The sequence below is a fragment of the Plecotus auritus genome (genome assembly GCF_963455305.1).
Source record: "Plecotus auritus genome assembly, chromosome: 6".
In the NCBI taxonomy this organism is placed as follows: domain Eukaryota; kingdom Metazoa; phylum Chordata; class Mammalia; order Chiroptera; family Vespertilionidae; genus Plecotus; species Plecotus auritus.
This window is the reverse complement of record NC_137773.1, coordinates 90,014,492-90,077,439: the sequence shown is the minus strand read 5'-3', so window position 1 is coordinate 90,077,439 and position 62,948 is coordinate 90,014,492. Positions and strand designations below refer to the sequence as shown.

At 43.3% G+C, this 62,948-nt stretch overlaps 1 protein-coding gene across 1 annotated transcript; it reads left to right on the top strand.

Annotated features, from left to right (window-relative positions):
• The first annotated feature begins 19,012 nt into the window (after nt 1–19,012).
• On the top strand, nt 19,013–35,975 carry LOC308252447 (uncharacterized protein). Its single transcript, XM_080677092.1, has 4 exons — nt 19,013–19,177; nt 33,422–33,548; nt 33,810–33,870; nt 34,241–35,975. The coding sequence occupies exons 1-4, from the start codon at nt 19,148–19,150 to the stop codon at nt 35,799–35,801; spliced, it is 1,779 nt and encodes a 592-aa protein (XP_080533218.1). The 5' UTR covers nt 19,013–19,147; the 3' UTR covers nt 35,802–35,975.
• Nucleotides 35,976–62,948: the final 26,973 nt, after the last annotated feature.

The following is a 62,948-nucleotide window of genomic DNA, read 5'->3' as shown; positions in this document are numbered from 1 at the left end:
AACAGTCTTCGGCTTGCAGTAAACTGCCTCACCCAGTTTCCAGTGCACCGCCTATACTGGCCCCCACCTGCACCTGGTCCAACTGGTTACTCTGACCCTTACTAGAGACATAAATATCCCACTCTCCCTACTCTGCCCCGCTACACCCACACAATGGTCTCAGCCCGCTGTGAGAGAAGATAATAAAGTTTCTTAAACTCTCACAACGTCTCTTGGCCTGGCTCCTTTCAGCATGGATCTAACAGAAACATCAATGATGAGAGTCATTGATCAGCTGCCTCTTGCACGCCCCACACTGAGGACTGAGCCCACAACCCTGGCATGTGCCCTGATCAGGATTCGAACTGTGACCTCCTGGTTCATATATCAAAGCTCAACCACGGAGCCATGCCATCTGGGCAGAATGGTTAACTTTAAAAAATGTTCCTGACATGCCCCCCAGTGTGGCTCAGTGGTGGTCACGGTTTGATTCCCAGTCAGGGCACATGCCCTGGTTGCGGACTGATCCCCATTAGGGATCAGAGGCAGTCCTGGATGATTCTCATCATTGATATTTCTATCTCCCTCTCCCTCTGCCTTTCTCTATGACATCAATAAAAATATATTTAGCCCTAGCTGGCTTTGTTCAGTGGTTAAGAGCATTAGTCCTTGGACTGAAAGCTCATGAGTTCCATTTAGGTCAAAAGCATTACCTCGGTTGTAGGCTCCATCCAGCCCCTGGGCGGGCACCTGCAGGAAGCAAGCAGGGGTGGGCAAACTTTTTGACTTGAGGGCCACAGTGGGTTCTTAAACTGGACCAGAGGGCCGGAACAAAAGCATGGATGGAGTGTTTGTGTGAACTAATATAAATTCAAATTAAAGGAGCGGAGGGGAGAGCAAGAGAACCGGATAGAACAGCCGGATCCGGCCCGGGCCGTAGTTTGCCCACGGCTGGATGTGTCTCTCACATCCATGTTTCTCTCTGTCTCCACACCTTCCTTCCACTCTCTCTGAAAATCAATGGGAAAAATATCATTGGGTGAGGATTAACAACATGTAAAAAACAAACACATTTTTAAAAAGAATTTTAAAAACTATTTTAAAAACATTTTTAATTTAAGAGAGAAAATGTTCCTGACATGGAAAATACAAGTAGGTGGTTAGGTTTTTTTCACTTGTGACTCAATCACTTACTTGTGGTTACACTGTTTAATCCACTATAATAAGACTTAGAAATCTGGGTTTCATCGAAATAATAATCCCCCTGATTGGTGAGTCTGTGATACTAGCATAACATTCATTCTGACAATGATGAAATCACTCCTTGCCAGGCATCCTATCCATAGGATGAACCAGGTCACGTTCCTGGTTCTGACCATTGCCTCTTTCCAGTCCCTGAGGAAATGCTCACCTTTAAAACAGCCCCACCCACACTGCAGCAATAACCCCATCCTGCCTGGGACCCAGAAGAACCTGGAGGCCATCTGACACAGGCAGCCTGAGGGCAGAGCCACAGAACCACAGGTGACCTCAATGGAGAGAGGAAAGGAGGGCACACGTTTCACCCAGGACCCAGCTTACCAGGAGGACCACCACGGGGAGGAGCAGCATCAGTCACCATACACAGCAGGAAGAGAGGTCTGTGGGCATTCACCATGAAGAACTGAGAGATGGAGAATATATTTGCATTTCATCATCTTTTTTTCACCTTCCTTTTCACAGCTATCTGGAAAACAATAGTCTCTAGGCAGTTTTTCTAGAAATCATTCAGATTTTCTAGCCTGGAATACCTCTGGTTTTTTGTTTTGTTTTCTCTCTCATCACAACCTCAAATAAATGACATCCTCCTAAGAATGCGTGTTCACTGGGGAAGATGCACATGTTTGGTCTCTTCTCTCACACGGTGGAACTTCAGGAACCTGCTGCTGCAGAAATTACATTCCATCCTGCTGATACTTGCACTTGTGGGAACTGTACCAGCTGTGGCCCCATCTGTGCAGAAAATGCTCTACTTCTCAAGGTAACTATGAGAGATTTTAGAATGTATAGAGAAATTTTCCCCGTAGCCTTGACATATGGCTCTAATGGAAAGAGTTACAAGGTTCATGTAGCTGCTCTGTTGCAGGAAGTCATTGAGAAGATTTGACTGGTGGTCAACCCATGAGCTGTACCTGGGCAATCAGAGGCTCCTTACTGCTAACCCTGTCCTTGGGATATATGTTCTGCCCACTGATGGAGAACTAAGAACCATTTCAAGGACACAGCTTTGAGAGAACAATGTGCTGCTGATCCCACCTGAACCATGTACATGACCCAGTGGAGGCTTCAGGTAAACTTTGAAGATTCTGGTGGGCAGTGTGAAGATCTATTCCTCTTGTGGCCACCCAAGACAACCCTAGTATGGAAGTTTCTTTGCTTATTAAAACTGCCACTTAAAAATCTAGAATTCCCTTTGCCAGTGTGGGGGCCAGTTTCAGATGTCACCTGGGGAACTCCCAAGTTGCAATCCAGCATCTCTTACCTCTGAATAAAAATCAGGAAGCAGCTGATCCTTTTTGTGGTCGAAAGCATGATGTACCTTTAAATGACAGACGAATAAAATATATATTTGTGCTTAAAAATATTTTTTCCTGCACTCACCCATTTTGCTAAGCAGTTAGAGTGTAGGCCTGCGGACCAAAGGGTTTCGGGTTCGATTCCCAATCACAGGCACATATATCAGTTGCAGGTTCCCCAACCCTGGTAGTGGTATGCACAGGAGGCAACTCATGGTCTGATTAAAATATTGACATGGTGTTTGAGGTAGCAGTGGGAGAATCAACCCAATACTTCTATCTTATTGAGAAGGCACAAATTACTGTAAATAATCATCACAGCATTTATTTTAAAGATTTGAAATAAAAAAAATAAGCACTCATAGATGAAATCAAAATAGTAATCACAGACTTTTATTAAAACACTAGAGGCCCGGTGCACGAAATTCGTGCATGGGGGGGTGTCCCCCAGCCCGGCCTGCACCCTCTCCAATCTGGGACCCCTAGAGGATGTCCGACTGCCCGTTTAGGCCCGATCCCGGTAGGCAGTTGGACATCCCTCTCACAATCCAGGACTGCTGGCTCCCAACTGTTCTCCTGCTTGCCTTCCTGATTACCCCTAACCACTTCTGCCTGCCAGCCTAATCACCCCCTAACCATTCCCCTGCCAGCCTGATTAATGCCTAACTGCTCCCTTGCCAGCCCGTTTTCCCCTAACTGCCCTCCCCTGCAGGCCTGGTCACCCCTAACTGCCCTCCCTGCAGGCCTGGTATCCCCCAACTGCTCTCCCCTGCAGGCCTGGGTCCCCCACAACTGCCCTTCCTTGCAGACCCAGTCACCCCCAACTTCCCTCCTCTGCCAGCCAGGTCACCCCTAACTGCCCTCCCCAGCAGGCCTGGTCCCTCCCAACTGCCCTCCCCTGCTGGCCTGATCGCCCACAACTGCTCTCCCTTGCAGGCCTGGTTTCTCCCAAGTGCCCTCCCCTGCTGGCCATCTTGTGGTGGCCATCTTGTGTCCACATGGGGGCAGGATCTTTGACCACATGGGGGCAGCCATCTTGTGTGTTGGAGTGATGGTAAATCTGCATATTACTCTTTTATTAGATAGGATAGAGGCCTGGTGCATGTGTGGAGGCCAGCTGGTTTGCCCTGAAGGGTGTCCAGGATCAGGGTGAGGGTTCCCTTGGGGTGTGGGGTGGCCTGGAGGAGGGGCCTGTGGTGGTTTTCAGGCCAGCCATGCCCCGTGGCGACCCAAGCAGAGGCCCTGGGATCTGGGATTTATTTATCTTCTACAATTGAAACTTTGTAGCCTGGAGTAGAGCCAATCCTTTTGCTTGCTCCGTGGCGGCAGCCATTTCTGTTGGGATTTAGGTATCTTCTATAATTGAAACTTTGTAGCCTTAAGCGGAGGCCTGGGCCGGCCAGGGTGTGTGGAAAGCTTGGCTTCCTCCATCACCGGGGGCAACCCTAGCCTCCTGCTCTTTCCAGCTCTGTGGCTGCCGCCATTTCTGTTTGGGTTTATGTATCTTCTATAATTGAAACTTTGTAGCATTGAGTGGAGGCCTAGGCCGGCAAGGACAGGTGGAAAGCTTGGCTTCCTCCATTGCCAGGGAAACCCAAGCCTCCCTCCTGCTCTCTGTGGTTGCAGCCATCTTGGTTGGGTTTATTTGCATATTCCCTCCTGATTGGCTGGTGGGCATGGCTGGTGGGCGTGGCTGGTGGGTGTAGCAGAGGTACGATCAATTTGCATATTACTCTTTTATTAGATAGGATTACTTTTCAGTAGTTTTATAGGTCAATTTCGATCTTACTTGTAAGGGAATAACTGATTTATCTGCAGTGTACAATATAGATTCCATTGAGAAAAGTTGTACTTTTTAAGTCTTTATAAGGTGATGATGACAATGACAACAGGAACAGAAATGCTAACACTAATAACAAAGGCACTTTAAAGCGAGGGGAACACTAGGGTTGGGTTACATCTCAAGATCAGTCCTGGCCAGGTAGCTTCGTTGTTCAGAGTGTCATCCCAATATGCCAAGGTTGTGGGTTTGATCTCCAGTCAGGACACATGCAAGAATCAACCAATCCTTGGGTGGAAAATGGCGGCGGAATAAACAGACGTGTTCCAAGCCTTGTCACGGAGCAGAAAGAAAGAACAGCTGAGGGTCGCACGAGGATTGTTTGTTGGCAAGTTAAGGGACAGCTAAACTCCAGGAGAAGGTGGGGGACTGCTGGACAGGGCTCCCCTGACCAGGCAGCCCCCACTGTGGCTGGGTCCCCTCCCAGAGCTACGAGCTCGGACGCGGAGACTGTGCCATCTTGAAAGGGAAAGTGGAGTTTATCGGAAGCCTGAGAATCCACAACTGCAGCACCCACCGAACAGCTGCAAGCCCCAGAACACCGGTCCCCAATTGGCGCAAACACGTGGATTCAGAAGAGCTCTACACTCCACCATGGAAAGGTCAGATTTCGCCTGGGATAAGGTGAGGTCTCTGGTCCCGGCGGAAGAGAGAAATGTGCATTTTGCGGGAGCTCGCGGACCAGGGAAGTCTGTGCCTAGAAAAATCCATGGCTGTTGGGGCTGGAGTGATCCGTGAATGTGGAAGGGGGTCCTCAGAGCTGCTAACAGAAGGGATCTCTAAAAAGCAACCCATTTGGATCTGACGTGCAGGGACAGCCTAAGAATTTCAAAGGTGTGCCGGCTGCTTAGACTTGCACGCAGACCCATTGTTCACACACTTGGGCTTTTTTCTCTTCAAATCCTTGCTTCTGATTACTAAGCCCAATACATAGGATCACCCAGTTGGGGACACCCTGGGAGACTGCAGGGGAAAGTTGTTTTTCTGGAACCTGGGGATCGAAGCGGGGAGTAACCATCGGAGAGCCAGCTCTGAGGCAGCCCACTTCCACAAACCGGTATTGAGTGCCACAGGGAAAGAAGGATCTAAATACAGGCTAGAGAGGCCAAAGAGATCCGGAAGTCAATCCAGAAACACTGCCACCCAGGGGCTAAATCACAAATTGAATCTTGTGTAATCAAAAATAAAGGAATACGAGAAATTAAGACACACTGCCTGCTTAAAAATCAGGACTGGCTTACAACACTGAGGAGCAGTGGAACGCAGGGAACTGCAATACTGTCCTGATTGAGAAACAGGCATGCCAAACAGAACAATAGAGGAAGTGAATGACCTTCACTACTGCACATTTTATTTTATTTTATTTTATTTTATTTTTTTTATTTTTTGCATCTTTTACTCAAGAAACTAATTTTTTTCTTTTTTCCTCACTTGATTTTACCTTTTTAATTATTACATTTTTATTTTCAATCAGTATCTTTACTACTACTATTTTACCTTTTTTTTAAAGTATCATTTTATTTTCTCTTTATTTTACTTTGGGATTAGTGTTCTACATTCTATTTTCATCTTTCCTTTAGCATCGTTTTACTCTATCTCAACTCTACCTTTATGCCATCACTCTCTTCCTAACCTTTCTCCTTTTGGTGTCCTGTTTATCTTACCCCTTTCCTGCTTTAGATTTTCCCTATTCTTTCTGTTTACCCCCTGATAAAATTTCACCCTACTTATATATCTAATCTACAATCCCCTGCTCCAAGTCCATACACACCTCTCTCTTTGCTGTCTTAATTATCCAAAAAATTGTTTTTCTCTCTGTCCTTATGCTGTTGTTTGCTTGAATTTTGATTCTATCGAATTTTTATGCTTTTTTGTGAGATTGTTTTGCTTATTCTTTTTGTTTGTTTGTTTGCTTTGTTTTTGTTCGTTTTTTGCTTCTCTTTTCCCTTAACTCGCTTGATATTAGTTGGTGTTGTAGTTTTTAATAATCCTCAGGTACTTGTTGCTGGCATTTGCTGGGATTAGTGGTTGTTGTTCTATTGGAGTTTTCTCCCCATATATATAGTTTGTTCCCCTTTCCCTCTTGGTCTCTTTCTTGTCTCTCTTACTTTTTTTTTCCTTTTCCCAATTTCATTTTGATACTCCTTTTTTTTTTCTTTTTCTTTCTTTCTTTTTCCTCTTCTTCTTTCTCTCCTATCCCCTAATTTGCCTTTCTCTGGTGGTCACCTTTATCGGAGGTTATTAATATCGTTAATACATTTCTGTTCAGTGCCTTGTGTGTTGTACCTGGTTGTGTTGTATTTTGTGCCTTTAAATAAACACAGGAGAGAGAGAACTACATAACCAGACATCCAGAGAAGAGAGACCATGGGGAGACAAAGAAACATCCCGCATATGAAAGAAAAGCAGGCATCACCAGAAAAGGAAGTAAACGAAATGGAGGCAAGCAACCTTCCAGAGAAAGAATTCAGAGAAATGGTCATAAGGTGGCTGAAAAGAATGGAAGACAAATTCAACAATATGAGTAAGAACCAAGAGGAAATGAAGAAGAACCAAGAAGAAATGAAAAATGACATCACTGCTGTAAAGAACTCAATAGAAAGCATCAAGAGTAGACTAGAAGAAGCAGAGGACCACATCAGTGAGCTAGAAGACAAGATGAGAAAAAATACCCAAGTAGAGCAGCTTCTGGAAAAAAAAATTAAAAAGCAGGAGGAGAGCCTAAGGGAACTTTGGGTCAACACAAAACAAAACAACATCCACATAATAGGGGTTCCAGGAGGAAAGGAAACCGAGCAAGGAATAGAAAACCTGTTTGAAGAAATATAACAGAAAACTTCCCTGATATAGGGAAGAAAAAACACAAATCCAAGAAGCTCACAGAGTCCCAAGCAAAATGAACCACAAAAGACCAACGCCAAGGCATATTATAATTAAATTGGCAAACACCAACGACAAAGTAAGAATCTTAAAAGCGGCAAGAGAGAGACAGAAAGTTACATACAAAGGAACCCCCATCAGACTAGCAACTGATTTCTCAACAGAGACTCATCAGGCCAGAAGGGAATGGAATGAAATATACAAAGTCATGCAAAGGAAGGGTCTGAATCCAAGAATACTGTACCCAGCAAGGCTATCAATCAAAATTGAAGGTGAAATCAGGAGCTTCACAGACAAAAGAGGACTAAGGGAATTTATTACCACCAAACCAGCAATGCAAGAAATGCTAAAGGGTCTGCTGTAAAATAAAGAAATAGGAAGTGAAGAAGGAACACAGGGGTAAAGAATAAAAATGTCGACAAATAAGTACCTATCAATAATAACTTTAAATGTAAATGGATTAAATGCACCAATCAAAAGACATAGGGTAACGGATTGGACAAGAAAACAAGACCCATATATCTGCTGTCTACAAGAAACCCACCTCAGAAAAAAGACGCACACAGACTGAGGGTGAAGGGATGGAAAAAGGTTTTCCAGGCAAATGGAACTGAAAAAAAAGCTGGGGTAGCAATACTTATATCCGACAAATTAGATCTCAAAGTGAAGGACATAACAAGAGATAAGGAAGGCCACTTCATAATACTAAAGGGAGCAATCCAACAAGAAGAAATAACTCTGGTAAACATATACACACCCAATACAGGAGCACCCAAATATATAAAAAAACTCCTGGAGGATATCAAGGGAGAGATTGACAGCAATACAATCATAGTAGGAGACTTTAATACCCCACTATCACCTTTGGACAAATCCTCTAAACAAAAAAATCAGCAAAGAAAAATCAATCCTAAATGACTCACTAGACCAGATGGAATTAATTGACATCTTCAGAACATTTCACCCCAAAGCCACAGAATATACATTCTTCTCAAGTGCACATGGGTCTTTTTCAAAGATAGACCATATGTTGGGACATAGGCAAAGTCTCTTCAAATTCAAGAAGATAGAAATCATATCAAGCATCTTCCCAGACCACAGTGGCATAAAACTGGAAATCAACTACAATAAAAACAACCCAAAGAAATCAAACACATGGAGACTAAACAGCATGCTATTAAACAATGACTGGGTTACCAGAGAGATCAAGGAAAAATAAAAAACATCATGGCAACAAATGACAATGAAAACACAACAATCCAAAATCTATGGGACACAACGAAAGCAGTCTTGAGAGGGAAGTTCATAGCTCTACAAGCCTACTGCAAAAAAACAAGAAACAATGGAAATAAATTACCTAACCCTACAACTCAAAGAGTTAGAAAGAGAGCAACAAGAAAAGCCCAGTGTAAGCAGAAGGAAGGAAATAATAAAGATCAGAGCAGAGATAAATGACATAGAGACCAAAGAAACAATACAAAAGATCAACAAAACTAAGAGCTGGTTCTTTGAAAGGATAAACAAGATTGATGAACCTCTAGCCAGGCTCACCAAGAAGCAAAGAGAGAGGACCCAAATAAAATCAGAAATGAAAGAGGTGAAATAACAACAGATCCCGCCGAAATACAAAGGATTGTTAAAAAATACTACAAACAACTCTAATCCAACAAACTGGACAACCTGGAGGAAATGGACATATTCCTAGAAAAATATAACCTTCCAAAACTCAATCAGGAAGAATCTAAACAGCTCAATATGCCAGTAACTATGGAAGAAATTGAAGCAGTCATCAAAAAGCTTCCGGCAAACAAAAGCCCGGGGCCAGACGACTTCACAGGGGAGTTTTAGCAAACATTCAAGGAAGAACTAAAACCTATCCTCCTCAGACTATTCCAAAAAACTCAAGAGGAAGGAACACTTCCAAGCTCTTTCTATGAAGCCAGCATCACCCTAATACCAAAACCAGATAAAGACAACACAATGAAAGAAAATTACAGGCCAATATCCCTCAGGAATGTAGATGCCAAAATCCTCAACAAAATTCTAGCAAATCGGATCCAGCAGTACATCAGAAAGATCATACACCATGACCAAGTAGGATTTATCCCAGGAATGCAAGGATGGTACAATATCCGCAAATCAATAAACGTGATACATCACATAAACAAATTGAGAGATAAAAATCACATAGTCATATCAATTGATGCAGAAAAAGCATTTGACAAAATCCAACACCCTTTCTTGATAAAAACTCTCAACAAGGTGGGGATAGAAGGATCATACCTCAACATAATAAAAGCTATATATGATAAACCCACAGCTAACATCATACTCAATGGGCAAAAACTAAAACCATTTCCCCTAAGAACAGGAACAAGACAGGGATGCCCACTCTCACCACTCCTGTTCGACATAGTACTGGAAGTATTAGCCATTGCAATTAGACAAGAAGAAGAAATAAAAGGCATCCAAATTGGAAAAGAAGAAGTAAAGCTGTCCTTATTGGCAGATGACATGATATTGTACATAAAAAACCCAAAAGACTCCATCAAAAAACTAACAGACTTAATAAATGAATTCGGCAATGTAGCAGGATACAAAATTAATGCCAAGAAATCTTTGGCATTTCTATACACCAATAGTGAAGTTACAGAAAGAGAGACTAAAAAAGCAATCCCATTTACCATTGCACCAAAAAAATTAGGATACCTAAGAATAAACTTAACCAAGGAGGTAAAAGACCTATACGCGGAAAACTACATGACACTGAAAAAAGAGATAGAGGAAGACGTAAACAGATGGAAGAACATACCATGTTCATGGATTGGTGGAATCAACATCATTAAAATGTCCATACTACCCAAAGCAAACTATAGATTCAATGCACTCCCCATTAAAATACCAACAGCATATTTCACAGACCTAGAAAGAACTCTCCAAAAATTCATCTGGAATAAAAAAAGACCCCAAATAGCCACAGCAATCCTGAGAAAGAAGAATAAAGTAGGAGGGATCTCAATACCAGATTTCAAGCTGTATTACAAAGCCACTGTCCTCAAAACAGCCTGGTACTGGCACAAGAACAGACATATAGATCAATGGAATAGAATAGAGAATCCCGATATCAACTCAAACCACTATGCACAATTAAAATTTGACAAAGGAAGCATGAACATACAATGGAGTCAAGACAGTCTCTTCAATAAATGGTGTTGGGAAAATTGGACAGATACATGCAAAAAAATGAAACTAGACCACCAACTTACACCATACACAAAAATAAACTCAAAATGGATACAGGACTTAAACATAAGATGGGAAACCAGAAAAATACTAGAGGAATCCACAGGCAGCAAAATCTCAGACATATGCCCAAAGAACTTCTTCACTGATACTGCCCCTAGGGCAATGGAAGCCAAAAAGAAAATAAATGGGACTACATCAAAATAAAAAGCTTTTTCACAGCAAAAGAAACCATCAACAAAACAACAAGAAACCCCACTGTATGGGAGAACATATTTGCAAAGGTTATCACTGATAACGGTTTAATCTCCAACATCTACAGGCAGCTTATACAACTTAATAAAAGGAAGATAAATGATCCAATAAAAAAATGGGCAACGTGCCTAAATAGAATCTTTTCGAAAGAAGACAGAAGGAAGGCCAAGAGATACATGAAAACATGCTCAAAGTCACTAATTATCCGAGAGATGCAAATCAAAACGACAATGCGATACCATCTCACACCTGTCAGAATGGCTATCATCAGCCCTAGCTGGTTAGGCTCAGTGGATAGAGCGTCGACCTGCGGACTGAAAGGTCCCAGGTTTGATTACGGTTAAGGGCACATGCCGGGGTTGTGGGCTCGATCCCCAGTAGGGGGCGTGCAGGAGGCAGCCAATCAATAATTCTCTCTCATCATTGATGTTTCTATCTTTCTTTCCCTCTTCCTTCCTCTCTGAAATCAATAAAAATATATTAAAAAAAAAAAAGAATGGCTATCATCAACAAATCAACAAACAACAAGTGTTGGCGAGGATGCAGAGAAAAAGGAACCTTTGTGCACTGCTGGTGGGAATGCAGACTGGTGCAGCCACTGTGGAAACAGTATGGAGTTTCCTCAAACAACTGAAAATGGAACTCCCATTTGACCCAGTAATCCCACTCCTAGGAATATATCCTAAGAAACTAGAAACACCAATCAGAAAGGATATATGCACCCCTATGTTCATAGCAGCACAATTTACAGTAGCTAAGATTTGGAAACAGCCTAGGTGCCCGTCAGCAGATGACTGGATCAGAAAACTATGGTACATCTACACAATGGAATACTATGCTGCCATAAAAAAGAAGGAATTCTTACCGTTTGTAGCAACCTGGATGGAATTGTAGAACATTATGCTAAGTGAAATAAGCTAGTCAATGAAAGAAAAATACCACATGATCTCACTCATTTGTGGATAATAAAAAACATTATAAACTGATGAACAAAAAGGTAGATACAGAGGCAGTATAGCATCAAACAGACTGTCAAATTACAGCGGGAAGGTTAGGGAGAGGTGGGGGAAATAAGAGATCAACCAAAGGACTTACCGTGTTTCCCAGAAAATAAGACATCCTCTGAAAATAAGACCTACTCACAGGTTTCCTTCTGAGTGAAATATAAGGCATCCCCCAAAAATAAGGCCCCCGGGCTCTGTCTCAGAATGAAAATTAATTTACCGTAAACTGGTAGCTAGGGCCGCCCCGACTGGCGTCTAGCAACCAGTGACATTACGCGGAGTCCTGACGTCACTGCTGTGTGGAGGCGGAGCGGAGGTCGGAGTGAGCGGTGAGCGCGGGGTGGGAGAGAGGAGGAGACTTTCGCAGATGCGTGTAGAAGAACAGGAGGATTAGAGCGGACAGGACGTGGAGAAGGTGGTGAGTGCTGGTCTGTCTCTGGTGACACTACCTGATGCTCGCGGCTGCCTTCATGATGACTGAAGGTTCTCAGTCAGTGGCAGACCCTGCTCCAGCCCAGATCCAGGCCCCAGCAAGCCCAGTGACAGTCCCCAGGCAGGCCCCAGGGGGTAAATGTCTGATAAAGGGGTAGGGGGGATTTCTGGTGAAGGTGTTCAGTGGCACAGGGGTGGGGGTAGGGGGATCACTTAAAATGACACAGGAGGATCAGAGGGGGCAATCAAAATGACACAGGAGGATCAAAAGGGGTTACTAAAATGGTAATCCCCTCTCTGATTCTCCTGTGCCATTTTGATTCCCCCCTCTGATCCCCCTGTGTCATTTTGAGTGATCCCCCTCTCCCCACCTTGATACCCCAATTCCTTTTTTTTTACCCCTAGAAATGAGCGCAAAAAGAAAAAGCTACTCCGTGGAGTACAAGAAGGGAATCGTGGAAGACTCTTGGGGCCAAAATCTTACTGCTTTCTGCAAAGAGAAGATGTTGAGTATCCGATTGGTCTGAAAATGGCGAGCAGAGTATGGTAACATCATTGAACAAGTGGACAAGGGAAATGCTAAAAATCGCAAGTGTGGATCAGGTCGGCAACCATTATTTTCCGAGCTGGAAGACCTGATCTGTGAATGGGTTATTGACAGGAGAGCAAAGGCTTTGGTTGTGAATAGGGCTCAGATTCAAGAATTTGCCCTTGCAATGGCACCACAGTTTGACATAGCCCCTGAAGACTTCAAAGCATCACAACACTGGCTGGATAATTTCCTTCAGCGAAGTGAACTGTCTTTAAGAAGATCTACAACATATCTTAGGTTGGAAGATACTCAAGTTATTAAGCGAGCACTTGCATTCAAGTCCTTTATTGATGATGCTGACTTCTCTAAATACAATCTTTCCAACATGATTGCTATGGATGAAACTGCAGTGTTTATGGGCCAATGATCTCAAACAACAATTGAACAGCGGGGTGCCTCCTTAGCGTACATTCCCTCCACTGCTTACGAAAGTGCACGTGTTTCCTGTATTTTGGCAATTCGTCTGGATGGCACTAAAATCCCACCTTTAATCATTTCTAAGGGCAAGAAGGAAAAGATTGAACGTGTTTTGGGCGTTTTTATTCTTGAAACTGAAAAAGCCTGGGCCACACAAGCAGTTATAAGGAAGTGGGTCGATTTAATGCTGCCGCTTGTTATGCGAGGGAGCCAAAGAGGTCTGCTAGTCTGGGATGCAGCCAGCACTCACCGGGCTAAAGACATGAAGACATTTCTTCATGAAAGAAAAATAGATCAGATAATGATTCCCGCAGGAATGACGGCCTATCTCCAGACTCTTGATATTGCAATAAACAAGCCATTCAAAGACAATTTGCACATGGAAATTAATGACTACATTGAAAATAGAATGGAGAGAAATCAGCGTGGAAACTTTGTGAAACCTAAACTGCAAGAATTTGTGACTTGGGTGAAGAATTCATGGGAGAAAATCACTGACAGTTGCGTTGCAAATGCACTGCGAGCAGGCTACCTTGACAAGAAGTACTCATTTAAAGACAGTGCTATTGCTAAAGATGAGAGATTTGGTCCACTGATTCTGACAGAAATGGAGTCACAAGAAATTCACCAGGAAATTCAGGAATTGGATTGTTATGATGATGTTCCAGAAGATGATGACATGATTGTCATTGAATAAATGAGTAAATTCTTGATACTGTAGGATTCACAGTTTGTCTGGTTTGTGTTGACAACTACCGTACTACCGTACCGTATACAGGTAATATATTTCCTTTATTTTCATTTAACAGTAAATGTGTACCGTATTCTTCTTCATGGAAAAATAAGACATCCCCTGAAAATAAGACCTAGCATGTCTTTGGGGTCAAAAATTAATATAAGACACTGTCTTATTTTAGGGGAAACACGGTATATGCATGCATATAAGAATAACCAACGGATGCAAAACATTGGGGGGTGAGGGCATGTATGGGAGTGGGGTGGGGGGGCAATGGTAAGATATGTACACATATAATACCTTAATTTAAAAAAAAGAAACAAAACAAAGCAAACAAAAAAAAAGAATCAACCAATGAATGCATAAATATGTGGAATAACAAATCAATGTTTCTCTCTCTCTCTCATCAATTAAAAAAAGAGAACGTCTGTTGTGAAAGTATTTATTAAAAATCTGATAGTTACTTAAATATTTTTAAATATCATGATCATCTCAAGAGACTCACAGAAGCCCTAGCCAGTTTGGCTCAGTGGATAGATTCTTGGCCTGGGGACTGAATTGGTGAAGGGCACATGCCGGGTTGTGGGCTCATGCAGGAGGCAGTCCAGCATCAATGATTCTCTCTCATCATTGATGTTTCTATCTCTCTCTCTCCCGCTCCCTTTCTCTCTGAAATCAATATATAAGTATATTTTTTTAGAAAAAGTATACACATATATGTATATATAAATATATACAGTATATATATTTAGAAAAAATAATTTTAAAAGAGACAGGAAGTACTTGACAAAATCCAGCTTAGAAATACTCAGCAAACCATTATTCAAAGACAATATCCTGAACCTAATAATGAGTGAATATGGGACATCCATGGGTAATACTATATTTAATGGTAAAAGGCTGGATGTTTTCTCCTGAAAATGAGGAACAAAACCAGAATGCTAGCCCTTTCCACTTCTATTTGCCAATGTATTGGTGATTTTAGCCAGAACAATTTGGAGAAAAAAGGAAATAAAATGCATCCAGATTGAATAGAAAGAAGTAAAACCATCTTCATTTGTATATGACTAGTCTTGTATACAGAAAACTCTAAGGACTCTATTAAAGTATTTATTAGAACTGATCAATGAGTACAGCAAATTTGTATGACACAAGATCAGTATATGGGGAGAGAAACCAAGATGGCGGCATAGGTAAATACCTAAACTGCTGCCTTGCACAACAATTTCAAAACTACAACTAGCCAAAACCGGTTTGGCTCAGTGGATAGAGCATCAGCCTGCAGACTGAAGGGTCTCAGGTTCGATTCCAGTCAGGGGCACGTGCCTTGGTTGCGGGCACATCCCCAGTGGGGGTTGTGCAGGAGGCAGCTGATTGATGTTTCTCTCTCATTGATGTTTCTAACTCTCTATCCCTCTCCCTTCCTCTGTAAAATATCAATAAAATATATTTTTTTAGAAAAACTACAACTAAAAGACAAAACGGACATCATCCAGAAGATAAAGAGCTTCACAGATAAGAAAAAGCTAAAGGCGTTCATCACCACCAAACCAGTATTATATGAAATGCTGAAAGGTATTCTTAAAGAAGAGGAAGAAGAAAAAGGTAAAGATAAAAATTATGAACAACAAATACATATCTATCAACAAGTGAATCTAAAAATCAAGTGAATAAAAAAATCTGATGAACAGAATAAACTGGTGAATATAATAGAATCAGGGGCATAGAAAGGGAGTGGACTGACAATTCTTGGGGGGAAAGGGGTGTGGGGGGTGCGGGAAGAGACTGGACAAAAATCGTACACCTATGGATGAGGACAGTTTAGGGGGGGGTGGTAAGGGCAGAGGGTGGGGTGGGAACCGGGTGGAGGGGAGCTATGGGGGGGAAAAAGAGGAACAATTGTAATAATCTGAACAATAAAGATTTATTAAATTAAAAAAAGATCAGTATATGAAAATAATCTTTTCTTATACACTACAATGAACAATCTGATCATGAAATTAACAAAATAAATCTATTCACAATAGAATCAAATGGAATGAAATAAGAATTGGGTTTTTTTTTTGGAGTGAGAGGAAGGAAGAAGGGAGTGAAACATCGATCAGCTGTCTCCCGCACACACCCCTAAGGGGAACTGAGCCCAAAACCTGGGCATGTGCCCTGACCAGGAATCAAACTGACAACACTCAACTAAATGAGCAACACTGGCCAAGGTAAAAATAAATTTAATGAAAGTATAAAACAAATACTCTGAAAACTGCAAAACATCATTAAAATGTTAATAAAGTTCTACAAGAATGAAATAAGAAGTGTTGGAGAGAATGTGGAGAAAACAGAATTCTTAAGCTCTGTTGGTAGGAATGTAAACTTGTACAGCCACTATGGAAAAAAGTATGGATCTTTTGCCCTGGCTGGGTGCCTCAGTTGGCTGTAACATCAACCCGTACACCAAAAGTTTGCAGGTTTGATTCCCAGTCAGGGCACATACCTAGGTTTTGGATTTGATCCCCACTGGGGGCACATAAGAAGGTGTTGTAGTAAAATATAGAAATGTTTAAAAATGCTTAGAGAATGTGAGAAAAGTTAAAAATGTTTGAATTAACTTCCCTTAAAACTTAAAGTCTGATATTAAAGATACATTCCCACTGCCCTGAAACATCTGTATCCCAAAGATAAGGATTTGAACTGACAAAGAGTGACTTGTGTCAAGATAAACACTTGCCTGAGTGATGTACTCTATTTAGCCCCCTCGCCATGTTTAAGATTAACATATGTGCATTGACATAAATCATTGATAGCCACCTGAGCTGCTACAGGTACGAACAAGCTTTAAATATGGACCCCTGCCAGCCAACAATGCTCCTCTTGTGAGACATCACAAAGGCCCATCCCTTAGTCGGTCTGACAAGCGATGCCACTCCATGCTCCTCTTCCTGTCAGATGACAGAAGAATGGCCAGTAATCCCCAATTGAGACGTGACTGAGCTCTTGGGAGAAGAACGCTGGCCCCCTGCACCGGACCAGACCAGACCAGCTGCCGAACCACAAAGGACAACACCACGGGGATCCCTAACTAAGTTTATACCTGCAGCTGCTCAGGAATTTGTGTAATAAAAAGCTGTGTGATTTGCAACTGCATATGTTTCATGTGGTGTAATTCCTCCGGCAGTTCATTGAATTAATTTGCGTACACTTAAAATTTAAATTAAAGCCTCTGGTCTTTGTTGGTCCGAAGCCTGCCCTTGGTCCTGCTGATGCAGAGCAGTCTCTCCATCAGCAACTACTTGAATGTCCCAATTCCTGCATGGTTAAAGCTTATCTCAAGGGACGCCTTAAGATAAACACCCCAGATCCTTTCCCCGGATCTACTTGCTTCTATCTCTCTCTCCCTCTCACTTCCTCTTTGAAATCAATAAAAAAATATTTTTAAAAAGAATTAAGTTGGATCCTTACATTACACCACATACAATAATTTACCAAAATAGATCAAAGACCTAAATCTGAAATAAAATTATAACATTCTTAGAAACACACATGGGGGAAATATGATCTTTAATTTGGCAAAGAATTATTCAATACTAGTGGCCTGGTACACGAAATTCATGCACAGCAGGGGGAGGTGTCCCTTAGCCCGGCCTGCACCCTCTCCAATCTGGGACCCTTTGGGGGTTGTCTGACTGCTGGTTTAGGCCTGATGCCACAGGATCGGGCCTAAACCAGCAGTCAGACATTCCTCTCACAATCCGGGACTGCTGGCTCCTAACAGCTAGCCTGCTTGCCTGCCGGCCTGATAGCCCCCAACTGCTCTCCCCTGCTGGCCTGATTGCCCACAACTGCCCTCCCCTGCTGGCCATCTTGTGGCAGCCATCTTTTGGTGGCCATCTTGTAGTGGCCATCTTGTGGAAGCCATCTTGTGATGATGTGAGGGCGCAAGGACCACCTAGGCTTTTATTAGTATAGATGACACAAAAACCAAAAATAGTCAAATTCAAAATAGTGTTTTTGTTATATCAGCCCAAATAGGAATTGATTACCTCAGGGCACTGATTTTCAACTGGTGTGCAGCAAGAGACAGACAGGTGTGCTGCAAGAATTTTTAAAACCTGAAAAGAGCCCTAACCAGTCCACTGGCTCAGTGGATAGAGCGTCGGCTTGCAGACTGAAGGGTCCCAGGCTCGATTCTGGGCACATCCCCTGTGAGGGGCGTGCAGGAGGCAGCTGATCGATGTTTCTATCTCATCGATGTTTCTATCTCATTGATGTTTCTAACTCTCTGTCCCTCTCCCTCTCTGTAAAAAATCAATAAAATATATTTAAAAAAAAAAAACCTGAAAAGAGGCATTGACCTCTTTTCCCTTAGATTGTTAAATTTAAATAATGACAACACCCAACACAACAATAGCTGCCAGGAGTCAATGAATCAAAATTATACCTTTTTTTTTTTTGGTCAGGTTGGCAAAAAAAAAAAAAAATCACATACTTTTTTTGGTGTGCAGGAGAATTTTAGTAATTCGTTTATGTATGCCATGAAAAAGGTTGAAATTGCTACCTTACGGAGATTATGTCCTTTTACATTTCAAAGTTTAAGGATACATTTTTTTTAATGATTTCAAATAAATTTCCTTCTAGTGTAAACCGCACACCTGAGAATCTAATCAACACATCTCATAGCTGGTGGTTAGACTGAGAATTGTCCTCGCGCCCAGGCCCAGCCTGCGGGGTTTCTACTTCCCACCAGAGCCAAGTGCTTGGGAGGCCAGGGAATTTCTTTAAAATACGAAATAGGAGGTGGGGTGGTGAGGGGTGGAAGACTCAACGCTGCCAACCATAAAAGATCAAATGGAGCCAGACACACTATTACATATGGTTAGGTGACTTTTACGTGTGTGCACTTGTAAAAAAAGGATCCCAGCTCCGCCAGGGGCTCACACATTATATTTCAATGCAAAAATCCCACAGAGGACGAGTTCCTGCGGGCCTTCTGCCTAGGCTCGAAAGCTTTGTCCCGCTGTCACTCAGGCGCGAAAGAACAGGCCTTTCGAACTGTCCAATCAGGGATGGCCCCGGGACGGTGGGCGGGGCGATGTCCCTCAACCAGCCCGGACGTCCTGCCTCCGGGAGCTCGGGGGTCGCTCGCCCTTAAAGGCCCCAGGTTGCTTTGCCGCAGGCTCTGTCGCGTTGGGACCCGTACGGTTACCAGAAATCATAAGGGGGATGCCAGGGGACCCAAGAAACCTAAAAATGGTGAGTGCGTGAGGCCAGGGTGCGGAGACGTGGACGAGATGCTGCTTGGAACCGGCTTTAGCGGACCTGGCCTCCCCAAGGTCAAGTCCAGAGTCCTCGGAGCCGCCTATCGGACCTCGGTCCGCTCACGCACGCGGCGTGGGGACTGGGCCAGCAGCCGGACCCCAGGCGTCCTGTCCCGTCTCTACGCTCGGCGATTTCGGCCAGACCTTGGAGCTTAGCTGGGCAGCTCTGCGCCCGCAGCCCCGCGTCCGCCCATATGGTGCGGTAACCACAGGACGGGTCGTAAGAGAACAATCGTAACTTATTATCTAGGGCCCGTGAGGGAGAGGAACTGATCTGTGGGGTCCTCGGTCCCTGCTTTCTCTCCAGGGGGGGCTCCCATTTTCTCCTGAGTTTTCCAAATGTTTAGGAAGCAGGGTCTCAAATCCCCAACCCTCCTCCCACCCCAATCTTCCTAGGGGTGGCAATAACTGTCTACATTTCCAAATTCCTCCCCCTATTCCCAAACGCCTAAGTCCCCTTCCCAATTCAAGCATCAGAGTTCACTATTTGTCTTCCGGGGTGCGTTTCAAACAGATCCATATTTTAACTGTTTATCATTTTTCCATAGTCAATGGATGGTCTTTTAATAGGGTTTTTTAAAAATATATTTTATTGATTTTTTACAGAGAGGAATAGAGAGTTAGAAACATTGATGAGAGAGAAACACTGATCAGCTGCCTCCTGCACACCTCCCACTGGGTATGTGCCCGCAACCAAGTTACATGCCCTTGACCGGAATCGAACCTGGGACCTTTCAGTCCGCAGGGCGACGCTCTGTCCACCGAGCCAAACCGGTCAGGGCAATAGGGTTTATTTTTTGTTTGTGGATATTTTACATGAGAGGAAAGTAGCGAATAATCGTTTGGAACTATGTTGTATAAAATTCTTATGCCCGACCTCCCAGGATCATTCCTAGACACAGACAGCCTATGGCAAAGTTCTGTGGATGTTTGGGTGGACATTCCTCTTGGCAAACTTTCCTGGGTGATCTGTCCTGTCAACACTGCCCCTCTTTGGGTTTGTCACCTTTAAGAGGTATACTTGCTTTATTTATGGGTTGTTCAAACACTGGGTTTGTGTCTTAAAATACCAGTGGTTGCCCAAAGCTATTCCAGTGGGGAGCAGAGGTCTGTGGTCAGTGACCCAAACTAAGCACATATGCCCTCGGAACCTGCAAAGGGAAGTACTTGAAGGCCTAGTTGGTTCTTCCTGGGGAGTCCTCCTCCCCCCTGCAGGTGTCCTACCTGCCCACACCTGCCATGGAAGGAGCCTTTATACTGAGAAGCTACAACCCTGGAAAGCTGGGGGTGCAGGTACACATGGGAGAGGGGTTGATGCTCCTTCTGAGGTTTTAGTTGTGGTCCCCCTGGGCCCGTTTCTAGACATATTGGTTGGCGTTTTGCATCCAGGGAGTAGGTGCACTCAGAATGTAATTCATGCACATTGAGAAAGTCTGTAAAAGTCAGTTCTGTGTCCTGGGTTAGGGTTCATGAATTTGGGAGTTCAGATCAGAACTTTCAACTAAATCCAGCTGAACGTTTCCTCACTGTGAGATGAAGCCTGAGAGAGGGAGTGTTTCTTCCTGGGGAGAAGAGGGTGTTGGAGCTCCCAGACTTCATTCCTGGGGCTGCTCAGGTGTCCCTCCCTCCTTCCAGGGGTTCTGTCTCAACCGGGAGAGTACAGAATGTGGAACCTTCTGAAAGTGGCTCTCCTGTTTTGTGGGAAGCAGGCTGCTCCTCTGAGCTGATTCCAATACTTGTTTGTGTTTCTTTCCTTCGGATCCTTTATCCACTGAATAGTGCAGAAAGCATTAAGATAGCACTATTTTGCATTAAAATATAATGTGCGAGCCCCTGGCAGAGCTGGGATCCTCTTTTTTACAAGTGCACACACGTAAAAGTCACCTAACCATATGTAATAGTGTGTCTGGCTCCATTTGATCTTTTATGGTTGGCAGCGTTGAGTCTTCCACCCCTCACCACCCCACCTCCTATTTCGTATTTTAAAGAAATTCCCTGGCCTCCCAAGCACTTGGCTCTGGTGGGAAGTAGAAACCCCGCAGGCTGGGCCTGGGCGCGAGGACAATTCTCAGTCTAACCACCAGCTATGAGATGTGTTGATTAGATTCTCAGGTGTGCGGTTTACACTAGAAGGAAATTTATTTGAGATCATTTTTAACTTTAGTGTCCCTATTTTGACTTTAGTGTCCCTGAAAACTGTATGATGGACAGATACAAGGTCAGGAAAGCAAGAAAATTGTGAAAATAGAGTTTTCCATTTAAGCAAGAGAACCTCAAAATGTGAGGTGAGTGCATATAAGTTCTCAGGTACATTTTTTTAAAATCCTCACCAGAGGATATTTTTCCATTGATTTTTATTTTTATTTTTATTTTTAAATATATTTTATTGATTTTTTTACAGAGAGGAAGGGAGAGGGATAGAGAGTTAGAAATATCGATGAGAGAGAAACATCGATCAGCTGCCTCCTGCACACTCCCCACCGGGTATGTGCCCGCAACCAAGGTACATGCCCTTGACTGGAACCGAACCTGGGAACCTTGAGTCCACAGGCCAACACTCTATCCACTGAGCCAAACCGGTTAAGGATCCATTGATTTTTAGACATAGTGGAAGGGAGGGAGGAAGGTGGAAGAGGGAGAGGAGTAGGAGGGGGAAGAGGAAGAGGAGATTGCTTCGCCCTTGCACCCCAACCGGGGCCGGGGATTGAACGTGCAACCAAGGTATGCACCCTTGACCAGGAATGGAACCTGAGACCCTTTGGTTGTCGTCCGATGCTCTAACCACTGAGCAACCGACCAGGGCTCAGGTACATTTTTGTCTCATCAGTTTTTTTTTTTAATTTTTTTTATTAAGGTATTATATGTGTACATATCTTACCATTGCCCCCCCACCCCATCATATCAGTTTTTATGTATGTGTGTTCCTAGAGAACTTTTTTAAAAAAGCTAAAGCAATTGAATATCTATCTTAATTGATGTGAGGAGAACTACTGAAAGCTGGTGTAAATCTTTGAAAATCATTCTACATTTAGGAGCTAAACTCAAACCCTAATGCATTATAATATCCTGCTTATTCCTGAAAATACCCCTGGTGTGAAGTATAGGAGAAGGACAAACTATGATACTACATGTGCTTTACTTAGCAAGAAATTTGAACATTTTTATTTTGTATGGTTTACATTTTGTTAGTGCTTAAAGGAATTAAGTGATTTGCAGAGATTTTCTGACAGCCTGTGGCTTGTTTTCGTTATCTTAATGCTGTGTTTTACTGAGCAGGACTTATTTTATTATAGTCAAAATTATCATTTTTTTCTATCTTGGCTCTTGCTTTTGTGTTGTATCTAAAAATTAATACTAAACCAAGGTCACCTAGATTTTCTTCTAAGTTATCTTCTAGAAGTTTTGTAGTTTTGCATTTTGTACTAAATCTCTGATCCATTTGAGTTCTTTTTTGTGAAAGATGTAAAAATCTGTTTATAGATATTTTCTTTCTCTCTTTCTGTCTTTCTGCTTATGGATATCCAGTTTTTCTTGCACTATTTGTTATAAACACTATGTTTTCCCACTGAATTGCCTTTAGTCCTTTGTCAAAGATCAGTTCAGTATATTTGTGGGTATCTGTAGAAAGCAATAATTACCTTTTGTATATGAACCTTTTATCCTTCAACCTTTCTCTATTCTCTCTTTTTTTTTTTTTTTTTTTTACCTTTCTCTATTCTCTTATTCGTTCAAGTGGTTTTCTTATTTGCGAATTTTTTTTAGAGTTTCTCCTTAGACAATCTTGTCATATGCCAGAAAGACACTTATATGTCTTGCTTCCTAATCTAGATACCTTTTATTTCCTTTTCTTGTTTAATTGCATTAGCTAAGAATTCCAGTACAAGGTTGTCTAGGAGTGGTGAAAGGGGACTTTTTTCCCCCCTTCCTGATGTTACTGTAAAACATATAGTTCTTTCAATGTAGTATCTCTCTATATATGTATATGTTATATACATATACACTATTATATACCATATTATGAACATAGGGGTGCATATATCTTTTAGGTAGGGGCAGAGACTCAAATGTCTTGACTAATACATTGACCAGATAATACTCTGCCTGAGACACTGAGTAGTCACTGAAGGGCTTTGACCAGGGTAGTAACAATCATATTTCGATTTTAGAAAAATCATCCTTTGGAAGAAAGATAGATGCTTTTGTAGGGGGTGAGATAATAAGAGGGACCACTTAGTAGTCTTTTTTAAAAAAATAAATCTTTATTGTTCAGATTATTACAGTTGTTCCTCTTTTTTTCCCCCATAGCTCCCCTTCACCCGGTTCCCACCCCACACTCTGCCCTTAATCCCCCACACTGTCCTTATCAATAGGTGTATGATTTTTGTCTAGTCTCTTCCCGCACCCCCCACACCCCTTTCCCCCCGAGAATTGTCAGTCCACTCCCTTTCTATGCCCCTGATTCTATTATATTCACCAGTTTATTCTGTTCATCAGATTTTTTATTCATTTGATTTTTAGATTCACTTGTTGATAGATGTGTATTTGTTGTTCATAATTTTTATCTTTACCTTTTTCTTCTTCCTCTTCTTAAAGAATACCTTTCAGCATTTCATATATTACTGGTTTGGTAGTGATGAACTCCTTTAGCTTTTTCTTATCTGTGAAGCTCTTTATCTGACCTTCAATTCTGAATGATAGTTTTGCTGGGTAGAGTAATCTTGGTTGTAGGTTCTTGCTATTCATCACTTTGAATATTTCTTGCCACTCCTGTCTGGCCTGCATAGTTTCTGTTGAGAAATCAGCCGACAATCGTATGGGTGCTCCCTTGTAGGTAACTGTTTTTCTCTTGCTGCTTTTAAGATTCTCTCTTTGTCTTTTGCTCTTGGCATTTTAATTATGATGTGTCTTGGTGTGGTCCTCTTTGGATTCCTTTTGTTTGGGGTTCTGTGCGCTTCCTGGACTTGTAAGTCTATTTCTTTCACCAGTTGAGGGAAGTTTTCTGTCATTATTTCTTCAAATAGGTTTTCAATATCTTGCTCTCTCTCTTCTTCTGGCACCCCCATAATTTGGATGTTGGTATGCTTGAGGTTGTCCCAGAGGCTCCTTACACTATCTTCAAATTTTTGGATTCTTTTTGCTTTTTGCTTTTCCACTTGGATGTTTTTTGCTTCTTTGTATTTCAAATCTTTGACTTGATTCTTGTGGTCCTCTAGTCTGCTGTTGGATCTCTGTATATTAATCTTTATTTCAGTCAGTGTATGCTTAATTTCTAGTTGGTCCTTTTTCATATCCTCGAGGGTCTCACTAAATTTATCAGCCTTTTCTAGAAAATTCTTGAAAAACGTTATAACCGTGGTTTTGAACTCTATATCCAGTAGTTTGCATTCCTCTATTTCTTTCATTTGTGATCTGTTTCTTTGTCTCCACATTTTGGCTGCTTCCCTATGTTGATAGAGTGGCTTTGTGTGCTAGGTGTCCTATAGGGCCCAGTGGCTCAGCCTCCCCAGTTACCTGAGGTGGACACCCTTGGTGCACCCCTTTGTGGGCTGTGTGCACAGTCTTGTTGTAGTTAAGCCTTGATTGTTGTTGGTCAATTCCTGGGAGGAATTGACCTCCAGGCCAATTGGCTGTGAGGATCAGCTGTGTCTACTACGATGGGAGAACTTCTGTGCTGGAGACACCCTTATGAGGCAAGACTTGCTTCAGTGGGGCTTTGGTGCTCACTGAGTGTGTCCCTTATGGATCTGAGGAGTTGTAATCTGGATGGTCCCACTCTGACCCCTGAGTACACTGGCTCTTGGATCTGCAAGGAGGTGTTAATTTAGCCTCTTCCTGAGGCCACCCAGCAGGAGCTACGGAGAGATCTGCAGATTCCTCTTCTTTGTATGGGTTTTGGAGGTGCCCAGATGAGGCCCAGCTGTGAAGCAATGCAAGCTGCTGCGGGGCCTTGGGCCTTCTTTTGGATGTTCTGGGTCTCTCTGACTCAGCTGCAGTTTGTTAGGTAATTTTAGATTTCAAAGGACCAGGCCATTCATATGCAAAAGCCTCTGCTTGGGTGGGGCGGAGTCTCAGGGTGGAGCAAACAGCAATGGCTGACCGTCAGCCCTCCCCTAAGAGGCCCCCAGGTCTCAGTGTCCCACGGTAATCGCTGCAAGCATCTCTGAGAGAAAGCTGCCCTTGAGTTCTGCCCAATGCCAGACAGTCCAGTTTCTCCCTGTATGAGTCTGGGTCCCCAGAGTCTTGCCCAGAACTGGAGTTCAGAGCAGTCAGGAGCTTGTGTCTCCCTCCAGATTGAAAAAGACAGAGCGTCCTCAGTTGCCAGACTTTCCACACGCGCCTCCGTACCTCTGCACTTTACTTCCGCAGCTCCTCTGAGTCTCAGTGTGCTCTTCTCTTTCCTTCTAGTTGTAGAATTTCCACTCAGCCAGCCTTCCTGTGGTTCTGGATGATGTCCGTTTTGTCTTTTAGTTGTAGTTTTGAAGTGGTTGTGCGAGGCAGCAAGTTCAGGTGTTTACCTATGCCGCCATCTTCGTTTCTCTCCCACTTAGTAACCTTTTGCAATAACAATCTAGAAAGAGTGTTAAGGGCCTTAATAACTGAGCCGTCTTGTTTTTTTATTTATTTATTTTTTAATATTTTTATTGATTTCAGAGAGGAAGGTAGAGGGAGAGAGAGATAGAAACATCAGTGATGAGAGAGAACCATTGTTCGGCTGCCTCCTGCACACTCCCTACAGAGGATTGGGCCTGTAACTCAAGCATGTGCCCTTGACTGGAATCGAACCCGCAACTCTTCAGTCTGCAGGCCGACACTCTATCCACTGAGCCAAAATGGCTAGGGCAATATTTTGTTTATTTTAATTGCTGAATAATTTTCCAGTGTGTGTGTGTGTGTGTGTGTGTGTGTGTGTGTGTAACAATTACATGTCTTTATCCATTCATATATTGGACATCTAGGTTTCTGCCATACTTTGTCTGTTACTGGTGGTGCTGCAATTAACATCTGGGTGCTTATATATTTTTAAAATAGTGTTTTGGATTTCTTCAGTTTATACCCAGAAGTGGAATTGTTAGGTCAAAAGGTAGTTTTAATTTTTTGAGGAACCTCCTACTGTTTTCCATAGTGGCTACACCAATTTGCAATCCCATCAACAGTGCTCTGAGTTTCCTTTTCTCCACAGCCTCACCAACACTTACTGCTTGTTGATTTATTGATAGCCATTCTGATAGGTGTGAGGTGATATCACATTGTTGTTTTAATTTGCATTTTTCTGATGATTAGTGATGTTGGGCATCTTTTCATACGTCTGTAGGCCAACTATATGTCCTCCTTGGAGAAATGTCTATTCAGGTCCTCTTCCCATATTTTAACTGGATGGTGGAGGGGTGTTAAGTTTTATGAATTCCTTATATATTTGGGATATTAATTCCTTATTGAATGTATCATTTGTGAATATCTTCTCCCATTCAGCAGGTTGTCTTTTTGTTTTGTTGATGGTTCCCTTCACTGTGCAAAAACTTTTTAGTTTGATGTAATTCCATTTATTCATTTATTTTGTTACCTTTGCCCAAGGAGACATCCAAAAAGATATTGCTAAGAGCAATGTCAGAGTTCACTGCCTGTTTTCTTCCAGAAGTTTTCTGGTTTCAGATTTTACATTGATTGCATTACAGATGTTGAACCATCCTTGCATCCCTGGGATGAATCCCACTTGGTCGTGGTATATAATCCTCTTAATAGATTGTTGAGTCCAGTTTGCCAATATTTTGTTGAAAATTTTGGCATCTATGCTCATCAAGAATATTGGCCTATCATTTTATTTTTTTTATAATGTCTTTCTTTCTGGTATCAGGGTAATGCTGACTTTGTAAAATTAGTTTAGAAACATTCCTTCCTCTTTAATTTTTTGAAATAGAAATAAGGATAGGTATTCTTATTTGAATGTTTGGTAGACTTCACCAATGAAGCTGTCTGGTTGGTCCTAGACTTCTATTTGTTATTTTTTTTAGTACTGCTTCAATTTCATTGCTAGTAATTGGTCTGTTTAGATTTTGTATTTCTTCCCCGTTCAGTCTTGGAAGGTTTAAGAAATGTTTCTATTCTAGATTGTAGAATTTCTTGTCAGATAATTGTTCATAGTAATCTTTGTATTTTTGTGATGTTTGTTGTGACTTCTCTTTCATTTGTATTTTATTTGGCTCTCTCACTTTTTTTCTTGATGAGTTGGGCTAAAGTTTGTCAACGTTGTCTATCTTTTCAAAGAACCAATCCTTAGTTTTAGTGATCTTTTTCATTGTTTTTAAAATTTTCTATTTCATTTATTTCTTTTCTGATCTTAATTATTTCCTTCTTTCTGTATACTTTGAGTTTTGTTTTTTCTAGTTCCTTTCAGTGTAGAGTTGGATTATTTATATGGGAGCTTTCTGGTTTCTTTAGGTAGGCCTGTATACTTATAAACTTTCCTCTTAGAGCTGCTTTTGCTGCATCCTGTGAATTTTAATTTTTTTTTCATTTCTATTTGCTTTCAGATAGTTTTTGATATCCTGTGTTATGTTCTTTTTAATCTGTTGGTTGCTTATTAGCATGTTGTTGAGTTTTCACATATTTGTTTTTTCCCCCCAGTTTTCTTCCTAGTTAATTCCTAGTTTTATGCCATTGTGATAGAAAAAGATGCTTGATATGATCTCATTCTTCTTGAATTTATTGAGGCTTGTTTTGTGACCTAATTATGTAATCTATCCTGGAGAATGTTCCATGTACACTTGGGAAAAATGTGTATTCTGCCGTTTTTTAATGAAATTTCTAAGATGCCTATTAGGTTGATCTGTCTGGATCAGGGGTCCTCAAACTTTTTAAACAGGGGGCCAGTTCACTGTCCCTCAGACCGTTGGAGGGCTGGACTATAGTTTAAAAAAAAAATTATGAACAAATTCCTATGCACACTGCGGGCCCGGGACGAGTCGGCTGCTAAGCAGGACAGGCAGCAGCACCCGGCGGGTCAGATAAATGTCCTTGGTGGGCCGCAGTTTGAGGACGCCTGGTCTAGATATGAGTGGGGTGTTAATATCCCCTACTATTAATATATTACTGTGAATTTCTCCCTTTATGTCCATTAATAATTGCTTTATATATTTAGATGCTACTCCATTGGGTTTGTAGATATTTACAATTGTTATATCCTCTTTTTGGGTTGACTCCTTTCTGTAATGTCCTTCTTTGTATTTTATATTTTTTTGTTTTAAAGTCTATTTTGTCTGATATGAGTATTGCTACCCCAGCACTCTTTTTGTTCCTATTTGCATGATTACTCTTTTTCATTTCTTCACATTCAGTGTGCATGTGTCTTTTAATTTGAAGTTTCCTGTAAACAGCATGTAGATAGATTTTTTTTTCAAATTATAAGAAAAAGTTTATTTAGAAAGTCACAGAGGTAGGAAAGGTGAGCCAACTGGGCTGAATGGGCTCAGGAAACAAGGTGTCCTATAGGGCACAGTGGCTCAGCCTCCCCAGTTACCTGAGATGGACACTCTTGGTGCACCCCTTTGTGGACAGTGTGCTCAGCCTTGTTGTAGTTAGTCTTGATTGTTGTTGGTATCACTGGGAGGAATTGACCTCCAGGCCAACTGGCTGTGGGGATCAGCTGTGTCTATGCTGGGAGAACTTCTGTGCTGGAGACACTCTTATGAGACAAGACTTGCAAAATTGCAAAAGCCTCTGTGCTCAGCTTGGATGGGGTGGAGTTTCAGGGCAGAGCAGACAGCCTTGGTTTCCCGTCAGCCCTGCCCTATGAGGCCTCTGCGTCTCAGTGTCCCTCGGTAATTGCTGCAAGCACCTCTGAGAGAAAGCCACCATCGAGTTTCGCCTGCTGCCAGACAGTCCAGTTTCTCCTTGAATGAGTCGGGGTTCCCAGAAACTTGCCCGGGACTGGAGTTCAGCGCAGTCAGGAGCTTCCGTCTCCCTCCTGCTTTAGAAAGCCAGCCGCGCACTCAGCCGCCCGGCACACAGCCGCCCATCCTCTCCGCGTGCGCATCTCCGTACCTCAGCCTTTTGCAGCTCCTCTGAGTCTCAATGTGCTTTCCTCTTTTCTTCTAGTTGTAGAATTTCCACTCAGCCAGCTTTCCTGTGGTTCTGGATGGTATCCATTTTGTCTTTTAGTTGTAGTTTTGATATTGTTGTGCGAGGCAGCAGTTTAGGTGTTTACCTATGCCGCCATCTTGGTTTCTCTCCTGATTTTTTTTTTAAGAGAGAGAGAGAGTGAAAGGGAGGGAGTCAGGGAGAGAAGGAGAGAAAGGTGAGACACACACACACACACACACACACACACACACACACACATTAATTGTTTGCCTCCTGCACACACCCTGACTGGGGATGCAGATCATTCCTGCAACCCAGGTGTGTGCCCTTGACCAGAAATTGAACCCTAATCCTTCAGTGCACTGGATGACTCTCTAACCACTGGACCAACCAACCAGGGCCTAATTGAGTTTTTTGCTTCTTTATATTCCCAATCACTGATTTGATTCTCATTGTCCTGTACTGTTGAGTCCCTGTAAATTATTCTTCATTTTAGTTAGTGTATCCTTCATTTCTGACTGGTTCTTTTGTATGGTTCCTATGTCCTTTTTCATGCTGTTGAAGTTCTCACTAAGGTCTTTGAAGTTCTCACTAAGTTCTTTGAGCATCTTTTATAACCATTGTTTTGAACTCTGTAGCTGGTAGTTTGCTTGCCTCTGTTTCACTTAGTTCTTTTTCTGGATTTCTCTTGTTCTTTCATTTGGGACATGTTTCTTTGTCTCTGCGTTTTGGCTGCTTCCCTGTGTTGGTGTCTATGTATTAGGTAGAGCTGCTATTCTCCTGGAATTGTTAGAGTGACCTTGTATAGTAAGTGTCCTATAGGGCCCAGTGGTGCATCCCCAGTCACCTGCACTGGGCGCTCCAGATGTGTCCGTCTGTGGGCTCCGTATACTTCCTATTGTAGTTGAGCCTTTATTGCTGTTAGCATCACTGGGAGAGATTGACCCCCCAGGCCAATCGGCTATGCAGGAGTCGACCCTAAGAAGCAGGTCTTGCTTCAGTGGGGCTTTGGTGCTCACCAAGCCTACCCCTTGGATGTAATGCTTGTGGAGGTGGTAGGGTTGTAATCCAGCATGATCTGAAGTTATCCATTGGGTGTACTGGCTCTGGGGCCTCCCAGGAGGTACAAAGTCAGCCACTGCCTGTGCCCTGCCTGGAACCACCCAGCACAAGCTACAGAGTTATCTGCAGATAGCTGCTACTTGTGTTGGATTTGAAGGTGCCCAGGCAAGGCCAAAGTGGAAGCAAGGCGGGCTACCGCTAGTGCTAGGCCTGGGGCCACTTAGGGTAAGGAGAACACAGAGGTCAGATGCTGCTCGGTTGAGAGATTTTAGAAAAGTCTGAAGCATGAGGCAAGAGAGGCCAGTTGTGTGGAAAAGCTACTGGAAACAGCTTGGATAAGCCCACAAGTTGGGTGGGGCAAGGTCTCAGGGAATAACCAGGGTGGAGCAAACAGTGTGAGCCAGGTTAGTGGAAACTCAGATGTGGCACCCCGCTGTCAGCTCTGCAGGGGGAGGGCTCAGCAAAGGAACAATGAATGGCCTCTGCTAGCACTTTTGTCTGACGGAAAGCTGCTCACCAGCTCCTTATGCCAAACAATTTAGTTCCTCCCTGTATGTTCCTGGTTTCTTTTAACATGCTGCCCCCATGCTGGAGCTCAGAGGGAGTGAGTCTGAATGAGTCTGTGTGCAGCCCTTTAAAAGGAATTTCCTGGGACTCCAGCAGCCTCTGTGTCACTCAGGCACATTCTCCACCATTGTTACAGCCCAAAGTTATGGGAACTTCTCTTCCTGGCACTGGAACCCTGGGCTGGGTGTCTTGTGTGGGGGCTGGGACCCCTTGCTCCTTATGGGGAACCTCCACAGCCAAGATATCCCTCCTGATTATAAACTGCCACATGTGGGTGTGGGCCCAGCCTGTTCCACATGTCCACCCCTACTACCGGTCTCGATATGGCTCCTTCTAATGTATTTTTCATTTGAGTTATTGTATTCTTCAGGTCTGCTTGGTTATTATACTTTCTAATTCTTGGTTTTCTCCCTAAGTTTTTCTATTCTACTCTTAAGCTTGGTGAGTATCCTTATAACCATTTCTTTGAAATTTTTATCAGGCAAATGACTTACCTCCATTTTTGTAGGGGTTTTTCTTCTCACCCCCCCCCCACAACCCCCAGGAGATTTTTCTTATTTCTTCATTGGAAAGATATTCTTCTGTCTTTTCATTTTGTTTAACTTTCTATGTTTGTTTATATGATTAAACAAAATAACTGTCTCTCCCAGTCTTGAAAAAGTCGCCTTTTGTAGATGCAGTCTCTGTGCAGGCTGTTTGCCAGATGGTTTCAGCAGGTTGGTAGGAGCTGAGCAGGTACCTGAGGTGTCTGTCTGCAAACCAAGCCAGAGCATCGCTGTGTGTGGAGGCAGGTGCATGTAGTTATGCCCTGTTGACCCTGCTTGCTCCATTTATTCAGAGCCAAAATAGTCTCAGGTGATGTATCCAAAAAAATCTACAATGACCTTGCAGGTAGGCTAGAGCACCTGGATAGAGCCGCTGAGCGTGCATCACACACACACACACACACACACACACACACACACACACACACACTAACCCCCATCCACCTTGTGGAGGTGCAGGGGGATGTAAGCAATCATGCTCATGCTCACTGGCATCTCAGACCTCGTATAATTCCTGCAGTTCCCAGAGAGCTCCTTTGGCTTCCCAGTTTTTTCTACAGTCTCTCTTTCTGTTGTATAGAAAGTGATTGAAGCAACCTCTGCTAGTCTTTATGTGCCAGGTAGTTTGGGGAAAGTGATTGGAGCTTATGTGCCTGCGGCACTGGCCTGCTGGGCTGGAGTGGCTAGCAGCAGGGAGACCAGGCCCATGTGTTGACGCCCTGTCCTGCTTGCTCCCTTTGTTTAAAGGCAAGAAGCTTCAGGCGGTGCAGCTGTGAACACACCGAGGTGATCTTGTAGGTAGGCCAAAGCACCAGAATAGAGCTCCTGTCACCCTGTGGAAGTGGAGGGGGTCTAACCTATGGCACTCACTGGCAACTCAAGAAAGTTCCTTCTGTTCCAACTCCCTGATGTCCTGTGGTTTCCCAGCCTTCTCTGTTAAGATTTCTTTCTCTCCTTTGCTGTTCCGAAGTTGTTGATTCGCCCTAGCCCAATGGTCGGCAAACTCATTAGTCAACATGAGCCAAATATCAACAGTACAACAATTGAAATTTTTTTTGAGAGCCAAATTTTTTAAACTTAAACTTCTTCTAACACCACTTCTTCAAAATAGACTCACCCAGGCTGTGGTATTTTGTGGAAGAGCCACACTCAAGGGGCCAAAGAGCCGCATGTGGCTCGTGAGCCGCAGTTTGCCGACCACTGCCCTAGCCGGCTTGGCTCAGTGGATAGAGTGTCGGCCTTCAGACTAAAAGGTCCCAGGTTCAATTATGGCCAAGGGCACATGCCCAGGTTGCGGGCTCGATCCCCAGTAGGGGGCGAGCAAGGGGCAGACGATCAAATGATTCTCTCTCATCATTGATGTTTCTCTCTCTCTCTCTCCCTCTCCCTTCCTTTCTGAAATCAATAAAAATATATTTAAAAAGAATTTGTTGATTCAGCCCTCAGTTGCTTTACGGGAGTTTATACACGTATATTTGATGTTTGCTCATGGCAGGGGCCTACCCCGTCACCATCTTGGACCTCCAGTTTGTTTATATTAAACAAGAGTCTAGCTCTAGCTGGTTTGACTCAGTGGATAGAGCGTCAGCCTGAGGACCAAAGGAACCTGGGTTCAATTCTGGTCAAGGGCATGAACTTTGGTTGCAGGAGGCAACCAATCGATGTATTTCTCTCACATCAATGTTTCTGTCTTTCCCTCTCTCTTCCACTCTCCCTAAAAATCAATAGAAAAATATCAAGTAAGGATTAAAAAAACTTTTTTTATGAGGAAGTGAGTGTGTCCAATAAATAATAGTTCTGACAACAAAGTCATAAAATAAATGCTGGGAAACAACAATGTCATATGTGAACTTGTTATGAATTAAGTATTGATTCCTACTGCTGTTCATCTCACCCATTCTCCTATATACATATTTGGGATGTTTTAGGATTCTGTGGCCTTTGAGGATGTAAGTGTGAAATTCACCCTGGAGGAGTGGGCTTTATTGGATTCTTCACAGAAGAAACTCTACAGAGATGTGATGAGGGAAACATTCAGGAACTTGGCCTCAGTAGGTACGGATGACAACTTCTTACTTACTTGCTTAGTTGATTAGAAAACCAGTGTTGCTTGCGCATCAATGGATTTCCATGGAGTAGAATGTGGAAAGGGAATGTATTGGTAAATAAACCAGGCATGGTCACAGCTCATCATGGATTTATTATGTAACAATTTTTCTGTAAGTTATTTTTCTTTGATTTTTTTTTTTTTAGGTGTGTGTTGTTGTTTTTTCTATGAAGTTTTATGTTTATAATTTTTCCTGGTCTGCATTTTAGGAGAAATATGCAAAGATCATGACATTGAAGATCAATATGAAAATCATAGGACAAATTTAAGGTGAGTCACACTGACATGAGAAGCAGTGTCTCATGAAGCTCAGTAAATCTTGAAATATTTAAAACTGCACATAAAACAAATCAGCCAAGTTCTTTTTTTATTCTTTCAATATTTTCATCATAATTTTTTCTCACATGTGATTTAGATGTTTAGTGTTTCAAAATTAGTACATTTGAAAATAGTATTTTGAAATCCATTTATGAATAAACTGTTTTAATAATAGTTATGATTGAGCCCTCTTGCAAAATATTTAGAACTTTCAAACAATCAGAAAGCACTAAACACTTAGTTTCTTTAATTATGGTAAAAATGTCATTTAATAACTATTAAAATAAACACATTAATAAATAATATGCTTTTCACTTTACAGCATTCATATAGTAAAGAGACCGGGTAAAAGTAAACAAGGTAGTCAATATGGAGAAAATTTCAGCCAAATTCCAAATCATAATCGGAAAAAGAAAACTTCTTCTGGACTAAAACTATGTGAATGCAGTGTCTGTGGAGTCTTCATGAATCATTCATTCTTTAGTAGGCATATGAGATCTCACACTACACCCAAACCATATGAGTATCAGGAATATGAAGACAAGCCATATAAATGTAAGGAATGTGGGAAAGCTTTCAAGTATCGCCAGTCCTTTCGAAGGCATGAAAAGATTCACACTGGAGTGAAGCCCTATATATGTAAGCACTGTGGTAAAGCTTTCAGTTGTCTCAGTTATTGTCGAACTCATGAAATATCTCACACAGGAGAGAAACCGTATAAATGTAAGCAATGTGGTAAAGCTTTCATTTGTCCCAGTTACTTCAGAAAACATGAAAGAATACATACTGGAGAGAAACCATATGAATGTAAGCAATGTGGTAAAGCCTTCAGCTGCTTTACATCCTTTCAAAGCCATGAAAGGAGACACAGTGGAGAAAAGCCCTATGAATGTAAAAAATGTGGCAAAGCCTTCAGTTGTCCAAGTTACTTTCGAAAACATAAAAAAATTCATACCGGAGAGAAACCCTATGAATGTAAGCAGTGTGGTAAAGCCTTCAGTTGTTCCAGATCCTTTCGAAGTCATGAAAGGAGACACAGTGGAGAAAAGCCCTATGAATGTAAAAAATGTGGCAAAGCCTTCAGTTGTCCAAGTTATTTTCGAAAACATGAACGAAGTCATACTGGAGAGAAACTTTATGAATGTAAGGAATGTGGGAAGTCCTTCAGTTGTCCAAGTTACTTTCGAAAACATGAAAGAAATCATACTGCAGAGAAACCCTATGAGTGTAAGGAATGTGGGAAAGCTTTGAGTTCTCTTACCAACTTTCGAAGACACATGATGAAGCACACCGGAGATGGGCCTTACAAATGTAAGGAGTGTGGGAAGGTTTTTGATTGTCCAAATTACTTTCAATATCATGAAAGCACACATAGTGGAGAAAAGCCATATGAATGTAAGGAATGTGGTAAATCCTTCAGTACTCCCAGATCCCTTCAAAATCATGAAAGAACTCACTCCAGAAAAAAACCATATGAATGTAAGGAATGCGGTAAAGCTTTCAGTTTTCCCTGTTCCCTTCAAAAACATGAAAGAAGTCATACTGGGGAGAAACCCTATGAATGTAAGCAATGTGGGAAGGCCTTCACTTATCTCAGTTCCATTCAAAAACATGAAAGAGCTCATAGTGGAGAGAAGCCCTATGATTGTAAGGAATGTGGGAAAGCCTTCATTTCCCTTTCCAATGTTCAAAGACATATGATAAAGCACACTGGAGATGGGCCTTGTAAATGTGAGGAATGTGGGAAAGCCTTTGATTGTCCTAGTTCATTACGAACACATGAAAGAACTCACACTGGAGAGAAACCCTATCAGTGTAAAAAGTGTGGTAAAGCCTTCAGTCGTCCCAGTTCTTTACGAAATCATGAAAGAGCTCATAACTAAGAAAAAGTCTATGAATATAAGGAATGTGTGAGAACCTTTTGTGGACATATAAGAATGCACACTGGAGAGATACCCTATGTGGAAAGCCTTTAGCTGTCTCATTTCCTTGGGTAGCCACACCCAAAAACAAACAAACAAAAACCTCACAGTGGCAAAAGTTCTAAATGTAAACAATATAGGAAAACCTTCACTTGTCTCAAATCCCTACAAAACCATGTGAGAATGAATACTGGGTAGAAACTGTATAAGTGAAAAAAATAAGACATAATTTTTAGTTTTAACAAATATTTTCAAAGTGGTGTGAAAACTGCATTGGAAATAAATTATATTAATGTAACTAAAATGGGTAACCTGTTAAAAATGAGGTTACTCTAAAATTTTCATGACATGAACGAAATATTATAAAGGTTATACATATATGGTCTTATTATTACTGACTTATTCTTTAAGTAATTCTCTAGTATGGGATCCTACTTCTGTAAGTAAATATTGAAGTGAGATAATCCTGTAGATCCATGGGTGAATTGAAGTGTATTTCTAGCATGCAGGTAGGTTTAATTTTTATATAATTTTGTAATTGATCCATAAGTAAAGGATCATGGGAAAAAATGACATTTTGATATTTGTTGTTTTGCTACTGGCCTCTGGTGACAAGTACTGGATATGTTTTACCCTTTTATATATGTGTGTATTCCTTTCTTTCTTTCTTAATAGAAAACTACTTTTTCATTTTCCTGAAGAACCTTATTTTGTTTTTCTTGCCAATAAATACATTTGTAAGTGTGCAAAGTTCATCATGAAGTATAGTCTCATGAATTATTTTCATCTGTTGTGCTGTTACAGAAGACCGGAAAAAAACCAAGCCATGCTTAGAGAAAGGGAGTTACATTTTATTAAGGGCAGGGCCAGAGAAAAATGTGCCTTTCAAATTCTGGGCCCCCCCACATGGAGGAAACCTTTTCTATTTATACTTTTCCTAGCTCTTTTGTCTCCCAAATTTGGAATGAGACTTCTGGGCCTTCCAGGAAAGAAGGCCTACGTGCTGGGAAGGGGCCGTGAGACCATATCTCAAGGCCTGGCCTTGTGTCAGCACTGACAACTCTGGGGCATAGTTCATGGCCTCTCTGGAATGGGAGTAGTCTTATTTTCCTTATTATTTAAGCAAGCAAGCGTTTACAGAAGCCAAAATAGCAGGGTTAAAATTTCAAACAGCAGTTTTTATATAAGATGGATGCTTCAGTTTCTCATTCTTTATGATTCCTTCTCTTTGAGCTATGGAGTGTGCATAAAGAAGAGCGATCTTCGATAAGACAATAAAATCTAGACTTTGAAATTAGCCTTCTTAACTGTTATAACAACATGAGTAATGTTGTGAAATACAAATGTTGCCTTTCTGGTTCCATGTTAGAATTCACCAAAGATGCAACTTGGAACACAGAAGTGAAATAGGATTAGGCAGGTTTTGGAGGCACCTGTATAGATAAGATAGACAGATGCATAGGGCCTTTGTGAACACTTGCTTCCAGACCATTTTCTTCATTCTTTGCTCTGCCAATCAAGATCATTTTCTTCGGCCATAAAAAGGAATGAATTGATACCATTTGCTATAAAAAATGGAGGGACCTGCAGGGTAATTTGTTAAATGAAGTAAGTCAGTCAGAGAAAGACAAATATTATATGATTTTACTTATATGTGGAATCTGAAGAACAAAAGAAACCAAAATATTGAAGCAGACTCTAGATATAGGGAGTAGACTTATTGTAGCCAGAAGGGAGGGGGAAAAGATGATGGGGTTAAGAAGTACAAATTGGTAGTTACAGAATAGCACGGGGATATAAAGTACAGCATAAGGAATATAGTCAATAATATTGTAATGATTATATATGGTTCCAGGTGGGTACTGGAAATACTTGGGGAAACACTTTGTAAAGTATATGATAGTCTAACCACTGTGCTGTACACCTGAAACCAATACAAAACAATATTGAATATAAACTGTAGTTGGGGGGAGAGGGGGAAGCAGATCCTCAAAACCACCAGTGGCCGCTTGACTTCCATTTGATTTCAGCTTTTGGCTTCTACAGTTGTCTCCAAAGTTCAAAATCAAAGATCCAACACATTTGGATTTTCCTGCAAGCCCTCATTTGTTTATCAGGCAATAAATGTAGACTCTCATCATTGGGAGTGTTCTCTGAAGTACTAACTCCACTCTTCAGCTAGGGCCATTCGGTTATTTTTTATTGTACATGATTGAGAGAGTTTGTGCTTTTGCTCTAGCTGGTTTGGCTCAATGGATAGAGCGTCGGCTTGCAGACTGAAAGGTCTTGGGTTCCATTCCAAAGGCATGTACCTCAGTTGCAGGCTCGGCGGGAGGCAACCAATCAATGTGTCTCTCACATTGATGTTTCTCTCTCTGTTTCTCCCCGTCCCTTCACTCCCTAAAAATTAATGGGAAAATGTCTTCTGGTGAGAATTACAAACAAACAAACAAACAAAAGGTTTGTGCTTTTTTTCTCCAATGAATGCTTCTGTAGTTTTTTTTAAAAACATTTTACTAACTTTTTAACAACATTCATATGCTAAGACATATGATTGTGTTTTTTTATTTCCTGAGTGTATACATTAAAATTCCATTGTAATTATGGATTTTTAGGTCAGTGTGTAATTTTAACTATTTAACCATTATATATTCTAAATCAATATTGTAATGTGCATACAAATTCAGGTATTTTCACTCAAATTATTTTTATTGTTATAATTATTGTCATGAGGCTAGTTTCTTATTCATTCCTAATACCAAAATATTAAACCGTAATTATTTCAATACCCTCCTGCCAAAGACCACCAGATCACATCTGTAGTTAGAGGGGTGTTTGAGTTTTAGTATGAGTAGTCCCCCTTATCTTTGAGGTGGATGTTCCAAGATCCCCAGTGGATATCCCAAACCATGGATAATACCAAACTATATATATTTAATAATGTTTTTCTGTACATATATACCTTTAATATGTTTGTTTATAAATTAGGCATAGTAAGACATTAACAACTAATGATAATCTAGGACAATTTAGGAATACTAGAGACCCGGTGCATGGATTCATGCACCGGTGAGGTCTCAGCCTGGCCTGCACCTTCTCGCAATCCAGGACCCCTCGGGGGATGTCAGACTGCCAGTTTCAGCCCAAGGGCCTGCGGGGATCCCACTGAAACCGACAGTCCGACATCCCCCAAGGGATGTAGTAGTGTGTGAAGTGGCAGTGTATTCAGAAGTTGGTGTCTTTTTATTAACTCATCAAAGTGTTGCTTCAGAGGCTGTGATCTTTGGTGATCAGACAGGTGATTTTAAAGATGTGCTTTATCTGAGGATTGTGTTTCATAATTTTGTCCTTTAATGTCTGCACAATTCAAAACACTTCGGCAAATTTCAGTAATATCCACATTACTGATTCTGCTTCAGTTTTTCTTTTTCTTCTTTAGCTAACAAGTTCTCTTTTTATGTTTTATTATTTTACTAGAGGCCTGGTGCATGAAATTCATGCTTTGGGGGTGGGGGGCGTTCCTCAGCCTGGCCTGCACCCTCTCGCAGTCTGGGATCCCTCAGGGGATGTCCGACTGATGGCTTAGGCCCGCTCCCCAGGGTATCAGGCCTAAGCCATCAGTTGGACATCCCCAGTGTTGCTGCAAAGGCAGGAGAGGCTCCCACTACTGCCGCTGGGCTCACCAGCTGTGAGCCCAGCTTCTGGCTGAACAGTGCTCCCCTGTGGGAGCGCACTGACCACCAGGGGGCAGCTCCTGCATTGAGCATCTGCCCCCTGGTGGTCAGTGCATGTCATAGTAAGCAGTTGAGCAGCCTTAGCATATCATTAGTATATTACACTTTGATTGGTTGAATGGCTGACCGGACACTTAGCATATTAGGCTTTATTATATAGGATGATGTAAATACATCATAACAGAGGCTGTGTGGTAAGGCCTAAGACATCTCCTCTATTAAAGAAATCAGGGACCATATTGTCATACACTCATTCAGTGAACATCTCCAGCGCTTTCTCTAGCCCTGAGCAGTCTTTCTGTGGGCTCCCAGGTGATGGAATTTCTACCAATGACCCCTGAGGGCCCCTCTGAGGAGACACTGCCGACAGACACCGCACTGGCTTATCTGACTCTCAGATTCATTTTGTTTTGTTCATTTGTACATTTCTTACAGTGGAATCTGTGTCTGACATGCTAGACTTGAACCGTTTCACATTGACAAAAAGATCTGAGTCTCTAGGCCCCCAAGCAAGATGGCCTCTGCAAGGCCTCCTGGGAGATCTGACAACTACCTGTGGGGACCATGGAGAATGGACCCGTTGTCTCCTCAGACAAACAGTTGGCAGGAGTCACACGTTTCCCAACATTAGGATCCAGGGTGACTGGTATCCGTGGTGGGCAAACCCCAGTGGCCCCCGGGGCCCCCGTGTCCTGCCTCGTGTGAGTGTGGGAGAGTCCGTGGTTGCTCCTAACAGCCCAGCCAGCGAGCTAGGATGTGGCTCCTGCGGCTCCCTGGGGTCTGTCCTGCTTGGTAGAGGCAGCCGCGGGGGAGGCCTCCCTTGGGGACTGGAGAAGCCTAGGCAAGGAGCCGGGGTGGCCTCTAGGACATCAGGGCGTCTCTGTCCACAGCCAGCACGCAGCTGGGCCTCTAGTCAGACAGTCCCCAGGACGAGTCCTGCCAGCGTCCCCATGAGCTGTGGGCCAGAAGGCTCCCGCTAGCCACAGCCTTGCACAGCGTGTGAGAGCTGGAGCAGAGGGTCTGCTAAGCTGCCCCACTCTGACCACAGGACCTGTGAGACCCAGGCCTGCTGTTGGCTGAGTCGATGGGTGTTTTACTGCCCCACTGCCCTCTGCCACCACCTCCCCTCTCATGCAGCACTGCTGTCTGCCTGCCCAGCTTCCACTCAGTGTCCCCTGCACTACTCAGTGTCCCCCCACCCCCCGTGTATTCCTGAGTGCACCTCACTTTCTGAAGTGCTGGACTCACCCTCCCACCACTTACTCTCCACTTGCTCGCTCACTGGCCACAGAGCCTCTGACCCCATCCCCCTGGGGGCCAGTTTCCATCCTCCTGTAAGGAAGGACCACACACATAGGCTGACAGCAGCTCACGCTGATGGACTTGCAGTTCTGTCCGTGGGGACACAGCGGCAGCACTGGGTGTGGCAGGCGCGTCTCTGCCCGGGGGCTTGGGAGAACCACTGGCTCCGCGTCCAGCCTCTTCCTTCAACAATAACAGCCGAGCCCCTCATACTTCCTCAGGTCCTCCTTCTGCCTCCCTCGGCCCCCTGCCAGGACTCCCGCATTGATGTGAGAGAGACATACCGATTGGTTGCCACATGTGCCCTGACTGGGGGGTGGGGATCAAACCTGCAACCCAGGCATGTGCCCCTGACGGGGACTCGGAAATGCAACCCTCTGGTGCACAGGCCAACACTCTAACCACTGAATCACACCAGCCAGGGCTAATTCCTCATTTTTTTAAAAAAATATATTTTATTGATTTTTTACAGAGAGGAAAGGAGAGGGATAGAGAGTTAGAAACATCGATCAGCTGCCTCCTTCACACCTCCCACTGGGGATGTGCCCGCAACCAAGGTACGTGCCCTTGACCGGAATCGAACCCGGGACCTCTCAGTCCGCAGGCTGACGCTCTATCCACTGAGCCAAACCGGTTTCGGCTAATTCCTCATTTTTTGACACTGCTCAAGGGCCTTCAACATGGCCTTGCACTTCATTGAGCTTGTCAGAAAGCCCTCCACTGATTTGTCTTGCTGCATGAATGACTTTCCTAACCTCTTCATCAATCCCCAGGAAGCCTTTAAAATCATTCACTTCACATCATAAGTTCTTTCAGAGGCATTTACGTTTTCTGGTTTTAATTCATCCAGCAGCTTTATGAATGTTACTGGTCATTCATTCAGGGTGGGACAAAAGTATGTTTACAGTTGTTCATATGGAAAATAATACAATAATAGAAGAATAAACTTTTGCATATTCACAACTGTAAACCTACTTTTGCCCACCCATGTATTTGTGTGTGAGGGGTGGTATTTGCAGTTTCTATCAACATTTTTTAAAAATATATTATATTGATTTTTTACAGAGAGGAAGGGAGAAGGATAGAGAGGTAGAAACATCAATGAGAGAGAAACATTGATCAGCTGCCTCCTGCACATACTGGGGATGTGCCCACAACCAAGGTACATGCCCTTGACCGGAATCAAACCTGGGACCCTTTAGTCCGTAGGCTGACACTCTATCCACTGAGCCAAACCGGCCAGGGTTCTATCAACATTTTAAATGTTTCCTGAATACATTCTATAGCCTTAGACCTTTCTATGTATATAAATTTTTAAATAATATTAATATTTAAATAATTTTAATTTTTTAATAACGAAGACATTTATTTTTTTCTAAGTAACTAGATAGAAGATGACGTCCATTGACAGACAATTCAAAGAAAAATGCTAGCTAAGCAAATAACAAACAAAAAAGATGCTCGTCCACTAATAATCAGGGAAATGAAAAAAAACAGTAAAATATCATCTCATATCAGTAAAATTTAAATTATGACAGTTCCATGAGTTGTCATGACTACAAAGTAACAGTAACTTTCATATACTGCTTGTAAGCACATGAATTGGTACCACGACTTTGGAGAGCAATTTCTAAATATCTGTCTGTGCAGTTGATGTCCATACTCTCCAAGTTGGCAATTCCACTGCTCAGTATACAACTTTCAGAAAATGTTACATGTGCCCTAGCCAGTTTTGCTCAGTGTATAGAGCATTGGCCTGTGGATCGAAGGATCCCGGGTTTGATTCCAGTCAAGGGCACGTATCCCAGTTGTAGGCTCCTCCTCAGCCCGGGCCTTGGTAAGGACTTGTGCAGGAGGCAACCAATTGATGTGTTTCTCTCACATCGATGTTTCTATCTTTCCCTCTCTCTTCCACTCTCTCTAAAAATCAATAGAAAAATATCCTCAAGTGAGGATTAAAAAAAAAAAAAAAGTAAGAAAATGTTACATGTATGGAAGCAAATGGGTGCAAAAATATTTATTGCAGCATGAAACAACATTCATTTTAATAGGAAAAATTGAGGCTCTAATGTTACTAATTGTCATTCAGTAATAAAAAATACCCAAGACATCTATTAACATTTCTACAGAATATTTCACATGGCTTTAAAAAGTTGGTATTTTGTGCATTTACATTGCAATTCCATATCAATAAATTTCAGATTATTTTAACCATTTGGTTATTTCCCTGTTCTTTGCCCTAATTTGTTAATGGTCCTTTAGACTCTACTTGACTTACTTTACATATTTCAGGATTCCATTATTCCTTCTATAAATTTGCTAGTTACAGTCATAGACAAATTGTGTAGTTGCACTAATGATTAAATCATGAGTCATTTACTTAATACTAGAGGCCTGGTGCACAAAATTCGTGCACGAGGGGGAGGTCCCCTCAGCCCAGCCTGTACCCTCTCCAATCTGGGACCCCTCAGGGGATGTCCAACTGCCAGTTTAGGCCTGATCCTAAACCAGCAGTCAGACATCCCTCTCATAATCTGGGACCACTGGTTCCTAACTGCTCACCTGCCTGCCTGCCTGATTGACCCTAACTGCTCCCCCCCTGCTGGCCTGGTCACCCCCAACTTCCCCCCCTGCTGGCCTAGTTGCCCTTAACTGCACCCCCCCACCAGTCTGGTTGCCCCTTACTGCCCCCCACCCGCTGGCCTGGTTGCCCCCAACTGCCCCACCTGCTGGCCTGGTCACCCCCAACTGCCCCCCTCACCAGCCTGGTCACCCCCAACTGCCCCCCTGGGGGCCTGGTCACCCCACGCAGCCTACTGTTTGGTCATCTAGTCGCCCCTCACTAACCCCCCTGACGGCCTGGTCGCCCCACACAGCCTGCTGCTCAGTCGTTTGGTTGTCCCTCACTAACCCCCCTGCTGGCCTAGTCACCCTACACAGCCTGTTCAGTCATCTGTTTGGTTGCAATGGTCACTTAGGCTTTTATATATATAGATAGCTTAATACAAATAATTATTAATCCCCACAAAGCCAAAATATTAGAACATTTTAAATTGTTTTCACCTTTTCTGATTTTTGTATTATTGTTGTCATGCATTTTAAATTCTACATTAGTTTAATCTCTATGAGACATTGCTAGTGTAACTTCATTGCTAGTGTATCATTTAATATTATATATTATATTTTTTGTTGCTCTTCATTCTTTGCTGAATTTCCATTTTTCAATCTGGGATTATTTTCCTTTGAACTGAAAAAATCACTCCAGTAATTTCTCTAACTCAAGACTGATAACAATGAACTGTTTTAGTTTAAGCTTTTCTCAAGGCATTTTTATTTGGGGACAATATTGCAACTCAGTATAGAAATATTTTTTAACAGGAGATTTCTTCAACACTTTAAGATGGCTCTCCGTTATTATCTTATTTTAGTTATGTTGAGATGTAGCTGGTTATTGTTTTTAGTGTATTGACTTTGCTTGGGGAATGCTGGGTTAACTGAATCTGTGAGTTTATGTCTTTCATTACTTTGGAACATGCTTGTATATTTTCACCTTTGATTATTTCCTCCCCAAATTCTCTCTGCTCTTCTTTTGATCACATTCTGCTTGTCTTTAAATTCTGTTCTGTTTCCCAATATAGTTCACCCTGTGCTTTTGTTGAGATATTTGCTCTCAACTGTCTTCCAGTTTAGTAACCCAGCCTCTTGCTGGGTTCAATCTTGTCTTAATTTTTATCTTTTAAATTTCAGATCTAAACAAAACAATACTTTTTCTATTAAAAAATTGAAGAGCAGATTCACTATTGATGGGGAAATTTTTGTCTTATTATACAATAAAACTTAAAATAGAAGAGAGAAAATGATACATCAGTTAACATATTAGGATCTACTGTTCATCAAAATTCACCACTAAGAGCCCTGGCCAGTGTGGCTCAGTTGGTTGTAGCATCATCCCATGAGGTAACTGATCAATGTTTCTCTCTCACATCGATGTTTCTCTTTCTCTCTCTCAAATCAATAATATATATATTATACATAGAATTTATATATAAGTAAGAGACAAGGGTAGGAAAACCAGAGTGGGGTAGGATATTTGCATTTTACAGCTGGGAAGGTACATCAAACCAAAAATATAAATAATTTTGTCAAATAAAACATACATATTCAAAACCCATTAGAAAAATGGGTAAGAAACTTGAATAGGTACTACACAAAAGAGGCTAAGCAAATGAACAATAAAAATGTACAGAACGACCTCTTTAGCTTATGGAAATGCTAACAAAAATCACAATAAAATACTATTATATAAACATGACGTTAGCTAAAATGAAAAATAAATAATGCCAAGTGCTGTAAAGACTGGAATTCTCAGATCATTCATGCACAGCTAGTAGATTAAGTTGGTAGGAAGAATTTGGTTATTCATTATTTATTGGTTTAATTTGGAAAGCCCTTTGGCAGCATTATATACGCTTACCCTGTTCCTTGCATGGCAAACAACCCCAACAAAATTGTGTGCATGTGTTCATCACAGACATGTCCCAGTGCGGCCACAGCACCTGTCGTTGTCATAGCTCTGTGCTGGAAACTAACCTCCTGCCCCTCAGCAGGACACTGGACAAACCCTGTGCTCTATGCACCCAATGGATAGCCACACAGCAATAAGAATTCTCAATTAACAATGGACACGATTTTAAGGAGTTACACCACAAACCTAATGAATGTCATGTGGTTCCCTTCTGTGCATATAAAACACTGAAACTTGCAAAGCTTCCCTGTGGTCCTGTTACAACAGAGAGGGCCCTTCTGGTAGCCAGAGCAGGACAGAGCAGAAGGCACCACCGGGATGAAGCTGGTATTCTGTGTACTGATTTCAGTGCTGGAACATGAATGTGTGTAGTTTGTGAAAGTCATGGTGATGTTAGTGTCTTGTATTTTTCTCTATATAAGTTATATTTCTATGATAATTGGGGAGGGAGCCTGAGATAGAAATAAATAGCATGATCTGGCATGCTTCATTCAGCAATCAATATTGTTAAGCATAAAGAAAGAACAGCCCTAGCCGGTTTGGCTCAGTGGATAGAGCGTCGGCCTGTGGACTGAGAGGTCCCAGGTTCAATTCCGGTCAAGGGCACGTACCTTGGTTGTGGGCACATCCCCAGTAGGAGGTGTGCAGGAGGCAGCTGATCAATGTTTCTCTCTCATCGATGTTTCTAACTCTCTATCCCTCTCCCTTCCTCTCTGTAAAAACTCAATAAAATATATATTTTTTAAAAAGAACAGAATTATCCCTGTGATATAGATATTTTAAAAACATACAATTACATATATTCAAATCCTATATAATAAAAGCCTAATATGCAAATCGACCGGATGGCAGAATGACTGGCCGCTATGATGCGCACTGACCACCAGGGGACAGATGCTCCAGTAGGTTAGCTGCTGGGGTCTGGCCAATTGGGACTGGGAGAGAGGGCCAGACATGCCCTGGAGCCTTCTCGTGGTCCCTCCCTGGCTGGCCCCCATTGGCCTTGATCGTGACTGAGCAAGATGGCCCTGATCAGCCCTGACTGCCGGCCAGGCCAAGGGACCCCACCCATGCATGAATTCGTGCACCGGGCCTCTAGTCTATAATAATAAAAGCATAATATGCTAATTAGACCAGATGACCTTCCAGACGAAGCCAGGGTTGTGAGGGAAGCCTGGGTCCCAGGTGCCTGCCACCAGCCAGAAGGAAGCCTGAGACCAGGGTACCAGAGGGAAGCCTGGGTCCCAGGTGCCAGAGAAAAGCCGGTGCCGGCAGCGGGGAAAAGAAGGCCTACTCTTGCACGATTTTCATGCATCAGGCCTCTAGTTAGAAATAAGAATAGAGCCCTAACCAGTTTGGCTCAGTGGATAGAGTGTCGGCCTGCGGACTGAAGGGTCCCAGGTTCGATTCTGGTCAAGGGCATGTATGTACCTTGGTTGCGTGCACATCCCCAGTGCGGGGTTTGCAGGAGGCGGCTGATCGATGTTTCTCTCTCATTGATATTTCTAACTCTCTATCCCTCTCCCTTCCTCTCTGTAAAAAATCAATAAAAAAAATATTTAAAAAAAAAGAAATAAGAATAGAAATGTTTTAGGTGGCCCCATACTAAAAAATATAGTAAAGACTGCAAGGAAATATAAGAAGTAGGAGGACTGCAACATGAAATTTATATTTGATTATATATTCTTGTCTTTTTTAACCACTTCATGAACTGCGCACTTATATACATAAAATCACATGACCAACTGGAATAAAAAAAGTGCAATGCACTAAAAAATGCATATTTCAAGTGATTAACTTCTGTCAATAGCTTACGGTATTTTTAAAGCTGATTTTTAACCTTTTTATACTCCTTACAGTGCCATTTTATATTCTGACTGATTTTTTTTATATTTTAAAATTAAGTAAATTTTAAAATAACAAATATATAGGTTTATCAACACATGTTTTATTGAAATTGTTCTTTGATATTTGCAAACTCCCATTGCTTTCTTACCCAGCTTCAACAACTTTTTATTTTTTTCAATAATCTCACTCTCCTTGATATTGTAAGTTTCTGATTCTCTTCCACAGTGTGAAACAATTGATTCTTTTAGTTTTGTCCAGCTGAATGGTTGCTTCCGTGAAGAGACTAACTTTTGAGCTCCCTACTCTGCCATTTTTATTAATATGCCTGGGGAAATATTTTTAAATATCACTTTTCCTTTATTTCCCCTCATGTTATTTTGTTTGTTTGTTTGCTACAACCCTGGCTGGTGTGTCTAAATAGTTAGAGCATCGGCCTACACACCAAAGTGTCTCAAGTTCAATTCCTGGTCAAGGGCATGTACCTGGTTGCAGGTTGTATCCCCGGCCCCAGGCAGGGCTTGTGTGGGAGGCAACCAATCGATGTGTCTCTCTCACATCAATGTCTCTCTCTCTCTCTCTCTCTCTCTCTCTCTCTCTCTCTCTCTCCTCTCTCTCTTTCTCTCTCACTCCGTCTCTCCCTCCCACTCTTGGAGTTATGCTGCCACAACCCAAGGAATGCAGGCATTGCCCTAACTGGTTTGGCTCAGTGGATAGAGCGTCGGCCTGCAGACTGAAGAGTCCAGGTTCAATTCTGGTCAAGGGCATGTACCTTGGTTGCGGGCACATCCCCAGTGGGGAGTGTGCAGGAGGCAGCTGAATCGATGTTTCTAACTCTCTATCCCTCTCCCTTCCTCTCTGTAAAAAGTCAATAAAATAAAATAAAATAAATAAAAAAGGAATGCAGGCATTGCCTGGAGCTAGAAGTAGCAAGGGAGAATTTTCTGTTGATAAACTGTGAATCAATGTAAGACTCTGCATTAATTCTCACTCAAACCATCAAAACGTAATAGCACCTTGTCTTAAAAATTCCAATGATCACATGGTTTATCACATGGCTGTCCTGAAGATCACGTCATGACCATGCTGGATGCCATCATTTGAATTTCCCAGTTCCCCAGTTTTCACACCTGAACGCCTTCATTTTTCAATGTAACTCGCTGAAATCATAGTCTACATCTTGGAATCACTCAGGAAGAATTTAAATGCAGGAGAGACAAAAATCCAACTAAAGTTAAAGTAATTTAACAGAAGATAAGAGGGAAGAAAAGATTCAGTGAGAGCAGAAATCATGTTAATGGGGCCTGAGGAGGAGATTTGCCCAGGCACAGACACAAGCACTGTACAAACGAGGGGCAGGTCTCGTCCTGACCACGTCCTGCGACCACCCACTCTCAGGTGGCCTCAGACCCCGTCAGCCGCTCCTACACTGCGACCTCACACAGCTCCACTTCCCAGATTTCCAGGTCTGACAAGTATGAACCCTGTGTAAACCTGGCTCCACCTCCTGTTCCATAAAGAATCCTGTGTCCAGTGTAACTGTCTGACTACGATTGACACCAGGGATTGTGTCTGCTTCCTTCACTGAGTTAAGCCAAGTGTCTCAGAAAGGGTCTGCCTGTAGCAGGTGCTCCAAATATATTGTTGAATGAATGAATGAACTTCAATCAGAACTATCCCAGATATCTGAGTGGGCCTGGGGCCACTCTGCTTCCCTTAGAGATCCCTAATCTGGCCACACCAAGGACAAGGACCAGGGCCAGAACCAACTAGATGGCATCTCCAACTCTTTGACAGGTTGCTTCCCACGTGCTTTTCCAAACTCAGAATGGCCACAGACCCATGAAAGGAGAAGCAAAAAGCTTTTCATGGGAGAAAGAAAAATAACATATATGAACCACAATATTTCACAGACCTAGAACAAACACTCCAAAAATTCATCTGGAATAAAAAGAAAGAAAAGGATCCCAAATAGCCACAGCAATCCTGGGAAAAAAGAACAAAGTTGGAGGGATCACAATATCAGATATCAAGTTATATAACAAAGCCACTGTTCTCAAAACTGCCTGGTACTGGCACAAGAACAGACATAGAACAATGGAACAGAACAGAGAACCCAGAAATCAACCCAAGCCATTAGGCTCAATTAATATTTGACAAAGGAGGCAAGAGCATACAATGGAGTCAAGACAATCTTTTCAATAAATGGTGTTGGGAAAATTGGACAGATACATGCAAAAAAATGAAACTAGAACACCAACTTACACCATACACAAGAATAAACTCAAAATGGATAAAGCACTTACACTTAAGACGGGAAACCATAAAAATCTTAGAAGAATCCATGGGCAGTAAAATATCTGACATATGTCATAACAATATCTTTACCGATACAGCTCATAGGGCAATGGAAACTAAGGAGAAAATAAACAAATGGGACTACATCAAAATAAAACGCTTCTGCACAGCAAAAGAAACCATCAACAAAACAAATATGAACCACAGTACATCCAGCAGTATATTCTGCAAGACCAGACACCAGGTAAGCACCTGCCCTGGCTGATCCCATTAGTTCTATTAAAATCTATGCCGTTTGTCCTCTACCACCCACTTATTAGAGGAGTAAACTGAGGTTCAGAGTGATAAGGGGATATTCCCAAGAGACAAGCTAGAGGTAGGCAGGCACCTTGTGCTGAGGAGGGGGCCAGTGCTCACCTAGTGAAAAGCTGGTCCCGGACATGTTGGGTGGTGTTGAATGCCAGTAGATGAACATGTAGGTAGTGGTGTAGTGATGGCTCTTCTCAGAAGGGCTGGTACAATGGACACTGATGGATGCTTCCTCATTGTGCATGCCTGGAGGACCCTCAACGTGCAGGCCTCATCCAGGGACAGGCTGGTGTCATCTTCACATGGGGTCGGACAAGAAAGGACATAATGTGAGAGGCATCACCATGAACTCACAGGAGGATCAAGGTCTGGAGCCATCCCAGGAACTCCCACACCCTCAAGGGCATGTGTGGAGGGACAAAAGTGTCCAGGCTGGAAAATTTCTGGCTTTAAAGTACAATTTGAGTTTAGGGAATGGGAAAGAATTATTCCCTTTAAGGCATTTTGTTAGCTGAGGAGCAACAAATCTCTCTGCATGAATTGTCTGTGTTAAGAGCATTGTCCCCAATGAGCCCTCAACAAACATTTCCATTACAGAGATGAGAAAACAGAGATTTAGGGATATTAAATGGCTGCTCACGGTCCTGCCGATCAGAATTGAGAACCATCAATTCTGATTGGCAGGACCTTGCACCGCATTCCCTCTAAGCTATGGAGGCTTTATCTGACATGGAGGGAAAGGTTCTGGGGAACATCATTCCTCCCCAGTTTGCAGACAGTTTACAGGGAAGACACACTGTATGAGAATCCTCTTGATATCAAATAAAGACACTGATTGTTCTTCTTTCTACATTAAAGGGGGTTTCGATGTCCTCATTGTAGAGATCCCAGATTTAACAAAAGGGGAAACGTTTGTAGATTTCAAGAAGGGAGATAGCCATCACAGGGACTCATGAAGGAGGAAATCCATGTGTCTGGTAAACAGGTGACTCAAAGTATCACTGGGCCAATTGCAAGTCAGGGACCACTGTGATAGCATTGGACAACCTGACCCCAGGTTGGTTTAAAAGGGAAAGGATGCTAAATCCCAAGTCAGGCTAGATGCAAGGAAGCAGCCACCAACAGAGCGTGCAGGTGGTAATGTCACTGCTACAGCCTTTTCAGTTTGGAATCTGTAGCTATGTAAATATTACATGTGCATATCCTTCCACCAGCAGCCCCACTCCTGGGCAAATTTCTTCAGCCAAGGATTAGCGTATGTAAAGAGTTGAATTGGCCCTAACCCGTTTGGCTCAGTGGATAGAACATCGGCCTGCGGACTGTAGGGTCCCAGGTTTGATACCGGTCAAGGGCATGTATCTTGGTTGTAGGCACATCCCCAGTAGGGGTGTGCAGGAGGCAGCTGATCGATGTTTCTCTGTCATCCGATGTTTCTAACTCTCTATCCCTCTCCCTTCCTCTCTAAAAAAATCAATAAAAATATATTTTTTTTAAAAAAAGAGTTGAATTGTGTCCCTCAAATTCATACATTGATGTCTAAAAAACACATTACTTCATGCTCAGCCGGTGTGACTCAGTGGTTGAGCATCGACCTATGAACAAGGAGGTCAGGGCTTGATTCCTCGTCAGGGCACATGCCCGGGGTTGCAGGCTCAGTCCCCAGTGGGGGGTGTGCAGGAAGCAGCCGACCAATGATTCTCTCTCAGCATGGATGTTTCTCTCTCCCTCTCCCTTCCCCTCTGAAATCAATAACTATATATTTTTTAAAAATAAAAACACATTACTTCAGAATGTGCCTGTATTTGGATTAATGGTCTTAAAAAAAAATAATTACAGTTAAGTGAGTTCATGGAGTGGGTCATACCTAATATGAATGGTATTCTTATAAGAAGAGGTCAGGTCACAGAGAAGCACAGAGGAAGCACAGGTGAAGATAAAGATAAAAGACTATCACCTAACTGCCCTGGCTGCTTTGGCTCAGTGGATGGAGCGTCGGCCTGTGGACTGGGGGGTCCCAGGTTCGATTGCGGCCAAGGACACATGTCTGGGTTGCGGGCTCAATCCTCACCCCCACAGTGGGGGGCGGACAGGAGGCAGCCACTCAGTGGTTCTCTCTCATCATTGATGTTTCTATCTCTCTATCCCTCTCCCTTCGTCTCTGAAATCAATAAAATTAAAAAAAAACAAAAAACAAACAAACAAAAAAAAAACTATTACCTACAAACCAGAGAAAGGAGACTAAGGAGAAACCAATCCTGCCCAGACCTTGATCCCAAACTTCTAGCTACCAGAATTGTGAGAAAATAAATGTCTGTTGTTTACACCACCTTAATGTGACACCATGTTTTGGCAGTACAAGGAAACGAATACCATCTATCAGGACACACTTTAGATGTTCCGGACAGAACTGCTCACACGGCAACTCAATTGAATCATGTTGAGGTCCAACTGCATTGAAATATTGTAGCGCCCTGGCTGGGTAACTCAGTTGGTTAGAGCATTGTCCCTATACGCCAAGGTTTCAGGTTTGATCCCTGGTCAGGGCACATACAAGAATCAAACAATGAATTCATAAATAAATGGAACAACAAATTATGTTTCTCTCACACTCTCTAAAATCAATAAATAAAAATTTTTAAAAAAATAGAAAAAGAAAGAAAGATTGCATCACTTTGGCAAATGGCTTTCCTTATGGGACATTGTGAAAACAAGTGAAACCCTAGGACCTGATCTGGGGAGTCCTGGTTTGTGAGGTGACAAGTTGCATGGAAACCTGCAGAATGGCTTAATCTCATCCCCTCCCCTGACACACACACCCTTTCTGTGTATAAACCATCCTATTAAGTGTGACAATGGGTAAGGTCTAGACCAAGCATGTCAAACTCGCGGCTGGCGGGCCGCATGCCGAGGCCGTGAGTTTGACATGCTTGGTCTAAGACAGTGGAGCTGACTGCTACACAAAATACCTGGGGCAGGTAGTTCAATCAGTCAAAACAACAGCAAGCCCTGGCTGGTGTGGCTCAGTTGGTTGAGCGTCATCCTGTGCACCAGATGGTTACCAGTTCAATTCCCAGTAAAGGGCGTGCAGTAGGCAGCCAATTAATGTTGTGCTCTCACATTGATGTTTCTCTCTTGCCCGCCCCCTTCCTCTCTCTAAAAAAATCAACAAACTACTCTTTTAAAAAAAACACACAGCAAAATACAAGATGCTCATGGCCTAGTGTGAAGTCAAACAACATACTCTTTTCTCTAATATTCCCACAAATATGTGAGGACTGACTTTCATGTAGCTGGTGGTGGGGAGAATGGAGGTCCGGATTCCTTTGGGAGTGGGACAGTGGGACACTAGTGGGAAAGCCAAGGAGTCCCACGATTGGAGTCCAGGTCTTGGCCTGCCCAGGTCCTCTTGGGATTCTGCGGGTACAGACCTCTCTGTGCCCACTCTCACCTTTGACCAGCTAAGACTGTTGGTGGCCTGGTGTACCTGCCCGTGTCCAAGGATGTGAAGAAGTTACACCTGTCCACCTGCTCCTCCATGATCTCCTGGGTGAAGCTCTGTATAGACAGTGCCCAGTATCAGGACAAAAGACATAACATCAAATGCCTGCCTTGGCATCACGACAGGGGGGAACCCCACCATAAATTCTGATCCTCCAATCTAGTGTAGAGAGGTATCTGCATAGATCTCCAGCCAAGGAGGGAGCAAAATGACACATCTAAGTCCCAAGGAAACATGGTACCCATCACTCACTTATCCTGCCAGCTGTGGCCTGGAGTACACACAACAGACCCACCCACTCACAACATCTAACTACTGGTTCCTGCCCATGAAGGGCCTCACTGCACTCCTGCCATTCACCCAAGTCCCATACACCCATGAGAAGGGACAAGGGGTGTAAGGCTGCCCACTTGCGGTCACAGTTGTCGCCTTGCCTGGCCTGGCCTGGCCTGGGCTGTCATAAAGTTACCTGAGGCTACACACGGCCGAATGACCACAAGCGTTGGAGGGGAGGTTGAAGCCACTGTCTACAATGAGTAACACAACTTTTATTATAGGCTTTGCAAAGCCACAGCTTCAGAAAGTCAGGAGAGAACTGGGGAACATCCTTCTCTCTCAGCTGTCTCCAGGATCCTGTCTCTAGAACGTGGGTACCTGGTTACCAGAGCTCTAACTTCTGTTTTGTTCTGTCACCAAGAAAGTGAGGTCACTTCTTCAAGGTTCCATTACATGGGCCCCTTCTGTCAATCAGACCACTGAAAGCTCTTTCTGGGCTGTTGGCTGCTCACACTCCTTACCACAATCTTCATAAGTGTACACAGATATCCAACATAGCCCTCCCCACAACTCCCTGGGAATGTAACCAGGGTCTGAGCTTTGAGGAGATAGAATTGAGTTCATACTTTTTGTTTTTTTTCAGTTCTGTGTCCTGGAAAAGCCTTTGTCATCTCAGGGCCTCCCCTGTCTCTAACATGCACAGTGGGGATGATACTAGAAACTACTTCCTAGGGACATCAGCAGGTATCCTATATAATAAAAGCCTAATATGCAAATCGACTGAACAGTGGAACGACCAGTGGAACGACTGGTCGCTGTGATGCATACTGACCACCAGAGGAAAGACGCTCAATGCAGGAACTGCCCCCAGCCTGTAGGCCCCAGGCCAGCCAACAACCCGGGCATGTGCCCTGACCAGGAATCGAACCATGACCTCCCAGTTTATAGGTCAATGCTTAACCACTCAGCAGTCCCCCCACATCACCCCACCGGTCACCCCGCAGACTGGCCCTGATCGCTGGCCAGGCCTAGGGACCTTACCAATGCATGAATTTCGTGCATCAGGCCTCTAGTATCCTATATAATAAAAGAGTAATATGCAAATTGACCGTCACTCCAACACACAAGATGGCCACCCCCATGTGGTCAAAGATGGCTGCCCGCATGTGGACACAAGATGGCCACCACAAGATGGCCAGCAGGGGAGGGTAGTTGTGGGCGATCAGGCCAACAGGGGAGGGCAATTGGGGGTGACCAGACCTACAGGGGAGGGTAGTTGGGAGAAACAAGGCCTGCAGGAGAGGGCAGCTGGGTGGACCAGGCCAGCAGGGGAGGGCAGTTGGGAGGGAACCAGGCCTGCAGGGGAGGGCAGTTAGGGGTGACTGGGCCAGCAGAGGAGGGCAGTAGGGGGTGACCAGGCCTGCAGAGGAGGATAGTTAGGGGTGACCAGGCCAGCAGGGGAGGGTAGTTAGGAGCAAGTGGGCTAGCAGGGGAGCAGTTAGGCATTGATCAGGCTAGCAGGGGAGTGGTTAGGGGGTGGTCAGGCAGGCAGGTGAGCGGTTGGGAGCCAGCAGTCCTGGATTGTGAGAGGGATGTCCGACTGCCCGAAACAGGAGTCCCAGATTGAGAGGGTGCAGGCTGGGCTGAGGGACAAACTACCCCCGTGCACGAATTTTGTGCACTGGGCCTCTAGTATGACATAAAACCTACAACATCTAGACATAAAACCTTCCATCGAGCCCAACATCTGTGAGCTGGTGGCACATATGTCTGATGCAAAATTTCAGAGATGGCAGGATTATAAGAAACGTGGGATGGAGCCTGGAATACCACTTAAATCAAGCCTGGGTTTCAGCCATGTGATCTTGGAAAGTCATACCCTTCTGGGCAATATTTTTAAAAAATATATTTGTATTGATTTCAGAGAGAAAGGGAGAGGGAGAGAGATATAGAAATATCTATGATGAGAGAGAATCATCGATTGGCTGCCTCCTGCATGCCCCATACCAAGGATCGAGCCCACAACCCGGGCATGTACCCTGACCAGGAATCGAACCATGACCTCCCAGTTTATAGGTCAATGCTTAACCACTCAGCAGTACCAGCCAGGTTGGGCAATATTTTAAGGTCTTCACCTTTAAGGGGTTAAAGTTAGTAAAATTTAGTTGTTGTCATCCATGCCCTGTAGCCTTCTGTGAATCAGATCTGTGCCTCATGTGGGCCTACATGGTGGGAGTCTCCACAGCAGCTTCAATGGTCCTCGTTTCCTGGTATGCATATCTTTGTGTCGTCACTAAGGACTTAGCAACTGGCTTCTGAAGAACAGAATGCAACCAAGGTGATGGGATGTTATGTCCAAGTTTCACTTACAAATAATTTGTCACTTTCCTTATTCACTTCCTTGAGTTCTCTCACTTTTCTTTTTTAAGTATTTTTTTTTATTTTTACAGAGAGAGGAAGGGAGAGGTAGAGTGAGAGAGAAACATTGATGTGAGAAACAACAATTGGCTGCCTCCTGCACGTCCCCCACTGAGGATGGAGCCAGAAACTTGGGCATGTGACCTGACAGGGAATCAAACCTGGGACCTCTTGGTGCATGGGATAATGCTCAACCAACTGAGCCACCCCGTTCAGGGCTCTTTCTCTTTTTCAGTCTCTCTTCTCTGCCCTTAGTTATGAGAGTGACCATGGGATGTCCTCCGAGCCCTCCCAACCTAAAAATGATGTTTTGAAAGGTTATCTATATTCATTTCCAGGGACAGGAGATCTTGTGAGAAGAGATTTGGGTGTGTATGTGCCATTGTTTCTATGCATGGATTGTTTTTCAGATGCAGGTAAAGTAGTTTGGTTATTGGGTAAATCAAGAAAATGAATAAGTTGCTCTGGCCAGTCAAGATGGAGATGTAGGTAAACACAGTACTCCCACAACCACATCAAAATTCCAACTAGCCCTAGCCAATTTGGCTCAGTGAATAGATCATCGGCCTGTGGACTGAAGGGTCCTGGGTTCCATTCCCGACAAGGGCACATGCCCAGGTTGTTATCCCCAGTGGGAGGTGTGCAGGAGGCAGCTGATCAATGATTGATTTTCTCTCATCATTGATGTTTCTCTCTCTCTCCCTCTCCCTTCCTCTCTGAAATAAATAAAAAAATTATTTTATGGGGGGTGGGAACGACCAGGGAGAAAGTGGGGGGGAGACTCATGTAATACTTTAAACAATAAAGAATTTAAATTAAAAAAAAATTTTTAAATCCCAACTAAACTATAGAACAACCATCATTTAGAACCACCTGAAATCTAGCTGAATGGAAGTCCTACAACTAGGGACTTAAAAAAGAAACCACATTGAGACTAGTAAGAGGGGCAGAGATGAGGAACGGGCTGGTTATACACCCACATGTGGCAGATAAAAATTGGGAGGGATATCTCCCCTGCGGATGTCATCCTGAGGAGTGAGATGTTCCAGGCCCCCCAGCCCTGCATTCCAGGGCAAGAGACGTCCCAATAGCTTCTGGCTGTAAAAACCAGTGGGGATTGTGGCTGAGGGAGACGGAGGGCTTCTGAGGGCCCAGGGTTCCTCAAACTGCGGCCCGCGGGCCACATGTGGCCCTCCGAGGACATTTATCCAGCCCTCCGGATGCCGCTGCCTGTCCTGCTTAGCAACCGACTCGTCCCGGGCCCGCAGTGCGCATAGGAATTTGTTCATAGTTTTTTTTTTAAACTATAGTCTGGCCCTCCAACGGTCTGAGGGACAGTGAACTGGCCCCCTGTTTAAAAAGTTTGAGGACCCCTGGCAGTTTTTCTTAAAGGGCTTGTGCCTGGACTTACTCGGACTCACTGCCTCTGAGTTCCAGCATGGGGGCAGCAGCTCGAAAGGAGCAAGAAACATACAGAACTGAGTTCTCTGGCATCAGGGCAAGCGCAGGGGAGCAACCCAGCCATTGGAGAGGTGGCAGCTAGACCATCACAGCTGGGATTCATTAAAAGACAGAGTGCTGCCCTGACTGGTTTGGCTCAGTGGATAGAGCGTCGGCCTGCGGACTGAAGGGTCCCAGGTTCGATTCCGGTCAAGGGCATGTACCTTGGTTGCGGGCACATACCCAGTAGGGAGTGTGCAGGAGGCAGCTGATCAGTGTTTCTCTCTCATGGATGTTTCTGACTCTCTATCCCTCTCCCTTCCTCTCTGTAAAAAATCAATAAAATTTTTAAAAAAAGACAGAGTGCTCTCTGGCAGACACAAAGTCCACACTCCCAGCTGTGGAGAGGCAAAAGCCTTTCTCAAAGGACTCTGTGATGGGAGGGCCCAATGAGAGTCTGAAGTCCAACCAGAACCTGCTTCCATCGAGCCCATTCTGTGGGAAGGAGGAGGCCCACCCACCCCTCACAGCCCCTCACTGATGATGCAGACGCTGACATCACAGAAGCTGTGAAGAAAACACCCAATTGCTTGGGTCAGGGGTCCTCAAACTTTTTAAACAGGGGGCCAGTTCACTGTCCCTCAGACTGTTGGAGGGCCGGACTATAGTCTAAAAAAAAAAACTATGAACAATTCCTATGAGCACTGCGGGCCCGGGACGAGTCGGCTGCTAAGCAGGACAGGCAGCAGCACCCAGCCGGCCGGATAAATGTCCTCGGCGGGCCGCATGTGGCCTATGGGCCGTAGTTTGAAGACCCCTGACTTGGGTTAAGGAGCTCATCATCCTGAAGCTGGCAAAGAGCAGGTGACTCTGTCTAGGGTTTTATGGGAATTGGCATACAGTTTCCCAAGGCTGGAGGGAGGTCAGGGTGGATACCTGAGGCATTGAACTCCTTCCCTCTTCTATTACTATGAGCTGGGACCTACAGAGTCCTAGAGACTTCTAAAGCCTTAGAATACTCACTGCTGGGGCAGGGGGTGTGGTCAGGGTCTGGTGGATAAAACTTGCAGAGGTAGAGGGAGTTAGGATGAGGAGGGGACGGGGTAGGGGAAAGGGAATCTTACTAAGGTTTGTAAGACCTATGATCCATTTTGAGTTAATTTTTGTGAAAAGTGTCTGTGTAGTTTATTTTTTAGGGATCTATAAAAAGCAATTTCCTTTTGTATATTAACATTTATCCTTCAACTTTCCTCTACTCTCTTATTTGTTTTGATTTCTTTGTTATTGTGGATTCTTTGAGGTTTTCTCCTTAGACAGTCTTGTCATATGCCACAAAAATAGTTTTATTTCTTGCTTCCTATTCTGTATACCTCTTATTTCCTTTTCTTGCCTAATTACATTAGCTGAGAATTCCTTATGCAATTAGACAAGAAAAGGAACTCAAGATATACATTTTAGCCCTAGCTTGTTGGGCTCAGTGTTTAGAGTGTCGGCCTTCGGACTGAAGGATTTCGGGTTCAATTACTGTCAAGGGCACATATCTCAGTCACAGGCTTGATTCCGGGCTCTAGTCAGAGAGCATACAGGAGGTAACCAGTCAATGTGTCTCTCTCACATTGATGTTTCTCTCTGTCTCTCCCCATCCCTTCCACTCTCTCTAAAAATTGATGGAAAAATATCCTCGGGTGAAAAAAAAAGTTGCATTTCATACTAGGAATGGTGAGAGGAGACATCCTTGCCTTCTTCCCAATGTTACCAGAAAGCATCTAATTCTTTCAGAGGAGTCCACTTGTATAGACAAGAGCCCACCAGGTGCAGAGGTAGGTGTAGGCAGAGGGAAAGCATTCTCTAGTCCAGCCGTGGGCAAACTACGGCCCGCGGGCTGGATCCGGCCCGTTCGGCCGTTCTATCCGGCCCGTGGAGCCGAAAGAGCGGAGGGTTCTCTTGCTCTCCCCTCCGCTTCTTTACTTTGAATTTATATTAGTTCACACAAACACTCCATCCATGCTTTTGTTCCGGCCCTCCGGTCCAGTTTAAGAACCCATTGTGGCCCTCGAGTCAAAAAGTTTGCCCACCCCTGCTCTAGTCCAATGATTTGGTATCAATCTTTTATGAGCCTGTGTTCCTGGGCTTGACCTTCTGTGAGATAATAAGAAAGATGTGTGGTCTTTGTCCGCTTGAAGCGCTTGGGATTACTTGAGTGATAAGGGTGACAGTATCTTTTGTTTTAATGAGGCAGCTCTCGGCCAGCTTCTAGATAGCTTCAGCATGGGGATCGGAAAGAGGAACACCAAGCCTTGATTAAAGGCTTGGAACTTTCAGCCCCAGCTCCCAGCATCTCAGGGGAAGAGAGGGTCTGGAGAATGAGTTACTCACCAGTGGCCAATGCTTTAATAAATGGTGCCCATGTAAAGAAATCTCCATCAAACACTTAAAGACGGGGAGAAACCAAGATGGCAGCATAGGTAAACACCTAAACTGCTGCCTTGCACAACAATTTCAAAACTACAACTAAAAGACAAAACGGACAACATCCAGAATCACAGGAAGGGTGGCTGAGTGGAAATTCTTCAACTAGAAGGAAAGAGAAAAGACTCACAGGAGCTGCAGAAGGCAGAGGTACGGAGGCACGATGGCGGAGAGGGCTGGCAATTGAGTACACGGCTGGCTTTCTCAATTGGGAGGGAGACAAAAGCTTCCAACCTCTCTGCACTCCAGTTCTGGGGGAGACTCTGGGGACCCAGACTCATACAGGGAGAAACTGGACTGTCTGGCAGCGGGTGAAACTCAAGGGCGGCTTTCTCTCAGAGGTGCTTGCAGCAATTACTGTGGGACAGAGACCCAGGGGCCTCTTAGGGCAGGGCTGACGGGAAGACATAACTGTTTGCTCCACCCTGAGATCCGGTCCCAAGAAGCCATTGCTGGTTGCTCCACCCTGAGACTCTGCCCCATCCAAGCTGAGCACAGAGGCTTTTGCATATGAATGGCTTTGAATTCTAAACTTACTTTGAATTCTAAACTTACCTAACAAACTGCAGCTGAGTCAGTGAGGCCCGGAACATCCAAAAGAAGGCCCAAGGCCCCGCAGCAGCTTGCATTGCTTCACAGCTGGGCCTCATCTGGGCACCTCCAAAACCCAAACAAAGAAGAGGAATCTGCAGATCTCTCCGTAGCTCCTGCTGGGTGGCCTCAGGCAGAGGCTAAATTAGCACCTCCTTGGAGATCCAAGAGCCAGTGTACCCAGGGGTCAGAGTGGGACCATCCAGATTACAACTCCTCAGATCCATAAGGGACACACTCAGGGGGCAGACTCAGTGAGCACCAAAGCCCCACTGAAGCAAGTCTTGTCTCATAAGGGTGTCTCCAGCACAGAAGTTCTCCCATCGTAGACACAGCTGATCCTCACAGCCAATTGGCCTGGAGGTCAATTCCTCCCAGTGATACCAACAACAATCAAGACTTAACTACAACAAGACTGTGCACACAGCCCACAAAGGGGTGCACCAAGAGTGTCCACCTCAGGTAACTGGAGAGGCTGAGCCACTGGGCCCTATAGGACACCTAGTACACAAAGCCACTCAGGGAAGCAGCCAAAATGTGGAGACAAAGAAACAGGTCACAAATGAAAGAAATGGAGGAAAGCAAATGACTGGAGATAGAGTTCAAAACCACAGTTATAAGGTTTTTCAAGAATTTTCTAGAAAGGCCGATAAATTTAGTGAGACACTCAAGGATATGAAAAAGGACCAACTAGAAATTAAGCATACACTGACTGAAATAAAAAATATTATACAGAGACCTAACAGCAGACTAGAGGATCGCAAGAATCAAGTCAAAGATTTGAAATACGAAGAAGCAAAAAACACCCAACCGGGAAAAAAAAAAAGAATCCAAAAATATGAAGATAGTGTAAGGAGCCTTTGGGACAACTTCAAGTGTACCAACATCAGAATTATGGGGATGCCAAAAGAAGAGAGAGAGCAAGATACTGAAAACCTATTTGAAGAAATAATGACAGAAAACTTCCCCCACCTGATGAAAGAAATAGACTTACAAGTCCAGGAAGCGCACAGAACCCCAAACAAAAGGAATCCAAAGAGGACCACACCAAGACACATCATAATTAAAATGCCAAGAGCAAAAGACAAAGAGAGAATCTTAAAAGCAGCAAGAGAAAAACAGTTAGTTACCTACAAGGGAGCACCCATATGATTGTCGGCTGATTTCTCAACAGAAACTATGCAGGCCAAACGGGAGTGGCAAGAAATATTCAAAGTGATGAATAGCAAGAACCTACAACCAAGATTACTCTACCTCATTCAGAATTGAAGGTCAGATAAAAAGCTTCACAGATAAGAAAAAACTAAAGGAGTTCATCACCGCCAAACCAGTAGTATATGAAATGCTGAAAGGTATTCTTTAAGAAGAGGAAGAAGAAGAAAAAGGTAAAGATAAAAATTATGAACAACAAATACATATCTATCAACAAGTGAATCTAAAAATCAAGTGTATAAAAAATCTGATGAACAGAATAAACTGGTGAATATAATAGAATCAGGGGCATAGAAAGGGAGTGGACTGACAATTCTCGGGGGGAAAGGGGTGTGGGGGTGCAGGAAGAGACTGGACAAAAATCGTACACCTATGGATGAGGACAGTGGTGGGGAGGGGTAAGGGCAGAGGGTGGGGTGGGAACCGGGTGGAGGGGAGCTATGGGGGGGAAAAAGAGGAATAATTGTAATAATCTGAACAATAAAGATTTATTTAAAAAGACCAAAAAAAAAAACAAAACCACTTAAAGACAAGACTTGGAGTGTTTCTGGGTTGGTGACCACAGCGTGGTGCTAGAAGGGTGCCCTCTCCTTGGAGGATGTGGAAGCTCTGCAGGGCCCCTCCACCTCCAGCCTCCATTGCCCTATGCATTGTGACATTTCATCTGTTCCTGAGTTGTATCCTTTTTAGTAAACCAATAATAGTAAATACATTACTCCCCTCATTTGTGTGCAATACATTTCAAAGTGGATGGTTAAACCACAGATAGGACCTGGCAGGTGTTGTTCAGTGGTTAGAACATTGGCCTGCATACTGAAGGGTTGAACATGTGCTCGGTTCCTAGTCAAGGGCACATACCTGGGTTGCACATTCATCCCTACCAAGGTCGTGGCACTGCAGGTGGCAACCAATCAAGTGTCTCTTTCACATCAGTGTTTTTCTCTTCCTCTCTCTCTCCCTTCTTCCCTCCCTCCCTTCCACTCTTTCTGAAAAGCAATGGGAAAAATATTCTCAGGTGAGGATTAATCAAAAATTAATTAATTAATTAATTAAAATCACAGATAGCACTAAACTTTGTACTGTATGATTTTTTTTCTTATTAAGTTGAGAATTTTCACCTTTTCTCTTTTAAAAAAGCTCTTTATGCGGTAACTCTTTGCTATGTCTCTTAGTAGGGAATCAAAAAGAAA

Excerpts from the sequence above, each read along its gene's own strand:
- LOC308252447 (XM_080677092.1), top strand. The coding sequence starts at position 19,148 with ATGCCAGGGGACCCAAGAAACCTAAAAATG. Across the intron at positions 19,178-33,421 it reads ACCCAAGAAACCTAAAAATG|GATTCTGTGGCCTTTGAGGA; the intron begins GTGAGTGCGTGA and ends GGGATGTTTTAG. Across the intron at positions 33,871-34,240 it reads AATCATAGGACAAATTTAAG|CATTCATATAGTAAAGAGAC; the intron begins GTGAGTCACACT and ends TTCACTTTACAG.